Source organism: Phocoena sinus, chromosome 21 (assembly GCF_008692025.1).
Source record: "Phocoena sinus isolate mPhoSin1 chromosome 21, mPhoSin1.pri, whole genome shotgun sequence".
Classification (NCBI taxonomy): domain Eukaryota; kingdom Metazoa; phylum Chordata; class Mammalia; order Artiodactyla; family Phocoenidae; genus Phocoena; species Phocoena sinus.
This window is the reverse complement of record NC_045783.1, coordinates 27,483,850-27,555,938: the sequence shown is the minus strand read 5'-3', so window position 1 is coordinate 27,555,938 and position 72,089 is coordinate 27,483,850.

The following is a 72,089-nucleotide window of genomic DNA, read 5'->3' as shown; positions in this document are numbered from 1 at the left end:
TTGTTCATGAGAACAAACTTTATTGTACATTCTGGATCACAAAATTTCCCCAATTCTCCATCCTTTATTTAAGACAAGAGTTATTGAGAGTTTGCTGTGAATGAAGAAAACATTTCCTTACACATTGAACCTTGGCCACGTTTCACATTCCTCTTTTCCAATCTTTACTGAGCAACGAGAAAAGGCAAATATCAAGAAGAGGGACTGCCCTGGTGGCGCAGTGGTTAAGGATCCGCCTACCAATGCAGCGGACACGGGTCCGAGCCCTGGTCCAGGAAGATCCCACATGCCGCAGAGCAACTAAGCTCGTGCTCCACAACTACTGAGCCTGCGCTCTAGAGCCCGCCCGTGAACCACAACCACTGAAGCCCGTGTGCCTAGAGCCCGTGCTCCACAACAAGAGAAGCCACCGCAGTGAGAAGCCCGTGAACGACAACGAAGAGTAGCCCCTGCTCACCTAAAGAAAGCCCGCATGCAGCAACGAAGGCAAAAAATAAATAATACAAATAAAATTAAATAAATAAATAAATAAAAATATTAAGAAGAAATAAGGAAAAATGAGAAAAAGATTTGGAGAGAAGGAGATGAAAAGGTTAAGAGGAGTGAGAAACCCAATATATGAATGGACAATACCCAGACCATATAGAAAAACAGAAATCTGACCCACAACCTACAGCAACTTGCTCAGTAAAGCAGGCCCTCTCTCTATCATGAACAGCCCAGGAACCGAGCCTGTTGTAAGTCAGACTGGTACAAAGTCAGATTGCTATCTCTAGTAACAATCCGGAAAGAATGAACAATAACTTCCGTAACAATTGTCTCTTAATGGCCAGGAATTGATTAATAACTGACAGCGTCCCTAATATTTGTCTTTGGTTCCAACTTAGCACCAAGCAGAGGAAGTCAAATATGAACCCATAACCAATCACATGGGATGTCCCACTTAGCCTGCCTACAGCTTCTCATGCTAACAGCCTCTAGTCAGGCACACCTGAGCTTTCCCTCTTTCCCACTATAAAACTTTCCTTCTCTCTGCCTGCCTTTAAGTTTCCGTCAGAACACAAATGACAGTGGCTGACTCCCTTGCTGTAGTGAGCTCTGAATTGGTCTCCTTTGACTGTCTCGTTTGATGGTCTTCATTTATTTTGACAGGACAAATAAAGAAAGGGAAAAAGGAAGAGGAAGAGAAGACAAAAAGGAAGGATGAGGAAAAGGAAAAGGAGGTTTATAAAAAATGAATAAATAGGGACTTCCTTGGTGGCAAAGTGGTTAAGAATCCGCCTGCCGATGCAGGGGACATGGGTTCGAGCCCTGGTCTGGGAAGATCCCACAAGCCCCGGAGCAACTAAGCCCATGCACCACAACTACTGAGCCTGAGCTCTAGAGCCCATGAGCCACAAATACTGAAGCCCATGTGCCACAACTGCTGAAGCCCACACGCCTAGAGCCCATGCTCCACAACAAGAGAAGCCACTGCAATGAGAAGCCGTGCACTGCAATGAAGAGTAGCCCCTGCTCACCACAACTACAGAAAGCCTGTGCAGCAACAAAGACCCAACACAGCCAAAAATAAATAAATAAATTTATATATTTTTAAAAAAGAATAAATAAAACAAAAACCAACAAAAAAGGGGAAGAATCCCTGCCATGTCATTCCCAATTCCACAATCCCCACGTATGCTAAACCTCTCAGAAATGTGGTCATGGAAATGAGGTTACCAAGTTCAGTTTCCTTTTACAATGTCATTTACCTCAGCCACTTAATAATTTTATGTAACTAAATTTTAATATAAAGCAGAATCCATGTGGTCTTGAAAAGAACTCTCTAAAAGTTCTTTTTAGAGAGCTGATGAAAAGATCATCTCTCTAAAAGTTCATGCTAATGGTATTCAAATTTTGAACAGGATTCATAATAGCAAAAATATCAGAATAGTTTTTAGCATTTTAAATCAATCTTTTTTTTTTTTTTTTTGGTCAAGATTGACATGAATACTCTCCTAAAGGAATGGTCTCTATTGCTACTTTGACTTCCTATTAGGCCTTTGAATCACTTCAGATATAAAAAGTCAATGCTGTGACAAAGAAGGGAAATCTTGGTAGTGGAAAGATTCTCACCTCTACATTTGGTTTCTCGTGGATACAAAGACCTTGCCTTGAAGTTAGCAGTAGGATTCAGATTATATTTGAATAGAAAAAAATAGCTTTTTTCCAGTGGAGAGGTGAAGAGACTAGTTTTAAATGGAGATGATAAATGAAAGAAAGTCTATTTGGCAGCCAAATTCCTGTTTTGAGAAGAGACTTCTATTCGATATCAGAATGCACAGTCAACCAATGACTTTTTGAAACGAAGAACCTTTTTCAAATTTGACTACTTGGGATTCGGGTGGATCTGCTGGTCTGCACAGGAAGTAGCTGCAGCACAAGGAAAGATGGAATGAAGGTCAAGATGGCTTATTTGTATTAATACTATATCAGTGTTTTGGAACAAACAGTCCCAAGAAGGTTAAAGCCTGATAAACTCAAGATAAAACAGTCCATCTGCTTCATTTTAGAGATGAGTAAAATTAGGCGCAAAAAGGAGAGAGAGGTTCTGTGTCCAATGTTGCAAAGCCAGGGAGTGTTAGGGCCAGGACCTTGACCTCCTGGGGTTTGCAGCAGGCTACAGCAAACTGCAAGAGAAGGGATAAAATAACACCTGCAGCTCCATGATGGGGCAGGCACATTAGGCTTCCCTGGCTATGAGGTCTAAGGAAGCTCATCCAGGTGGGACATTGTAATCAGAGACAATGAGCATGTAAAACTTGTATACTGAGACCCAAAATTGGTGTCCGGGAATTGTGGAGTGGTCCGTATGGATACAGGCTGGATGCAGCCTCCTATCTGACAGATGGCTATAGGCTGTGGATACGGGCTGCCTGACAGATGACTGGTCACCATCAAAGACGTGAAATGTAGGCATGTAGACCTCAGACTCAAGTCTACTTTTCAAAGGTGACAACAAGACTTGAACATGTTGTTGCCAGTTCTAGAGATTTACAGGATTGAAGCAGTCCTGGTCCTAAAGTAAATTTACAACTGGGTAAGGAATACTCCACAAAACAGGGGCCCTGTGTCCAAAGCCAGAGAGTGAGTTGGGGTTTGGGCTTCAAGAACTAGGCAGAAGTCCTATTTTGAAAGTTAGGCATCAGGTTCAGAGAAGTTCTAGTCCTCAGGTGAAAAGGTGACCTGAGTCATCTGACCCCTGACTCTAAATTCCCTCCAGTAGGGATCACATTCATCCCACCCAGAACTTCAGACAGGACTGGGCTTAAACAAGGATCAAAGAGTTCTAACTCTTGTAAGACAAGCAGGTGATGAGGCTGGAATCCAGAGAAACAGGCATGATGTCTCATTTCTAGGCAGTTTGTTTTTTGACTATTTCATGCTACACCTCTGATTCTTTTAATAATAAATGGAATTCATTTGATGTCAACATTTGTTTTTTTCCATTGCTGAACACCTATGCACTGGAAGTTAAATTTCAGCAAACACTAAGAAACCTGTATGGATCTTTCATTTTTTAAAACAAATATTTACTTTGTGTCTATTTTCCTCAGTGCTGGAAGCTAGCGCGATGACAATACAAACCTTGCCCTCAAGAAGCCTAGATTCCAGTGGAAAGACAGACATTTAAAGCAAAAACTATTTCATGTTAATTCAGTGATCTGGTACCTGAAAAAACCCACAAAAACCAGAATTTCCTACATCCTGTTTGCTGTTTCTACACTCTTACTTTTGGAGTCACAGAAGGAAAGATTTCATGCTACAAGTGGAATCTGATCCTGGTTGGGCTTAAGCAGCCATTGGTCAATCGGCAGAGCTACAGAGCCTTAGAAGTGTATGTTCTTTTTAGTTTCCACCTATTTACCTGACCTTCTGCTCCATCCCTAATACTGACTCTCAATATCCCCTGTATGCCTGTCACTCCTTCATCTATTATCTCCAGTCATAAATTATCTTTGGAATAGCCCCACTGCCTCTTAAAGGAATAAAAAACTCAGAGTAAATAAATCCAAGTTCTTGGTAACCCCTCAAACGTGCCCAGTCTTCTGCTTTTCCCATTTTCCTATTTCACAGGTGATTAAAGCTGAGCACTAGGAGAGTAACTAACGTGTTCAATTAGATATGTTGCCTAACTTGTCTCAGAACTAGTAGGGGGACAGGCAAAGTATGAACCAAGGCAGTAGGGTTCCAGAGGCTGAGTTCTTAACCACAATGATCTACTACCTTCTTTTCAATTTAAAGTGATTTACATTTTATCTTCTAAAATGTAAAGTGTTTGTCAGAATATTCCTAATTTCAGAAAGATTAAGTGACTCGCTCAGTGACACAGGCTAATAATTTGTAGACCTAGGATTCAATCTTGGGATTGTCTGCCTTTGTCTTGCCTGCATGAAGGTTATTTATGTGTTATTTCCTCTCTCTCACTGATTCTAGTTCCTTGATTCAAGTTCCTTGAATATTTCATTAATTATTACTTCATTATTTGTACTTCATTTGACTTCTATCTCCTAAAATAATTTTTATGCACAGTAAATATTCATGGTGTATGATCCTTTTAATGTATCACTGAATTCAGTTTGCTAATATTTTGTTGGGAATTTTTACATGTATATTCATCAGGTTTATTGTTCTGTAATTTAGTTTACTTGTGGTGTCCTTATATGGCTTTGGTATCAGGGTCAAGTGGGATTTATTCCTGGGATGCAAGCATGGTTCAACATATGCAAATCAACAAATGTGATACACTACATTAATAGAATAAAATATACAAATCATATGATCATCTTAATAGATGCAGAAAAAGCATCTGACAAACTAAAACATCCTTTCGTGATAAAAATGCTTAACAAATTGAGTATAGAAGGAACATACCTCAACACAATAAAGGCCAGATATGATAAACCCACAGCCAATGGTGAAAGCTTGAAAGCTTTTCCTCAAAGATCAGGAACAAGACAAGGGTGCCCATTTTCACCACTTCATTTCAACATAGTACCAAAATAGTACCAAATAGTACCATAGTACCAAAAATCCTAGCTAGGGCAATCAGGCAAGAAAAAAGAAATAAAAGGCATCCAAAATGGAAAGGAAGAAGTAAAACTGTTCTTGTTTGCAGTTGATATATATAGAAAATTCTCATGACTCTACCAAAAAAAAAAACAAAACTCTATTAAAACTAATCAAATTTAGTAAAGTTGTAGGATACAACAACAACATACAGAAATCAGTTGTGTTTCTATACATTAACAAAACATCTGAAAAATAAAGAAAGAAAACAATTCCATTCACAATAGCAACAGGATAATAACATACTTAGGAATAAATTTAACTAAGGAAGTGAAAACTCTGTACACTAAAAACTACAAGACTTTGTTGAAAGAAAATGAAGAAGACACCAACAAATGGAAAGATATCCTGTGTTCGTGGATTAAAAGATTATTGTTAAAATGTCCATAATACCCCAAACCATCTATAGAATCAATGTGATCCGTAGAAAATTCCAATTGCATTTTTTAAAAAACAGAAAAAACTCCTCAAATTTGTGTTAAGCCACAAAAGACCCTGAATAGCTAAAGCAATCCTGAGAAAGAATCACAAACCTGGAGGCATCACATTTCCTGATTTCCAACCATACTACAAAGTTACAGTAGCCAAAATAGTATGGTTCTGGCATAAAAAACAGACACATAGACCAATGGAACAGAATCCAGTGCCTAAAAATAAACCCTCACATATATGGTCAATTACTTTTTGAAAAGGGAGCCAAGAATACTCAATGAAGAAAAGATAGTCCCTTCAGTAAATGGTGCTGGGAAAACTGGATAACCACATGCAGAAGAATGATTGGACCCCTATCTTACATCACTCGCAAAAAATAAATTGGAATGAATTACAGACTTAAACATAAAACCTGAAACCATATAACTCCTAGAAGAAAACAGAGAAAAATATCCTTGACGTCGATCTTGGCAACAGTTTTTCTGGATATGACATCAGAGGCACAAGCAACAAAAGCAAAAATAAATAAGTGGGACTACATAATAGATGTTCAGTAAATATTTACTGAAAATATTATTTTAAAACCTGAGGAGTGGCCAAATCCAGAACAATTGAGCAACAAAACGCAGAAAGTAGTTTTGGATAATATCCCAAGTTCCATAAATATTCCATAATATCCACGAGTCCATACTGCTAAAAAGACATGATTTAATAAATAAATAAATGGAGCAGTATAAAAAAAAAATCTCTCATGCAAAATTTAAAATAATTTATGCAAATACTTAACCCTCAGGGAGAGGAGCATAGCCCCCCATTCCTCAAATATGGGCTGCATATAGCGACTTGTTTCTAAAGCAAGCAGTACGGGAAGAGTGAAAAAGAGTAATTTTACAGTAGAAAACCTGACAATCACTACCTCAACCAGGTAATCAAGGTCAAAATCAATAGTGATAAGTCACGTTGACAGTATTATCCTTGATATGATATGATGAAAATGTCAATTTACCCCAGTGGTCTTATCCTCCAAACTAATAACTCCATGAGAAAAACACTAGGCAAATCCCAACTGATGGACATCCTACAAATTACAAATGGTCAAGGTCATCAAAAACAAAGAAAAATATGAGAAACTGTGCCAGCCAAGAGGAGCCTAAGGAGACAGGACTACTAAATATAATGTGATAACCTAGATAGGATACTGAATGGACAAAATACATTAGGGAAAAACTGAGAAAATGTTAATAAACCTTAATAATTATATATATTTAATATTAATAAACTTACATTGATTTAATATAATTTATATTAATATTTATTTAATAATAATGTATCAACATTGGTTTGTGTGACAAAAATGCCATACTGATGTAAGATGTTAATAATAGGGGAAACTGGGTGTGGAGTATAAGGGAACTCACTATATTATTTTAGCAATTTTTCTGTAGACCTACAACTATTAAAAAATAAGAAGTTGGGCTTCCCTGGTGGCACAGTGGTTGAGGGTCTGCCTGCCGATGCAGGGGATGCGGGTTCGTGCCCCGGTCCGGGAGGATCCCACGTGCCGCGGGGCGGCTGGGCCCGTGGGCCATGGCCACTGAGCCTGCGCGTTCGGAGCCTGTGCTCCGCGACGGGAGAGGCCACAGCTGTGAGAGGCCCGCGTACCGCAAAGAAAAAAAAAAGAAGTTTATCTAAAGAAATTATATGACAAAGTCATGCCTCTAAATTGATTTGTTTTCATGATTCCTTTCCAAATATCAGATGTCTATCTCCCCAAGGCCAGAAGCTCCTGGTCACCTACTCTTCCGTTTTTACTCCAAATGTCCAAAGGTATCTGGGTGCAGGCAATACACGGAAGAGTGGCAATGAAAGAAAAATGGTAAATAGCTGGTTTCTATGAAACTGAGCACATTCAGAAGACTTCAGGATTTCCAGGATCATTTCAAAGGTTACCACATCTTTCCAACTCCATGTCTAAATAAATATATTTTCAATGTCAATTATATTTTATTCCAGGACTTGGAAAGAAGAACTGTAGGATGTAATCCAAAGAAAGGTGAAGTTGAAGAGGAGAGAGTTTAACCAGGGGTTACAAGAAAAGCCATGTTATACCTTAAAAGAGAATAAAGATTTTACTAGGGCACTCTTCCTATTGGCAGTGCCCGGGGAAAGTCAAAGAGCAGGTGTACAGAGGGAATGGACATTCAGGAGCCTTATATAATATCCTGCTTGGCCAACAGAGGGCCACCATGTGTTCAACTCTAGAATCACCTTCATGTGTTTATTGACCATATCGGGCTGAAATAGAGAATGCTTGGAAATAAGATGAGCTGCACACAGCCAGTGAGGGTGTGGACAATGGCGTCCACCTCATCCACTCAGTATGAGTCCACTCTGTTCTATGTGAGTGCCATATATATGCATGACAACTGGGCTATGAAACTGCAGCCACTGTCCTGTCCCAGCTTTAGGCAAACATATATTTACTCACATCCCCTCTTACATAACAGCTCAATTAAAGGCCTGTGGTCACTTACTAGCTGCATGTCTTATTTAAAGGGGAACGTAAATTCACACCCTACCCTTCCACCCTTGCTTAAAGGAATCACAGGCAACATTGTACTTCAGCAATCTGACTTCCGTCTTCTGTATTATACAAGGGACGACTAGAGCTTCATGGACCGAGCCACCAGCCATCCACATGATTTTGAAACCATCAGTAAGACTGGGGATATAATAAAGACATTGACCTACCCAGGGAAAACATTGACTGTAGGTAACCTTAAGTATCTCAGTGGTATGAAGAAAGATATCTCTGTATATTTCGTTTACAAATTAATGACACTAATCGCCTCTGTTTCATTTACATTTTGCAGTTGCATTTCTTCATAATCCTATTATATCAATAGTATACCTGACTTAAATTAGTTCTTGTCAGATTGGATTGTGGTTATTTCTGAGACCCCATCATGGCTCATCATGGATTCCCTTGGAATTTGCTAGGGAAGCACAGGTACCCGTGAACGGGAGAGCTTGTGTTTATCTTATACTCTAGCACAGCAGTCGCCAATCTTTTTGGCACCAGGGACCAGTTTCGTGGAAGACAAGTTTTATACGGACCGGCAGCAGGGTGCGGGGAATGGTTCAGGCGGTAATGCGAGCGATGGGGAGCGGCAGATGAAGCTCTGCTCTCTGGCTGCTCACTGCCTGCTGTGCAGCCCGGTTCCTAACAGGCCGGGTACCGGTACTGGTCCGTGGCCCAGGGGGTTGGGCACCCCTGCTCTAGCACGTGGAAAGATTTAGCATTGATTTGTGATGCTGGATACACACTGTGTTGATTGATGCAAAAAATGCCTGATTTTATTTTCTCAGAAACATATCTCAAATATGTCATTTTCTTTGTCTATAATTAGAGCGTAATCGTACGCCATTTTGCCCACCTCACAGAGCTATGATAAGACTCAAATGAGATAATGTATATTAAAAAAAACCCTGGAAATAATAAAGTGTCAAAGTACGAGGGAAGACAGGAGAGAAGTAACCTCTATAGAATGCCTACTGTTTTTCAATGCTTTACAAACATAATCCCATAAATCTCATTTACCTTATACAATATCCCTTTTAGAAAGGGAGATCCAGATGAGTTGAATAGCAGCTCAGGCAGACAGTTCATATTACCTGAATAATCCCACAAATAGTGGGAGAACCAGAATTTTAATCCTATGCTGTTTAAAATCCAAGATCTTGTTCTGTTTGTTTCTCATTTCTATAAAGATGAGATCCAGTGTCAGTTAAAAAAAAAGCACCTAAGTCTTTTCTACACTTTATACCTTTTCCAGATGTATCCTGATAAAATGAGAAACGTAACAGACATAGCCAATTCTTCTACAATCTTTGAGTCAATATAACAAAGTATAATAGAAATAGTACTTAGCAGAACAGAGTTAACACATACACAATGAATCAGTGGTGCTTCTTAATGGCTACTTGTGTGACCTCAAGCAAGTCACTCAGATGACTTCTTTTCAGTAGCTTCTCTGTACAATCCATTGTAGTTGGAACTGAGAATAAAAAGATAATTAAGACACTGCCCCAAAGAGATAAACATGCAGCCAATTATTTAATAAAATATTATTAGACTACAGTAGACATACATCACAAGAAAAAAGTGATATGGACTTGCAGCCTTGAGTTGAGAATTTAGAGTATGTAGAAGCTGATCAAATGGAAGAACGAGAGCTGAAAGTTCCAGGTAGAGGTAGGACAAATAGTCGCTGGAAAGTGTGATGTATTTGGAGAGCAGGGACACTTTTCTCTGAACCTCATTTTCCTCATCTGTAAAATGAGGAGATTCCACACTATCGTCTCTAAATCCCTATTATACTTTACTCTTCCAAGATTCTGTTTTTGTGTCTTTGACTTCTGCTTCTCATATTCCCATATTTGGTGTAAAAGCAAGTCAACTGCATGAACTAGCCCACTATTCTGCAAAAGTAATACAATTAAACTTTAATATGAGAAATATACTGACAGATTTATCTACTCTCAGCTGTGAGCTTCCAAAAACATTAAAAACAGGCTACTTGAAGGCTAAGATTTCTCTTAACAAGGAGTGATTACATTCTTGAGCACATTTGATTCTCCCATAGGCATTAAAACAGCAGTGGCCTGAATTTTCACCGAGTTGTAAAAGCGTTAAGTGTCAGACATGACATGTTACCAGGGAATGTCATCTAAAATGGACGAGGCCACTGCCCTTAGAGCAAGGCTCGTCATTGGCCATGAAAGAAATAGCCCTGACATTCAGTTACCTCACTGCACTTAAGGGAAAGGATCACTTTAGGCAAGCAGAAGACAAATTGTAAGTAATTATTTTAAGAAATTGCTCTCATAGGTCCTAACGGATACCTTCTGTAAATGTTGGTCGAGCAGTTAATCAATTCAGGAGCCAAAAATATTTCCCATTTTTATTTTAGATTTCAGAGGAAAGGAACATATAGGAGCTGGTAGTTATTAAGAAGGGAAACATCTTCCTGTTAATTCACACAGGCAGTTGGGGGTTGAATTTAACGAATTACAAGGTCCTCATTCCACTGGGCTTTCATACTTGGTTCCCTTAGATACTAGTATTAGAGGGCTTTGTTTAGTGGACTGTGTATACTGGGGGGTTTATTAAATTGTTTGGCAAAATAGGTTTTTTAAGTGAAATACTGTACATAATGTAACAGTTCCCCCACAAAATGTTTACAAGATACAAATTTTGGATTTGATTTTTGCAGTAGGTCTATTTTTTTCATATGCACTAAGGTGCAATTCTGATCACAAATAGGGTACGTGGCATACGGAGCAAAGTTAGCCATGTGATATACAGCTGTTTGGCCGCTGACTGAACGATCACTGGTTTCCTCTTGGGACTTAGGTCTTCTACTGATCAAAAGTGGAACTTCGGGGGACTTGATAGCAATGACAACAAAACTATATCAGAATGTGTTGGTATGCCTTGTAACCTTAAGTAAAGAACAGCATCAATGAGAGACATTCTTCCCTGGGATTTTCAGGCCATAAAAAAATAGAGAGGAGAAGGGTACTGTTTTGAGTCTGCAGATCACCAGCAGGAGATGGATCATCTTATCACCTTGAATAATCTTGGTGACCTCATTGGAGATGTGTGAGATTCTGACCACTAGATAGGATAGATCTAAGATGTTAGGAAACTTCACCTTCCTGGGAACTTGCTTTTAAGTCCCTCTCTACTCATTAAAAATGAGACTTCCCACTGCAGGGCAGCCAGCCCAGGCACGGAGACGGAGGCATCACGGGCCTGTGGTAGTCTCTCATGTTCTATCCTCTTTTGTTCTCCAGCTCTTCTCTGAACCTAAGCCCACATTGGTATTTGGCAGAGTACAGGCTAGGGTTATTCCTAAGCAACGTGCCCTGCAAGCTTGGTCATTCTGGGAGCATGCTTCCCCAAGGCTGGTCCTTGGAGCACCTACATAGGAATCAGCTGAGTCATTGTTAAAAACATTAGTTTTCAAGACCTCACCCAGAGCTACTGGGGACAATCCCAGGAATCTGTATAAATGCTTTATCTCGCCAAGTAATTTTCATATTCATTAATGTTTGGGAATCCCTAGCCAGACCAATGACAGAAGGGCCTAACAGATAAGAAAATTGTGGATTATAAAACCGATTGATATGAAATATCTCCTTTTTCCCCATGAAATTGATGGATAATCCTCTAAAATTGCCAAAAAACCCCAAAACACACACACAAAAAACCCCTAAGTTGATGAAAAGGGGCCATTACTGCAGTAGTTAAAGGCTCACAACAAGGGCTGTAGTACTTTGTAAATTCTCAAATGAGAGTCCAAAGCGTACAGACTCATGGAGTCCGTCCGTACCTCTAAGGTACGGAAAGGGTGACACATTGTTGCACAAGAGGCTTGTCCATAATTTCAGCCTTCAAATTTTTAAAAAGCATGTTGACTTTACTGGTAAAAGGCAAAGTGAACCATATTTCTCAGTGGCCTCCATTTGTGAACATTTCACAGACACATTCATCAACATTATCTCCTTTATCCCAACCTGGGTACTAAACTTTGTGTTCACCTGTTACTGGTAAGGTATTCTCTATGTCCTGCAACGATTCTGACGAGATTACTTCTAGATGTGAGGGTTGGAGCAATCACAAGCATTTCTCCCTGCTGGGTCACTGACTTGTTTCCCACTGCCTAGAATACAGGAAATGTTGTTTTACCTCCACACGAAGCGGGGGCCTGAAAGCACTGTCAAGGCTCAGCACTTTGCTATGGGGCATTTACCATGTCCTCATATAACAATTTATTCCAGGTGATTTTCTTCCCGCATTCTCATTACTTCTGGCCCTTTAAATCTGATCATTTTTATTTTACCTCTTACACAGCCCAAGGTAATAAGCACCGGCAGGTACCATGAGTCATGCTGAGTGTTTCCCATGAAGGAACGGAGTATGATTGAGGTAAAAAAAAAAAAAAAAAAAGGTGCTCTGTTTAATGCGGGGGATAAAAATCAGCCGCACTTCACAAAATATCCGATGTCTCTTGTCAAGGGGGAGGAAATCAGGAGCATGACTTGTGGCAGTATCTGTGCAGAAGTCTGTTAGGTAGCACAATGTTTAGTCTGTACCGAGTCTGGTAATGAAGTGCTGGAGACGAATTCAACTGTTGGAGTTACCTGATTATAAAATGATAAAAAAACCTCTCTATTATTTATTTGTTTAATCTTCGCCAGTCAGTACTCAAAGTTTTTTAGCAATAGAAAGGATATAGTTCAAAACGTTTGAATCAGTTATGTTCTGGGGAAAGTAAAACCTTGCAGAACCTAGTCACTCGGCAAATGATTCATGTTTATAAGCTGGTGGCTTAATTTATAAACTCTTGAGAGGCTAAAAGGCAAGAGCAAAAGCAAAAGCAACGCTCTTACCTCCACCGGGCCGAGCTTTCATACTCCACTCCACACCATTGCTCCAAGCAAGAATGTCAGCAAACTTCTCAGGCATTCAATGGAGTGTTCTGATCACTGTATGCTAGTTCCTGGCATCGTCAGATCTCATACTCTCCCATCACCCCAATGCTTTCCCAGATGTCTTATTCTGGAGGCTCTCTATTTTGGAACTTCTCAGACCTACCATATTCTGCTTTCGGCATTAGTGAATATAAACCCAAGCAGAGAGACACCAAGAGCTATTACCTCCAAAGGCTAAAGCACGTGCTCTAGAATCAGACTTCATAGGTTTTGTAACAGAGAAGAACAAGCCTGACTCCATATTGGATCTATTCATTTAGCCCTAACCCTTGTACTCTCTTGCCTGTGCTGAGTCATGCTGGCTCTGCACTTTGTGTAAAAGAATGTTGCCTGTAGCCTGAAATATACAGGAGAGCCCATTCTCAAGACCCTGACCTTTAAATGTGTAACACTTTTCCATTCATACAGAGATTAAAAAGTTGCAGAACAGAGAATAACATTTATCTTGTTGGAGGTTTATAGAACATTGTGACCAGAGCCACATGGACAGCTGGAAAAACAAAGGATTCCAGCACCAGGATTCCAGCACCAAGAAGTTCGCAACAACCAGCCATACCCCTTCCCTTTTAGGATAAAAGAAGCCTGAATTCTAACTCAGGTGAGATGGTTCTTTGCGACACTAGTCCATCATCTTGGTCTGCTGGCTTTCCAAATAAAGTCACTATTCCCTGCCCCAACACCTTATCTCTCGATTTATTGGCCTGTCGTGTGGTGAGCAGTACAAACTTGGACTTAATAATGGTTTGAATCCTGGCTGTGCCACTTATTAGCTCTGTGATTTTGGCAGGTGATTTAACCTTCCTGTGCCTTGGTTTCTTTATTTGTAAATTGGGATAATATTAGCAACTCTCTTAGGCAGTGGTGAGGATTGAAGAATTGATAGATATAAAGTGCTTAGAATAGTGTCTGAAACATAGTAAGTGCTCAAAATTGTTACCTGCTATTATCTGGCATATGCCTAGTGTCTTCATCAGGGATAATTTGGTTTTAAAGGGACACAAAGGTATGGAAACTACTTTAAGCAAAACAAACACCTGAAAAGCTACATTTTTTTTTTCAAAGTTAAAGCAATATCTTAAGGAACCCAGAGACGGCAGTATAGCTGGTTTTCAGGGTATTCCTGAGCCAGACTTGGAAAGCCCTCAGGAGCTCCAAGGCATAGACTCTACCTCTTACTTTCTTGGGGGGTCCCATGATTCTTGGGGGGCCACGGCTCACGGGCCCAGCCGCTCTGCCGCATGTGGGATCCTCCCGGACCGGGGCACGAACCCATGTCCCCTGCCTCGGCAGGCGGACTCTCAACCACTGCGCCACCAGGGAAGCCCCCTAATTCCCTTTTTGAAGAGTACTGCTAGGAACATTTTCTTTTAATATAGGACTGGAAAAACAGGCTAAGAATTTTATCCTTAAATTATTGTACTGGGTAGGCCAAAAATGCCTTCAGTTTTTTAAATAAAAATAAAAGACACATTTTTCATTTTCACCAAGAAGTTTATTAAACAACGTATTCACCCTTTTGTTCCACTACCTTCTGCCATCTTTCAGGCAACTTCATAATTCCATCTTCCCAAAACTTTTTATCTTTTTGAGCAAAGAACTGTTCCAGGTGCCTTTTACAGTCTTCCATAGAACTGAAATTTTTTCCATTAAGAGAATTTTGTAAAGACTGAAGTAAGTGGGAATCCGAAGGTGCAATATCTGGTGAATATGGCGGATGAATCAGAACTTCCCAGCCAAGCTGTAATAGTTTTTGCCTGGTCATCAAAGAAACATGTGGTCTTGCATTATCCTGATGGAAGATTATGCATTTTCTGTTGACTAATTCTGGATGCTTTTCGTCAAGTGCCACTTTCAGTCGGTCTAACTCGGAGTAGTACTTGTTGGAATTAATCGTTTGGTTTTCCAGAAGGAGTTCATAATAGAGGACTCCCTTCCAATCCAACCATATACACAACATCATCTTCTTTAGATGAAGACCGGACTTTGGTGTGGTTGGTGGTGGTTCATTTCACTTGCCCGATGATCTCTTCTGTTCCACATTTTTGTACAGTATCCACTTTTCATCACCCGTCACAATTTGTTTTAAAAACGGAACGTTTTCATTACATTTCAGTAGAGAATCGCATGCAGAAATATAGTCAAGAAAGTTTTCTCGCTTAACTTATGTGGAACCCAAACAGCAAAGTGATTTACATAACCAAGCTGGTGCAAATGATTTTCAGTGCTTGATTTGGATATTTTGAGTATGTCGGCTATCTCCCACGTGGTATAACACTGACTGTTCTCAGTTATTGCTTAAATTTGATCGCTATCAACTTCAACTGGTCTACCAGACTAGGAGCATCATCCAGTAAGCAATCTCCAGCATGAAACTGCACAAACCAGTTTTGACACGTCCAATCAGTCACAGCACCTTCTCCATATACTGCACAAATCTTTTTTTGTGTTTCAGTTGCGTTTTTACCTTCCTTGAAATAATAAAGCATAATATGCCGAAAATGTTGATTTTTTCCTTCCATCTTCAATATTAAAATGGCTACATAAAAATTCACCAATTTTGATGTCTTTTTTTTAATGCACGCTGATATGACAGCTGTCACGTACAATCTAACAAAATTGTTTCGAATGAAGTTAAAGACAACTAAGTGCTACTAGAGCCATGTTACGGAAAAAACCGAATGAACCTTTTGGCCCACCCAATAATTATAATTTTAATACAAAAGATTTCCAGATTGGATAAGTGACTTTTAGATCCTACATAGTTTTACAGATTACAACAAAACAAAACAAATAAAGCAAACAGAAAAACCCAACTCAGGGGCTTCCCTGGTGGCGCAGTGGTTAAGAATCCACCTGCCAATGCAGGGTACACGGGTTTGAGCCCTGGTCCAGGAAGATCCTACATGCCGTAAAGCAACTAAGCCTGTGTGCCACAACTACTGAGCCTGCACTCTAGAGCCCACGAGCCACAGCTACTGAGCCCACGTGCCACAACTATTGAAGCCCGTGCACCTAGAGCCCGTGCTCTGCAACAAGACAAGCCACTGCAATGAGAAGCCCGCACACTGCAGCAAAGAGTAGTTCCTGCTCGCCGCAACTAGAGAAAGCCCACGCTCAGCAATGAAGACCCAACGTAGCCAAAAATTAATAAATAAAATAAATAAATTTATTTAAAAAAAAAACCAACTCAGAAAATAATAAAACACCCAGAATTTGAAAATGTACACAGAGAATTAAATTCATGGGCACTAATGGTTTAAAGTTCATAAATCTCAAATAATTTTTGTTTATAACCATTTTGAAAGCAACCAATTTCCTTAAGCTAGTGTTTAAACTAAGACAAGAGCACCTGTACATTACTATAAACATTTTAATAGCATGTTAATACAAGAACACCTAGAATATTGAATTATTACTGGCTATTATGAGCACTTAAACTAGGGAAAAATGGAATTTAAATGCTACTTTTCTATTTCATGTGGATATTTCAACTATCCCCCATTAGGCCGTTCTTTCATCAGGAGACATTAGGAGAGTTGCATTTCCCTACCCCTTGAATTTCTGCAGGGCCATAGGACTTGCTTGTCCTATAAAATGTGAGCAAAAGCACTACATGTCACTTTCTTGTAAAGCATTTTGTTTTCAATGCTTGACTCTAGTTCACCCAGAGATCTTGATAGCATGTGCTGCTGTGGAGGTGTCATGAGATTAGAACAGCCTGGAATGCTGAGTTTTCATGTGGAAGAAAATTAACTTGGAATTCACTCAGACTCACAGTGGATGTTGTATGAATGGGTAACCTTTACCTTCACCTTTAATTGACAAGTAAAAATGGTATACAACCTGATGTTTTGATATACATGTATGTTGTCAAATAATTGCCACAAGCTAACATATCCATTACCTCATTTAGTGACCTTTTTTCAACTTTTTTTCTTTTCTTTTGTGGTAAGAACACTTTAGATCTACTCTCTTACTAAATTTCAGGTATACAATACAGTATTGTTAACTGTATAGTCACACTGCTGTACTTTAGATCTGCAGAATTTATTTATCCTGCATAACTCAAACGTTGTGCCCCTTTGGATACAAATTGCAATTTTGGGGCTATTTGTTACTGCAGCATGACCTTAGGGTAGACACTGTCTGCTATACATTTCAGAACTAAACAGAATTCTGAATCCCTGGAAGTTGGGGAAAATCTAACACTTTGAGCTTTGGTGGGGAAAAGGAACAGTAAATAGGATAGATGAAGGGTTTCACAGCAAATTCTTACATCTTCTTTTATGACTTGAGGAATAGTGTAGTACAATTTCCTCACTTCACATGTAAATGACTTACAGACCAGAAAGAGGAACTGACTTTATTAAGTTTAAACATTTGTCAGTGGCAAAGTCTATTAATGTGTTACATGCTATTCCTCAGGGGAAGAATATGAGAAATAAAAGAAAACTAGCAGGCCAGAAAGAAAACCCCACAGCTGTTTGCAATTTTAATAAAATAATGTGTTGATCAAAAATTTAGTGGAAATCCTGAATTCAAAATCAAAGGTTAACCTCACCATTCTACTTGAGAAAAGAAATGAAACTCCACGCAGTATTGCTAGCATAAGCTCCCAGGTTGAATTTACACTACCATCAGGAGACACAGAGAGAGGCAAACACTGCCTTTCTGTGTGACTTATATGTAAAATAATAATAAAAGAAAAAAAGCATGTAGTGATTAAAAATAAATCAAAGAAAGCTAGCTAATAGCACAGATGGGGCAAAAATATGAGTCTTTTGATTGATAGTTAATTAGGAGCAGTACAGTTAAAAGACATGAGCTCTATTCCCAAGCTGAGGAAGTTTAGACAGGTTATTTAACTTCATTAAATTCATTTTCCTTACTGTAAAAATTGGTTGAAATCTAAATTTCTTCCTCATTTTCCTTTATGACCTTTTTTCTCTACCAACCCTCAATGATTTAGTTTTCAATATAAAAGTATTATCTATGAGTAGTGATGTGAAATGAATTTAGCAAAGAAGAGCTGAATAGAGCTAAGATATCTAGTTCTTATACACTTCCTTCATGCCAATTATCAATACTTACTATTGTAGGAGCAAATCCTTTCCTTCCTGTCCACTCCCACTTTTTTTTCAGGTTAGACTTCCTGCCTTCAGAGCTCTCCACATTTTCCATCTCTCCTCCTAGCTCCTTTTAGTTGTGCTATAGGGAAACCTGTGGTACTTTAAGCAATGAAATTTCCCTATGATTGAAACTTTTCCATTAGTGCTCTTTCTATCTCTTAACTTTCATTGAAAATTGGCTTTCTCCAATGGTTTACTGTTCCTGCATTCCTTACCAAAGTCTCCTGTGTTCCCTCACCTTGACAATTTTTTAAAAATTTATTTATTTTACTTATTATTTTTGGCTGCATTGGGTCTTTGTTGCTGTGCGTGGGCTTTCTCTAGTTGTGGCAAGCGGGGGCTACTCTTTGTTGCAGTGCACAGGCTCTATGCACGCAGGCTTCAGTAGTTGTGGTGCGTGGGCTTCAGTAGTTGTGGCTCACGGGCTCTACAGCGCAGGCTCAGTAGTTGTGACACATGGGCTTAGTTGCTCCGTGGCATGTGGGATCTTCCCAGACCAGGGCTTGAACCCATGTCCCCTGCATTGGCAGGCGGATTCTTAACCACTGCACCACCAGGGAAGCCCTACACTGTCTTTATTACTAAAATTTTATAAGTCTACAAGACAGGTAGAGAGGATTTCCAAGTTTCTTCTTATTTTAAAAAGTTGTTTACTATGGTCATTTCTACTTTCTAAAGAATGTGTATAAGTGAACACTATTTTTTTTAACATAATTCTAAAAGAGTACAAGGAGGAAATAACTAACATGACATTCTCCAGAACAACTGAGAATCTGGAATTCTTTTCTTTTGTTCTGATTTGTTAGTTCAGAATACAAAAGTTTCCCTCATCCCAAAATGAGGATCCTACTTCTAAAGGCCAACAGTCTAAGTCTCTGAAGCCATGTTTCACAAGGTCTGGTCTGTAATATTACATCAGTTGATCCAAAACTTTTTATTTCTAATGATCATTCATTGTGCATATAGGATGTGACAATGTATATAAATCTCATATATTTATCATTTAAATAATATAATTTTTCTTAAATTTATAAAATTCTTCACAATTACAAAGTACTTTTTACAAATTGTTTCATTTGACCCTTACAACCATTTTTTAAAGAGGTTGTATAAGCAGCATTAGTAGTATAATTATTGTATTATGTATATCACAAGACTGATAGTAAAATTGTGGTATACCTATGACATATGTGATATAGTACATTACATATACCTTCATAGGGTATAATCTATAGTCTTCAAAAATAATAACTTACAAAAGACATAAAAAATACTTGCACATATATTATGAATATGTGCATTAAATTATACATTTGTACAAATTGTTATAAAATTATAAATTAATACTAACTAGGATATAAGTAACTAATAGTTGAGACAGATAGTATATCCTTTAGGAATTCAAAACAAGTAGTGATAATATTTAGTGTAACTAAATTAGCCATGAAACGATTCCTAGACTAAGAGAGACTTGGGTTTATTTTAAAGGAAAAATAGCATATTGAAAGTCAAGAAGGAGGAAGAGGACTTTTTAGGAACTACCAATAGTATGAACAAGGGCATGGGGGTAAAAATGTATAAGTTTGGGTCAAGATAATGACAAGAATATGCTCTCTGTAGGAAAGGAATTGATTAGAAAAACAATGATAGGGGATTCTGGAATTGTATGTTGAGGTGGGTTGGTAAGGATCCTGAACACTTTCTCATACCAAGACACAGCTTCCATTAACACCTCTCTGCTGATGATCCTTGCATCCAAGTTTCCAGACCAGAACTCTTTCCTGAATTACAAACATATACTTAAGTGCCTGATAGGTTCAATGCCTGAGGAATCCCACAAATACCTCAAAATCAACATGTTCAAATCCGAACAGTACCCTTTTCACTCAAGCTTGCTTTTCCTCCTATATTCTCTATTTTATTGACGGCACTGTAAATGATGCAGACGCCCTAGTCAAAACCCAGGAAGTCCCTCTACTATACATTTTCATCTTTCTGTACAACTCAATTATGTGAATTTCAATTTCAAATGTCTCAAACTGTTTACTCTTCTTCATAACCAGTGCTGTTGACTTCACAAAAGGTTTTTGTCTTCTCTTTTTTGAACCCTTGAGATGACCTTCTAATTAGTTTCCTTGACTCTAATCTTACCGACACTTGCCCATCAGAATAAGCGATTACATAATTTTCTTTACCAAATCCTTCTTCAGGAGCTTTCTATCAGTGATAACAATCTTTTATCATGGTCTGTGCCCAACCTTAATTTTTTAATAGTTTCAATTGTTGCAATCCCTGCCCTTCCCCCATGTACCCTGCACTACCGCCATCCCAACTCAGTGCGTTTTCTTGGCTGTACCATTGACTCTGATGCCATTGTGCATTTGTTCTTGCTGGTCTCTCTAGTGGGGTGTCTTACTTATCATTTATTGTACCAAACTCAAACTTTTTGTGTCTGTGATGCTTTTGCTGGTTTTCCCATGTAGAGTTGGGTATTATTTCTTCTATGTTCCAGTGTATTTGGTGCAGGCTTTAGTTTGTTTATATGAATGTGTCTTAGGAAGACTGAGCCTTTTAGGAAAAGGACAATATGCTATTTCATTTTTTTAATCCTCTTTCCCCAACACACACACACACACACACACACACACACACACACACACACACACGTGTGGCTGAAGTGAATACATAATGAAATCAAATACTTCACAGTACTAACTTAGAGATGGTGAATTAGAAAAGCACAGATGGTGGTAGTGGGTTATGCTGGGGGGCCTGACATCAGAGGAGCTCCTTCAGAGTAAGAGGTACGATGGGGAGCACCTGCTCTTCAAACCTTGAACTTAATCTGCATATCAAGTTTTACCCTACCCTACTATCAATCTAACATTTACCCAATCACCCACACCATTTTTTTCAGTCCATTAAGAATGTGAGGCAGAGAATTAGGTGGCTGAAAACTCTTAGGGCTAAAATTCCTATTAGAAAGATAAACCGGGACGGAACATTCAAGTGTTTCATTGTCAAATCGTAATTACGTAATTTTTGAAGACTTACCTATGTTTCAATAGTGAGAAACTATTTGGGAAACTGTATTGGAGGCCTTACTTGCCCCCAAAAGAAAGGTGATGGTGGAGATAAGAGACACAATAAACTGCTTGAGGAACTCTATTAGTATATTTTGGGAAAAGTAATGGACCATTGGCAGGACTGACATTTTAATCACATTTTCTCTTCCATTCACTTACATTCTTTAAACACAGTCTGCTGCTCATTGAATTGGAACACTGTACTGCCTAATCTTGCTACTTTTCTGAAATTCACCTGGTGGTTAAATATTTTCAATGCCTTTAACATTCTTTAAAAAGGGTAATTAAATGATGCTTAGCCTTTGACACAATTAATATTTTCTTCACTTTTAAGAATGGAGATAGCACAAGGTACTAAATATAGCTGCTGTCATAGAACAGAATAACAAAAGCAAGAAAAAAGGTTCAAAAGAGGTGATGTTAGGACATGTCAAGTGAAGTTTTTAGGCCAACTGCCTTTAGTTTTCCCTTTTGGTTTTTGTATAAACTACATTTTTACAGACTTGGCATTTTACACCAAAAAGCAACACAAAATTGTCTTCAGGGTGATTTTTTTTTGGGGGGGGTTGGGAGACAGCAAAGAAAGTCAACGTAAAAAACAGTAAAACACCAGTGGTAGCAGTTGGTGATGGCGGATGAGAAATAGATGTCAGATAAGTAAAGCAACAGGGAACTCATGATTAGCACCACAGGGATATTGGAAATTCCAGCTGTGACAGAGAGCTTTCTTCATTCCTGGGTTCTCTGCCCACTATAAAATGTGTTTTTACAACTAACCAATCCATCAATTATAAATCTACTCATTGTGTTGGATGTTACAGAAAACCATAAATCAAGCATCAGATAGTACTTACCTATTAGGAGCTTATGGCTTTTCTAGGAAGGAAAGACATGCTGGCATTTTTTCCAAAAGGGAGCAAAAATCCCCAGCTGCTTTTTTTTTTTGTTGCTCATGGAGTATTCTGGAAAAGCAGGGAAGAAGAGTTAACTGAAAATTAGTAGGAACTTGGGTTCAGAATTTGGAAGTTATAAGATTAAACTTGGTCTTAGTTGGATGCCTGAGATAAAAAAAGCTTCAGAGAAACACTTGGCACTCAAGGTAATCATATAAGACGGAAATAGTGGCCCGTTCTGTTTTCCCCTTGGAGTTCCTCTATGAAACTGTCACCTACTGTTGGTTTTACTATCATTAGTAACAGTAATCTAATTGTTATGATCTAATTTGCTGGTTAATATCAAATGAGGTTGCTTTTTTAAATTTAATTTTATTTTTTACTGAAGTATAGTTGATTTACAATGTTGTGTTGTGTACACCAAAGTGATTCAGTTATACATATATATATACATACATACCTATACATTAAAAAAAAATATATTCTTTTCCATTATGGTTTATCATAGGATACCAAATATAGTTCTCTGTGCTATGCAGTACGACCTTGTCATTTAGAGGTTACATATATTTTAAAGTTTCAAATGAAAAGTGACTTCAATGCCTACTTGACAGTTGGGCAGAATTGTCTGTGAAATGATGGAGGCCTAGTCTGCTCATCAGGCGTCATAACAAATGCATAATGAGTCCCCTAGAGGGCTGCTTCTGCTGCTGCTTCTCATAGCCTTGCCAATCGATAAAGTACTGGGCCAAGCAGTTTACAGCTATCTCCTTCACTGATACGCTGCTGTTCTTTCTGTTCCAAACACTTACAGAAGCCTCACTGGTTTTTCAGTGGTGGGTCCACTCACCCAGTGTTGTTTTTCAGTTTGTCTCCTCGTTCAAAACTCATCCAATGAATGTGACTGGCCTTCTTCAGCCTACATAAACCTTTTGATCACAGTCTTTTCCCCTGGGTCTGTGGGTACCTACCTATGAGTCTCACATTTACATTATAATGGGATTCCACTCAACTGATTCTTCCATGATCAAAATATAGCCCAAGGTAACTTGTGGTCTTCAACTAGAGAAATTTCAACATCAACTTGACTTAAAATTAGGAATATAATATATATGTACTGGGCTCCCTAGCTACAATTTATCGAATGCCCACTATATATTAACTTTGATCTGGACAATAATATTTCATTTAACATGTGATCCCAGTGTACAGACATAAGACATGTAACTGCTAAAACAACATTCCAAATAGGACTGTAATTTCTTTCTTTTTTCTTGCTTTTAAATAGGAATCCTGATTCTCTTTCTTTTTTATAAATTTATTTATTTATTTTTAAAATCTTTGGCTGCATTGGGTCTTCGGTGTTGCGCGCGGGCTTTCTCTAGTTGCGGCGAACGGGGGCTATTCTTCGTTGTGGTGCATGGGCTTCTCATTGTGGTGGCTTCTCTTGTTGTGGAGCACGGGCTCTAGGCGTGTGGTCTTCAGTAGTTGCGGCACATGGGCTCAGTAGTTGTGGCTCGCGGGCTCTAGAGCACAGGCTCAGTAGTTGTGGCACACGAGCTTAGTTGTTCTGCGGCATGTGGGATCTTCCCAGACCAGGGCTCGAACCCGTGTCCCCTGCATTGGCAGGCGGATTCTTAACCACTGAGCCGCCAGGGGAGCCCAGGACTGTAATTTCTAATGACAATTTCTCTGATTTCAAACAGTGTTGTCTTCCATGTCAGAATTATTCGTGCTGACAGTACACTAGAAACAGTTAAAATATCTGCCCTAAGATACAGATCAGTGAAAAGACTATTTCCAAATCTGAATATTTACAGGGTGTGAGCTGTTAAATACTCCCTAAAAGGCAGTATATTTCTTTTTTAATTTTAGAAGGAAGAGTATTCTGGATATAGGTAGATAATGGGGGCTGGAAAGGGTTCAAGGACTAACATGATACACATTCAACACACATATATGTAAAAAATCAGCAATATACACAAATACAGTAAGGTTCTAAAATATTTATTGATTTAGTAAATATTGCTTAAATGTCCACTGTGTGCCAGACACTGAAATAGGTGCCAGAGATACAAATACGTTTTGTTCTCCATAAACGGTACAGTGGCAAAACTGAGTCTTTGAGTCACCTTGGCAACAGAGAAGATATTTTGAGATAACCAGATAATCAGCTAGCTTGGTAGACAGTTCCTATACACAACATAGCTCATTATAATTATTAGAGTATTAGAAAAGTAACACCCTCCTATAAAATGTTTCATAGCTTCTCCTCTCTCTTAAATTCTCTCAGTGCATAATTTATTTCCTAATTATCTTAGAAAATAGAAATAATCAGAATAAAGCTTCCACAATGTCCAGCTACCTCATTTACTACCCTGGGCACTCTCAGGATTAGAATTTATTCCATCTCCTCAAGGACATAACTATAGTAAGTCACCTTCACCCAACATCATTAGTAATTCTTTCTATTTTATTTTATTTTTTACAGACTTATTTTAGAGCAGTTTAGGTTCACAGCAAAACTGAGAGGAAGGTAGAGAGACTTCCCGTCTATCCCTTGGTCCCAAACATGTATAGCCTCTCTCATTATTAACATCATTTTAATACAATTATAACAGCTTCTTTAAAACACTTGTGTGCTAAACCCAATAACTATGTCACCTCAGAGTCACTTTTTGTTTTTAACATCTTTATTGGAGTATAGTTGCTTTACAATGTTGGGTTAGTTTCTGCTGTATAACAAGTGAATCAGCTATACATATACATATATCTCCATATCCCCTCCCTCTTGCATCTCCCTCCCACCCTCCCTATCCCACCCCTCTAGGTGGTCACAAAGCACCCAGCTGATCTCCCTGTGCTATGCGGCTGCTTCTCACTAGCTATCTATTTTACATTTGGTAGTGTATATATGTCCATGACATTCTCTCACTTCGTCCCAGCTTACCCTTCCCCCTCCCCATGTCCTCAAGTCCACTCTCTGTGTCTGTGTCATTATTCCTCTCCTGCCCCTAAGTTTTTCAGAAACTTTTTTTTGTTTTTCGGATTCCATACATATGTGTTAGCATACGGTATTTGTTTTTCTCTTTCTGACTTACTTCACTCTGTATGACAGACTCTAGGTCCATTCACCTCACTACAAATAACTCAGTTTCGTTTCGTTTTATGGCTGAGTAATACTCCATTGTATATATGTGCCACATCTTCTTTATCCATTCATCTGTCGATGGACACTTAGGTTGCTTCCATGTCCTGGCTATTGTAAACAGAGCTGCAATGAACATTGTGGTACATGACTCTTTTTGAATTATGATTTTCTCAGGGTATATGCCCAGTAGTGGGATTGCTGAGTTGTATGGTAGTTCTATTTTTAGCTTTTTAAGGAACCTCCAAACTGTTCTCCATAGTGGCTGTATTAATTTACATTCCCACCAACAGTGCAGGAGGGTTCCCTTTTCTCCACACTCTCTCCATTGTTTCTCTCTTATTGTTTCTAGATTTTTTGATGATGGCCATTCTGACCAGTGTGAGGTGATACCTCATTGTGGTTTTGAGTTGCATTTCTCTAATGATTAGTGATGTTGAACATCCTTTCATGTGTTTGTTGGCAATCTGTATATCTTCTTTGGGGAAATGTCTATTTAGGTATTCCACCCATTTTTGGTTTTGGTTGTTTGTGTTTTTGATATTGAGCTGCATGAGTCGCTTGTATATTTTGAAAATTAATCCATTGTCAGTTGATACACTTGCAAATATTTTCTCCCATTCTGAGGGTTGTCTTTTCATCTAGCTTATGGTTTCCTTTGCTATGCAAAAGCTTTTAAGTTTCATTAGGTCCCATTTGCTTCTTTTTATTTTTATTTCCATTTCTCTAAGAGGTTGGTCAAAAAGGATCTTGCTGTGATTTATGTCATAGAGTGTTCTGCCTATGTTTTCCTCTAAGAGTTTTATAGTGTCTGCCCTTACATTTAGGTTTTTAATCCATTTTGAGTTTATTTTGTGTTAGGAAGTGTTCTAATTTCATTCCTTTACATGTAGCTGTCCAGTTTTCCCAGCACCACTTATTGAAGAGGCTGTCTTTTCTCCTTTGTATATTCTTGCTTCCTTTATCAAAGATAAGGTGATCATAGGTGCATGGGTTTATCTCTGGATTTTCTATCCTGTTCCGTTGATCTATATTTCTGTTTTTGTGCCAATACCATACTGTCTTGATTACTGTTGCTTTGTAGTATAGTCTGAAGTCAGGGAGCCTGATTCCTCCAGCTCCTTTTTTCTTTCTCAAGATTGCTTTGGCTATTTGGGGTCTTTTGTGTTTCCATTCAAATTGTGAAATTTTTTGTTCTAGTTCTGTGAAAAATGCCACTGGTAGTTTCATAGGAATTGCATTGAATCTGTAGATTGCTTTGGGTAGTAGAATCATTTTCACAATGTTGATTCTTCCCATCCAAGAACATGGTATATCTCTCCATCTGTTTGTATCATCTTTAATTTCTTTCATCAGTGTCCTATAGTTTTCTGCATACAGGTCTTTTGTCTCCTTAGGTAGGTTTATTCCTGGTATTTTATTCTTTCTGTTGCAATGGTAAATGGGAGTGTTTCTTTAATTTCTCTTTCAGATTTTTCAGCATTAGTGTATAGGAATGCAAGAGATTTCTGTGCACTAATTTTGTATCCTGCAACTTTACCAAATTCATTGATTAGTTCTAGTAGTTTTCTGGTGGCATCTTTAGGATTCTCTATGTATAGTATCATGTCATCTTCAAACAGTGACAGTTTTACTTCTTTTTTTCCAATTTGGATTCCTTTTTCTTCTCTGACTGCTGTGGCTAAAACTTCCAAAACTGTTGAATAATAGTGGTGAGAGTGGGCAACCTTGTCTTGTGCCTGATCTTAGTGGAAATGGTTTCAGTTTTTCACCATTGAGAATGATGTTGGCTGTGGGTTTGTCAATACTTAATTTTGTTGATGATACACTGTAGAGACTCTGAATTCAGTTATCTTCCTCTGAAAAGTAGTCATTTTTATTCTAGTAGCAGTGAAATTACTGGTTGATTACCTGCTTTTGACAGATGGGTTATACTTTGTGTGTGGGATCTAATGCTTTGCCATTCCTTTTAGGTATATCCTTAGCCCTGGGATGTAGTGTTTACTCTTAAGATATGAACCTAGTGGGCTTCTACATAACTATGAGGTCTTTTCTAAGCTCCTTTTGGCACAATTCAAACTCCAAACACTGCCTGATGCAAAGGGCATCAGCTGAAATCTCTTCTCAGACTTCTTTCAAGGGTTAAATCTTCTCAAGTTCACCTGTTTTGGGTCATTCCCCAGTGTGATCCAATAAATGTATGTATATGAATGTGCACACGTGTATGAGTGTATATACTCATGTATATATAGTTACATATCATTTTACAATTGTTACAAACTACTCTACTATTCCTGAAACTGCAACTAGGTGAAGGTTTTTCTTGAAGTTTACCTCCATCTATGTTATACATCCTATCATTAAGTTTTTCTTCACATTTTCAGAAAACATTTCAACCTTGCCATCATAAGTAATCACCTGCAGCCATCTTTCACCCATCTTTGAAACTGGACCTTTCTTTGTATTAGTGATAAAGAATTGCTTAGGATAATAACTTGAGTGAATATGAATCATAAGTGTGATTGAATATGACTTTGTATCTTATTGCTCTTAAACACTGAGCACAACTATAAAATAGACAGCTTTATAAAGTACAGATAATTGTATCCTCTCTAATTTTTTGGAATAATCAGTGTTCTTTGCATCTATTAATAAAATATTATTAAAAAATCAAAACACGGTCATAAGATTATCTTCTCTCTTATGTGCATTTTTTGGTATTTTCTTCCATCCTTTGAATTAATTTATTGAACAAATTAATGTTCTACTGAACATATATATTTAGGTACTGGAGATTAAACAATTTGTTAAAAAATTCTATCAGAGGTCATAAAGTAGTAGAGTAGAAAAATCTGTCTTTCTCTACTTGTATTTTGCCTCCTGACATGTATTTAATTGTTGCTTTGTCTAATGCAGTGTTTCAAAATGGTTTTGGGGCCAGCTGGAGCAATTTACAAAGAGCCTATTTAATTCTTTTAAAGCCCAAGTACATGATTCAGCCCAATTAAGTACTCTTAACTCCAGACACTGAAAACATAAATGAAAGGAAAGAAAGAGCCACCTTATTGGGAACATTAGAATAAAGGAACAGTTGAAATTAGTGTGAATCACTCCCTAATTTCCCACCCTGTATCAGGGGTAGAATTATCTCAGGGTAAGGGCATTCTGCACTAGTGAAGTATGTATCTTACAGCAGATGTGATGCTTGTTAAAATCTCCTTCTGAAACTCATGTGGTTTGGCTCTGTGCAGAGTTAGATCTTTAGGGTAGCTTCTGAACAGGATGGAAATAATGATAATCCCACAAGCTCCAGTGTATAAGTATGGCTTTGCTGCTGTGTACATCCCTTAGCAGCCATCACATACACATACACACAAAAAGCTCCTTTTTGTGAAAACAATTTGCTTCTTCTTCCATGCTAAGACACCTCAGAAACAAGAACTTACCTTCTCATTGGCTTATGTCCTCTTAAGTGGAGTCATATTTTCAATGGGGAATAAATAAGTTTAAAAAAATCTAATTATTTTTCTGCATAAGTTTGGTTAGCCAGAAGAAATCTACCATTAAGCAATCAGCATGCCATTTTGACCATTTCTTCTAGTTCAATAGGGAAATCCATGTTAGATATTGGAAAACTGTTATTATAAATTGCCCTGGCTTTATCTTTTGCATCTCAATTCTCAAGGTTGAACATATCAAGTAGTACTTGGTATTTCTTAGTTATTACATCATTGTGTACTCTCTCCCAGGGAGATACACCTCCTCCTTCTTTGAGAAAAATTTGAGGAAGAAACTTACATAGTTTTGAGACAAGAATAAACCAATCAAATTGAGGCAGGAGGGAAGAGGCTATAATTATAATTTAGTATGCATCCTAGACTTAACATTTTGAGGAAGAAAAAGGCATTTAAGTAGAGACAGGGCCATTGTTCCATGAGAGGGGCCCAGATTCCCAGGCCTAACTGGATCTTTGAAAATTGACTCCATTCATTCATGAAACTTCACTTCAGAAGTGAAAACAAACAGTTCTCATGTCTTTTTTTTTTTGCGGTACGTGGGCCTCTCACTGTTGTGGCCTCTCCCGTTACGGAGCACAGGCTCCAGACGCGCAGGCTCAGTGGCCATGGCTCACGGGCCCAGCCGCTCCGCGGCATGTGGGATCCTCCCGGACCGGGGCACAAACCCGTGTCCCCTGCGTCAGCAGGGACTCTCAACCACTGCGCCACCAGGGAAGCCCTCATGTCCCTTCTTGATTCTAGTTCCTCAAATCAGGACTTTGCATTCCTTGGGCTCTGTCTCAAGACAAGGATTTCAGTGGTCCGCTTTGCCAACAGAATTCAACAATTCTCATCAGCATTTCACTTAATCTAGTTCATTAAGCATTCAAGGCAATCAGAAAGTTAAATTACACAGAACAAATACCAGTGACTGGTGTTCATGTAATAGGAGGAGGAGGTGTCCCCAGAGGGCAGAGAGTGGCAGGGCTGGTAATTTTGTGAATTGTATCATTAATAAAATATACTTTATTCTATTTGATGCTGACTTTAGGAAGGTTCCTGTGTGATGATTACATTTTTAAGCAGGCAATTTTTTTTATGGCTTTACCCAAGGCTAAAGGGAAATCTAATACAAAATTTAAAAAGACTTAGCTGAAATGCCCATTAAATTTTTAGTTGTGTCCTTTTAGCAGTTTTTAAGAGCTATAAATTCAAAGCTACCCAAGACAGAAAAAATGTTACTTTATTAACTGCATAATACATAATGGGGTATCTACCAAAGAAAAGTATGATGGTTCTATATTTTTAATTCAAAAATATTTTAGAAGCTTTTATTTTCCTGATTAAAAATATTTAAAGAAAGTTTCTGTTTAAAAAGAGATAACCAACTTTTTTTTTTTTTGGTTGTGCTGTCCCCAACCAGGGATTGAACCTGTGCCCCCTACAGTGGAAGTGTGCAGTCCTAACCACTGGACCACCAGGGAATTCCCAAGACAACCATTTTATTGGCATGTTTAAAAGTTAATCGAAAGACTATTTATTTATATCATCCTTTTATATCTCACAAACCTAGAAGAGTGTATTGGTATTAATTAATTAGTTATGAAGGTCTTAAACTGCACAATTATAGTTTTATTGATCAAATGTTAGTGTGGTGGCTAAGAGTATGGGCTCTAGAATCAGAATGCCTGGGCTCAGATACTAACTGACATTGTCAACATGTTGTTTGACTTTGGGGAATTTATTTCTTCTCTCTTGCTTTAGTGTCCTCACCTGAAAAATTGGGGAAGACCAGTTTTACCCAAATGGATTGTTGTGAAGATTAAATGAGAGAGAGAGGACATGTAAAACTCCTAATCTAGAGGCTGGCATATTCTAAAGCCTCAACAAACAATGGCCATTTTACTATTTACATTTCAGATCCATTTTCCATTGCATACAGAAAGTAATACTTTGCCATAATATATATTAATTTTAAATGTGTAAATAGAACAAGCAAAAATCTATCCACAAATAGAGCTGAGTGAGGGGGAAACAAAAAATGGAAAGATAGATAGATAGAATGATAAATAGACAAATGTAGCATGGTGAGAGGTGATAAACTCTTAAAAGAAAAATAAGGAAGGGAAGGGAGTTAGAGAAGTTGGAAGATTCCAATTATAAGATGATCATGGGAGACCTCACTGATAATATATTTAAGTAAAGATCTGATGGAGGAAAGGGAACAAGGCACACAACTATCTGAGGAAGGCATTTCAGGAAATAAAAACATTGCATGCAAAAGTCCTAAATGTGTATAAAATGTGGAAAAATAAAAAGCAAGCAGGTGAGTGTGGTTCGAACAGAATAAGTGAGCAGAGGTAGCAGGAGATGACATTTGAGAGACAATGGGTGAGACTGATTGTGCTGGACCTTCCAGGCTCTTGAAAGCTTTTTGACCTTTACTTTGAGTTGGGAGAAAAGCCATTAGAAGGTTTGGTTCAGAGAAGTAATAGGATCTGACCTACTTGGTTGCATGTTGTGAGTAGATTCAGGTTTGGCAAAGATAGAAAAAGTTATGAGACTATGGCAATAATTCACAGAAGAGAAAATGGCTGCTTGGGCAAGAAGGTTATAGTAGGGATTTTGATAACAGAGGATTCTGAATATATATTTAGTGGAAGTAAGAAGCTTTCTTAACCAATTTCCCGACAGATTTCCCTAAGCAACCAGATGCATGCACTTGCCATTAACTGAGATGGAGAAGACTGGATGGAATACGTTTAGAGCGGAAAATCACAGATTCAGTTTGGTTTAGGTTAAGTTTGAAATGTCTATTTCCTGACGTATGTGCTGAGTATAACAGAACTGGGGAGTTGTAAATACATAGGAATTCATGAGAAAGGACCAGTCTTGACGTATAAATGTGAGAGACATCAGCATAGAGCTGCTATTTAAAGCTAGGTTCTTTGATGAGATCACTAAATAATAAGAGTAAATACAAAAGGGTGGAAGTCTAAAGACTGAGTCCTAGATTACCTAGAAGACAAGGAGATGAGGAAAAACCAGACGAGGAAATGAACAAGCAGCAACCAGAGAAGGAGAAGAAAGAAGAGAGTGTGATACCCTGAGACTCAAGTAAAGGAAATAGTTCCAAGGGGAAGGAGTAAATAATTATGTTAAGCGTTACTGTTACATTAAGTAAGATAACTAATAATTGACCAGTAGGTTTACCAACATGGAGTGCTTATGTGAATTGGATAAGAGCAATTTCAGTAAAGTGTTACAGGCAAAAACTCTATTGGAGTGGACACAAGGGAAAAGAAAGGAACCTAATTTGAAGGCAATGCATATGTTACTTTAAACACGTTTTCTTGTAAATGGGAACAGAGAAATGATAGCTGAAATGGATTTTGGGTTAACAGGATGACAGCATGCGTGTATGTGAGCAGGGATGATGCATTAAGAAAATTATGAGTCATGGTTTCTGGTTCCACATATAAGGAGCTTGAAAGTTGCCACTCCTTTCTAACAGCAAGTAAAAAGCTGAACAGACTACAAAACTCAACAGCTCTTCTAGGCTCCGTAAGTGAAATGAGAACACAGGGCAAACCACTGGCCCCACACTGGAGACAAACAGGAAAATACAGAGAATAACACCTTACTGGAAAAGGGACTCACAAGCAGAAACCGCTGCTGGCACCAGCAGCACACTCCCTAACTTCAAACTATACCTCAAAGCTATAATAATCAAAAAGTACAGTGCTGGCACAAAAACAAACACATAGATCAATGAAACATAAAAGAGAACCCAGAAAGAAACCCACACACTTCTGGTCAATTAATCTACAACAAAGGAGGCAAGAATAAACAATGGAGAAAATACAGTCTCTTCAACAAGTGGTGTTGGGAAAACTGGACAGCTACATGTAAAAGAATAAAACTAGATCATTTTCTCAAAAACTGTATAAAAATAAAGTCAAAATGGATTAAAGACTTAAATGTAAGACTTGAAACAATAAAACTCCTAGAAAAAAGCATAGTATGCTCTTTAACATCAGTCTTAGCATCCTATATCTATAGGATCTGTTTCATCAGCAACAACAACAAAGCAAAAATAAACAAATGGGACCGCATCAAACTAAAACGTTTTTGAACAGCAAAGGAAACCATCAACAAAACTAAAAGGCAAACCACTGATTGGGAGAGATATTTGCAAATGATATATCTGATAAGGGGTTAATATCCAAAATATATAAAGAACTCATATAATTCAATATCAAAACAAATAATTTGATTAAAAAATGGGCAGAAGACCTGAATAGGCATTTTTTCAAAGAGAGGAGAGACATAAATTATCAATATTGTATCAGCAATGAAAAATGGTATATCAGAATAGATGTACAGATATTAAATGGTATTAAGGGAATGTTATGAACAATTTTATGCCACCAAATTTGACAACTTGGACAAAATGGATAAATTCCCTTGAGATTTAAAACCTACGCAAAGTGATAAAGATAAAATCTGAGAGTCATATACTCATGAAAATACTTTAGTTATTTATCAAAAATCCTCCCATGAAGAAAATTTCAGGACCATATTGCTTCAGTGATGAATTTTACCAAACATTTAAGAAGGTAATACTATTAATCCTACACAAATATTTTGAGAAAGGAGGGAAGGAAACACATACCAAGTCGTTTTATTAGGATAGCAAAATACTGATTTCAAAGCCTGACAAAGATATTCTGGCAATAAATATGTTACACACAGATATGTCTCATGAACACAGATGCCAAACTTTAAAAATAAAATAAAATCCAGCAACATATAAAATGATAATATTTTACGAGCAAGTGGGGCTTACTCCAGAAAAGCAAAATTGGGAATACTATTCAGCCATAAAAAAGAATGAAATAAAGCCATTTGCAGCAACATGGATGGACCTAGAGATTGTCATACTAAGTGAAGTAAGTCAGACAAAGACAAATATTGTAAGATGCCACTTACATGTGGAATCTAAAAAATAGTACAAACGAACTTATTTACAAAACAAAAACAGATTCATGGATATAGAAAACAAACCTATGGTTAGAAAAGGGGAAAGGGGGAGGGATAAATTGGGAGTATGGGATTAATAGATGCACACTACCGTATATAAAATAGATAAACAACACGGATTTACTATAAAGCACAGGAAACTATATTGAGTATCTTGTAATAAGCTACAATGAAAAAGAATTTGAAAAAGAAAAAATATATATATGTATAACTGAATCACTTTGCTGTACACCTGAAACTAGCACAACATTGTAAATCAACTATACATCAAGAAATAAAAAAAAAACCAAAACAATGAATGTAATTTGACATATTAACAGAATAAAGAAAACTCACATTGCCATCTCATTAGATGCAGAGAAGTCTTTGGCACAAGCCCATTCCAGTAAAAACCTTTGGCAAACTGGAAATAGAAGAAAGCTTCCTCATTCTGACAAAGGGCATCTATAAAAAGCCCACAACTAACATCATACTTAAGGATAAATCATTGAGTAAATCCCATAAGGGCAGAGGTCATGCCTGTTTTTTTTTTTTTTCATGTAGAAATCTTTACGACTTTTTATAACAGAGAACAAAAATATAAAAAAATGTTTTGATAATATATACATAAATTAAATACATTTAACTAGAAAAATTAGATTGCATCAAAAACTAAAATCAAATTTCACACTGAATTAAACAGCTTTCTAAACTTTAAATCAACATTTTTCAGAAAAGCCAAGATAAAATCGTGGGAGGAAACAAAGCAAGTCAGAGAAAATAAAAGGAAAGTGGAAATGAGATTATGAATGGAAAAGAGGCTAAATTGGGGGGCAAAATCATTAATCATGAAGGAGAGGGGGTACTTTTAAAGAGGTCATGCCTGTTTTATTCACTTTTATATTAGCCAGTATTGGGCTCAGAAACTACACGGTGGACGCTTAGCTCATTTCTTCATCCCTTCATCCATTTATTTCTTGAATATTTAATGAGTGCTAACCATGTGTCACATGGTGTCTTAGGTACCGGGATATGGCAGTGAGCAAAACAAAAACCCAGCTTTCATACACCTTAAACACCTGTCAAATGAAAGAATGAGTGAAAGAGAAAAACACCTCCTAATAATGATGCCAATAAACATTCATATTTTTACATATTCCATGCATATCATTTCATCAGGGTCCGTAACACTGACGCAGTGTAAGCAGAGTAAAGTAATATTCCTATTTTGTAGATAAAGGAAACTGAAGATCAGAAAGACAGTGGGTTGCTCAAAGTCCCACAATGATGAATCAAGGACAGGCATCTAGGTCTCCAGAGAGGAAATCTCACCTCTGTTCTTCTTCCTTTAAAATGAACCAGAAAAAGGATGAAAACAGACAAGCCCCACAATCTAGGATTTATGAAGGCTGCCACCTTTTTTTTCCAAACATAGGAAAAATGGGTGCTTGAAGCACTTGGTTATTGTTCCACAGCAGCAGCTGTGGCTGCTTCAGTGAGGATGCCTTGTTAAAAGGAGAAAGAAGCATGGCTGCTTTGACAGAAGTTTTCTCTTATGGCCTACAGAGGATCAGACATTCATCACGCGCTGTTATTTATTTATCACATCTTAGACACTGCCCTCAATAACACAAATGTGAAAAAGCAGATTCCTTTTCCCTGGGGAAGGCCAAGGCTCATGAGTCAATAATTAAAAACTGCCTCAACAGCTGACACTTATGCCTCTCTGAGAAGCTGCAAAAGGGCAGGGGAAACGAAGAAAAGGTTCTTCTTTTTTTTTTTTCTTTTCAAAAATTTCTTGTGAATAATTTTTTATTAGGGTAGGAAAGTCCTATGGCCAAGGGACTTTCTTTGTTATTATTATTTTTTTAAACTGAAGTATAGTTGATTTACAATGTTGTGTTAATTTCTGCTATACAGCAAAGTGATTCAGTTATATATATAATATATTCAGTCATATATATTATATGTATATTCTTTTTAATATTCTTTTCCCTTATGGTTTATCACAGGATATTGAATATAGTTCCCTGTGCTATACAGTAGGACCTTGTTGTTTATCCATTCTATATATAATAGCTTGCATTTGCTAACCCCTAACTCCCACTTCATCCCTCCCCAACTCTCTCTCCCCCTTGGCAACCACAAGTCTGGTCTCTATGTCTGTGAGTCTGTTTCTGTTTCATAGACAAGTTCATTTGCATCATATTTTAGATTCCACATGTAAGTGATATATGGTATTTGTCTTTCTCTTTCTGACTTACGTCACTCAGCATGATAATCTCTAGGTCCATCCATGTTGCTGCGAATGGCATTATTTCGTTCTTTTTTATGGCCGAGTGGTATTCCATTGTGTATATGTACCACATCTTTCTCCATTCATATGTTGATGGACATTTAGGTTGCTTCCATGTCTTGCCTATTGTAAATAGTGCTGCAATGAACACTGGGGTGCATGTGTCTTTTTGAATTATAATTTTGTCAGGATATATGCCCAGGAGTGGGATTGCTGAATCATATGGCAACTCTATTTTTATTTTTTTTAATTATTATTATTATTTTTTGTGGTACACGGGCCTCTCACTGTTGTGGCCTCTCCTGTTGCGGAGCACAGGCTCTGGATGCGCAGGCTTGGTGGCCATGGCTTACGGGCCTAGCCGCTCCGTGTCATGTGGGATCTTCCCGGACCAGGGCACGAACCCGTGTCCCCTGCATCGGCAGGCGGACTCTCAACAACTGCGCCACCAGGGGAGCCCTATTTTTAGTTTTTTGATGGACCTCCATACTGTTTTCCATAGAGGCTGCACCAATTTACATTTCCACCAACACTGTAGGAGAGGGTTCCCTAGAAAGGTTTCTTCTTATGAGGTCAAACCAAAAATCATCAAAACAGGAAGAGTTATGTGTAAATGAAAGGGAGAAAGACTGAGGCGGCATGGTAGACTGTTAGCCTAATGTGAACCAGAAATGCAAAGGGTCCATTAAACAGTAAGCCTGATGTGAGCGAGGGTGTATAACCACAGACGTTCTGGGAGATCACCCTGTCACAGTATTTGCTGCTGGGAGAGGACAGAAAGTTTTAAACTGTGCAGCTTGAGTTAGAGATAAAATTCTAAGGGAAGTTTCTGATGACCCACCTACAAAAATGACAAAGCAGATAAAGGAAAATACAGTATTTAATGGGAAAATCCACAATGAACAACACTGAAACCCAGAAAAGGATGATAAACTTTCATTTCCACTGTACACAAGAGAAAGAAGGGAGGCTATACTGAGCAGAGGAACGTTAAGATAGTCCAAAAAAATAGCTAAAGATTTAACTGATAGTGTGTGAAACAGCAGCAGACTACCTGGGATTGAAGTAGCATCTTTCTCCAAAAAAGGATCTGACTATTGCCAGTGAGGGCTTTATCAATTATTATTGAACTGGGGGTGGGGGGAGCAGTGGATGGTGGGGTCTTGGAAATCTCTTCTAAAGCCCTACGGTCTATCTATCTTCATTCTTTTGGCTCCCAAGGATGCTACATTTCTCTTTTAGCTGATGGTCACTGGTAAGGGTCATCCATGCTGATTTCATTCCACAGACCTCCAGATACTCCTGAGTGGTGCTGAGTTAATTTAAAAATATCCCCATATGGCATTTTGTTCTCCTTCTCTAGTCACTACAAAAAATTCCCAGAAGAATATAGGTAAGCTTTTAAAAGCATGTTTTCTCTGGTTGTGTTTTTCTCACTGCTTTTTCTAAGGCTTCATAAATGTCTTGTCTGAAATTTTAAGTATCTTCAGCATTATTTTAGATGAAGAGAAGAAAAATTGCCAAAGTTCATAAAAGGTTTAAATAAAGTAACATAAATGAAAAAAATAATTATTTGAACTTATTACTTTCCTCATAACAGTGGCCTTAAACGTCTTTCATCTATAGTGGTTTGCAGGGGAGATGGCCATGAGGGAGAGAAAAAAGCAAACTAAATGTGAAAGCGTCGTTAAACCTACCCAGGTTAGGCAAGAGGAACTTCTCGGAGAAATGCCAGCCTTAACGGCCCCAGAATTATAATGCAGAGGATGGAAGTGTAAACCAGGGGCACTCAAGAGCCAGCCTTAGAGGGAGGCATGACCAGCCCCCCGACACGTGTCCTGATTTCAGGGTACTTGAAAATCTCTTTACATTGACAAATGCTTCTCCAATCTCTTCCATTGCCTTAAATTCCACCATTAGAACTTTTGCTCTTTTGCTTGAGGGTTTTTGCCATTGTGATGAAGTTTCTGCAGAACTGTGATGTCTCCTAGGGGTCATAGCATAAGGAAGGCTTTATACAAGAACATGAATTAGTTGATAAGATCCATTCATAATAGCTTATTTGGCTAAGGGGTGAAAGTGTGTAGGGCATAACATCAGACTTCAGTGAGACAAATAAAAGCAAAGTAGAACTAGGAGTCAATATTAGAAACGATTTTTAACACCATAGTACGATATCCAGCTGGGTCTGCGTGAAATGCTTATGCTGCTGCAATTTTTATCTAGTTCATACTTTGAGTTTGAAACCACGGCAAAGAGGAGAGATGCCAAAAGCCTGGAGGTGATCAGGTGATGCCTCTGGTTTCAGGAAAAGAAGAGGAATTTCAGCAAACAGACAACCGAACAGTGAAAATAATAAGCTCATTCAGTTTTTACAGCTTTATTGAAATATAATTCACAAACCACATAATTAACCCATTTAAACTGTACAATTTAATGACTTGATGTCTTTATAAAGTTGTGCCTCCATTGCCACAATGTATTTTATAACATTTTTCTTATCCCCAGAGGAAACTCCACACCATATCACTTAGCCTCACATCTGATCTCCTCAGCCCCAGAGCCCCAGGCAACCACTGATCTATTCTCTGTCTCTATACATTTGCCTATTCTGGACTTTAAATGGAATTTAAACTGATTCTTAATGATCAGTATTTCATTTTTTAAGAATAAATCTTGCCCAAACATACTGAATTCTTTGTTGATTAAATTACTCTAATCTCCCTTAAAAATGTTAAGCACGGGCTTCCCTGGTGGCGCAGTGGTTGAGAGTCCGCCTGCCGATGCAGGGGACACGGGTTCGTGCCCCGGTCCGGGAAGGTCCCACGTGCCGCGGAGCGGCTGGGCCCGTGAGCCCTGACCACTGAGCCTGCGCATCCGGAGCCTGTGCACCGCAACGGGAGAGGCCACAACAGTGAGAGGCCCGTGTACCGCAAAGCAAAAAAAAAAAAAGTTAAGCACAAGATACATGTAAATATCAACAAGGATATCACTTTTCTGGAAGAAAGAACATTTGAAACATTCCAGTCCACCAAAAAGAAACTAGTCAAGATAAGAAACTCAAAAATGGACAAGTCATGGTATAAAATATCTCAACAATCATTTACACATAGAGTTAACAGTCATTAAAATGTTTATAGAATATAGCAAATGTCTAAACTAATTCGTTAAAGAATATATATGATGAAAAATACATTATAATTCATAAAATCTGAATCAGTTCAAAACAGCAACAAATTTGATAAAGACGGGGCAACAGAGAAGGAAGGAAAAATTACTTTCTCATCTTAACAAAAAGAAGAGTTAGGAAGAGTTAAGGCACCATAATTAGAGGGGAAAAAATAGGTTCAACATGTTTTATAAAAACTTAAAGTCTTCTGGAATTAAAAAGTAAGGATACAGTCTATTCAGAGAGAGGAAAAAAGTCAAAGAAAGATGTTACCTTTAGAAGTGACAGAAAAATGGAGATGATGAGAAAGTATAACTAAATGATCCCCATCTCCTGATCCCAGGCCCACTTCACATTGCTATGCTTCATTTTAAACTTCACTTCCTTCCACAGTGATGCCTAAACTAGACCTAGAGTTTATCTCAAGATTGAGATAAATTCCCTTAAACTACACTCCTTTATCTCTCTGAACTTCAACATTATTAAAATTAATCACACATATAATTATTTAACTGCCCTCCTAGGGAGGGCAGAGAATACTTTCATCCTGCCCACAGATGTGTTACACACCATAGACAGCTTATAAACATGTTGAATGGTTGAATAAATGGATGTGTGCTTGATAATAAATACAGAATGAGCCAGCAAGATTTCAGAAGGAAACATATATTAATTCAACCATTACATGAAATATATACGAATCTATTAAAAGTCATAGCTTTTGGGGAACGTTTGTTGGCATGGATAAAGCGCATGATGAAATATTAAATGAAAATACAATCTGACAGTCCAAGTTTCCAGAAAATACACCTGGAGAGAGAAGGAATGGATGGGAGAAAGAGAAGGAGAGAGAGAGGGTCGGGAGGGAGAGATTGTAAAGGATTTTAGTTAACATTGACTATTTCTGGGAAGTTAAAATAAGTGTGTTTTTTTCCACACAAATTTCTTTGCTTTTTTAAAAAAAATGGGGTTTATTTTGTTTTGTTTGTCCTAGAAAATGTCTTTTTATATTTTCCTTTGATAAGCACCCTAATCCCCCTTTTTTCTTACTTTCCCTTTAATTAGTTGGTTTGTCAGTTTTAAATGATTATCTTTTTTTCCCACTTGAACAATAAATGAACTTATTTTACTTTCCCATTTTTAATCCCCTTTTTTTCTCCATTTTAAAAGTTGAATTCTTTGTACTTTGTGAGATCATACTTACACACTACTCTTTCAACCTTTTCTTCATCTTTGTTTTAGTCTTACATCTATAATTAAACATACTGAATGCTCACCATCAGTCCTTTCACCAAAAATTTCACATTATCTCTTAGTTGGATGAAGACCATTCCCTGGCAGCTTCCTCCAGAAAGACTCATGAGAACAGCCTGAGTCTTTTCAGGTGTAAACTTATTATCTGTGGTCTTGACAGCTGAAGAGTAGCTTAGTTGAATATACTATCCTTGGATCATACCTTCTTTTCTTGAGTTTCTTAAAACTGCTGCTGCATTCTTGCCTTGCTTTGTATGCTGACTTTGAAAGGTCTGATACCAATATTTTTTTCTTACTTTGATCTTTTAGTATCTGCGTTCTGAGAATTTTTGTCTTTATCTTTAACTTGGAATAGCTTTAGAAGTGTATGTTGTAGAGTCAGAATTTCAAGTCGATTATTCCAGAGGGACCCAGTGGATCTTTTTATTAGGTAGATGCAGTTCTCCTTTTATTTCGAGTTTTCTTTGATTACAATTTTTTTTTCCTGATTCAGTTTTACTAATATGTAATTAACATACATTGAGTCAACCATTTTAAATGTAGAGCTTGATGACTTTGGTTAAATGTATGCTTATATAACCCATGTAGCCACCATGACAATCAAGATATAGGACTTCTTCATAACTCAAGGAAGTTCCCTTGAGACCCCTTTCATTCAATGCCTTTCCTCCAATACACTTGCACTACCTCCAAAATCCATTTCTTGGCTCTAAGCAAGCACAGATTTGATTCCTATCACTACAGATTAGGCTTTTCTAGAATTCACACAAATGCAATCACACATTATGAACTATAATATGTCTGGCTTCGGTTTTGTCTTGCTTCTCTTTCTCAGCATCATTTTGGAATTTACCCATACTATTGCATGTGTCACTAGTTTATTCCTTTTTATTGATGAGTAGTATACTGCTGTATGTATATATCCCTATTTGTTTATGAGTTTACCCATTGACACACATTTGTGTTGATTCACTTTTGAGCTATTAAGTCGTATATGAACATTTGTGTACAAGTCTTTGTGTGAACATACATTTTTGCTTCTCTTGTGTAAATAGGAGTGAAATTGCCACATCACATAAGTGTACATGTATATTTAATTTTATAAGAAACTACCCTACTGTTTTGCAAAGTTTCTGAACCATTTAACATCTCCACCAACAGTGTGTAGGTGTTCTGGGTGCTCTACCTGCTTGTCAATACTTTGTAGTTTCACTTATTTGTTGTTTGTTTTTTATTTTAGCCATTCTAGTGGGCATGTAGTGGTATTTAATCGTTGCTCTAATTTGCATTTCCCTGATGACTAATGATATTGAACACCTATTTTTGTGATTACTGGATACTCATATAGCTTCTTTTGTAAAGTTTCTGTTCAAATCTTTTGCCAGGTTTTTGGAAGCTGTTTGTCTTCATGTTATTGAATTGTAAACGTTTTTAATGTTTTCTCCATACAACTCCTTTATCAGATGTATGTATCGTGAATATTTTCTCCCCGTGTGTGGCAGCCTATTAGTTTTCCCTAGAAGTATCTTTTGAAAGGCATTTTAAAATTTGATGAAGTTCACTTTACCTACTTTTTATTTTGTTTTATGCTTCTAGTTTTCTAGGTCTTGTCTAAAGAATCTGAATCCTGCCTAGCCCAAGATCACAAAGATTGTCTTCCATGCTATCTTCTAGAATTTTTATAGTTTTAATCTTTATAATAGGTCTATGCATCTATTATGCATTATTTTGAATTAATGTTGTGTATGATAGGAGGTAAAACTTGAGATCTACTATTTTACTGATGCATATCAAGTGGTCCAAGCACTATTGGCTGAAAAGTTAATTCTTTCCCTCTTGGAAATACCTGTGTGCCTTTGTCAAAAATCAATTGTTCTTTTAAAATTTTTTAAATTAATTAATTAATTTATTTTGGCTGCAAAAAATAAATAAAAATTTTAAAAAATCAATTGCTCATAAATCTATGGGTTTACTTCTGGACCCCCTTTTCTTTTCCATTGACATAAATATCTTTTTTTTTAATTTTATTTTTTATTTTTATTTTTTAAACATCTTTTTTTTTTTTTTTTTTTTTTTTAAACATCTTTATTGGGGTATAATTGCTTTACAATGGTGTGTTAGTTTCTGCTTTATAACAAAGTGAATCAGCTATACATATACATATGTTCCAATATGTCTTCCCTCTTGCGTCTCCCTCCCTCCCACTCTCCCCATCCCACCCCTCCAGGCTGTCACAAAGCACCGAGCTAATATCCCTGTGCCTTGCGGCTGCTTCCCCCTAGCTATCTACCTTACTACGTTTGTTAGTGTGTATATGTCCATGACTCTCTCTCGCCCTGTCAAAACTCACCCTTCCCCCTCCCCATATCCTCAAGTCCATTGACGTAAATATCTTTTAAGTTAAAACTTCACTCTTTTATTGCTTTCGCATATCTCAAGATCAAGTGCACCAATCAACTGTTACTCTCCATCTACTGGGTTTTAACTTTGCTATTGTAACTTTCAGTTACATAATATGCATTTTGTTGAAGTTTTTGTTTCTCTATTTATATTCCTTATCTGTTCACTCACTTTTATAATTTTTCCTCTCTTTGAACATTTTTCTTTTAATTCATTGAACATATTTATAATAGGTGATTTGAAGTCTTTGTCGGCTACATCCAACAGCTGCTCCTGCATAGAATATGCTTGAATTGACTCCCTTTTCCTGTGTATGGGGTCACACTTTCCCTTTTTCTTTCCTAGTCTTTTTTTTTTTTTAGTTTGATTTTTTCGCATGTGTTGTAGCTTTTTCTTGTTAAGCACACATTATAAATAATATGTTACAGTGACTATGGATTCCGTTGTGTCTTTCTGAAGAGTGTTGGTTAACCTGCTTGGACTCAAACTGAAAAAATGACTTCCTGACATGAAAAAGTGGGTATCTCAGTGTTGCTCCTAAAACTCCCATCTGCTGCTTTTAAGCTAGGTTCCTTTGGTGATCTTGGGCGCGTCTCCAAAATTTGTGGTCAGCCAAGAAATTAGGCAAGTGTTAAAATCTCTGCCACCTCAGCTCAGCTGAGGCCATAGCACTCTTCTAGAAACATCCCAACACGTCTAATCATAAAAGGCTCACTGCATTTGCTTTTCTTCTCTCATGGATCGCAGTCCTTCACTGCGTAATCTTCAATGTTGAAAAATAGTTTACATATATTTTTCTCCAGTTTTCTCGTTATTGAGACAGGAATATAAGCCTGGACCTTGTTTACTTCATGTGGCCAAAAGTAGAACTCCCTGGATTATAGTTTTATATACAAGGTCCATTACATTGTTTGATAATCGTCTTCAGGGGTTTTATTTATTTTTATGTTAGATCTTCTTTGCCTATATTCCATTTTAATCACTTTCTTTCTCTTTTTTTTTCTTTTTCTTGTTGTTTTGTTTGTTAATCTGTCCCTATTCAATTCCCCTTGTTACATTTTCATCCATTCTCACTTAATTATCTTTTCCCTTAATCTTCCTTTATGACCTTTTCTTTAATTTCTTTCCTGATTTCAATCAACTCTTACTTCCTTTCTTGCTGTCCTATCTATTTCTGTTCTTAAATTTTGCATTTGTTATATAAATGTTATCTTCAAACACTTGTTTTAGGATATTTTATTCAGTTGATTGTTGTCTTATAGTTTTTTCTGCTTCATGGTTGGTTCTTTTAGGGGAATTTTTATCACATATACCATTTATCATTTTCTGTCTTTATCTTACAGGAGCTTTATACGGAAATAGGCTAATCTTATTCAATCCATTTCATAAAGTTTCTATTTCAAAAGTACATTTTTTGTTAGTTTAATGAAGTTACTTCTTTTAATGTATATCTTTAATGTTGGTGATGATAGTGGGAGGAAATAATTCTTATGTCTTGTTGTTTATTTTTTCAAGAGCTCGATGTTTTCTCTTAATTGCTTCTCTGCCTCCACAACTACAAGTTAAAAGAATGTCTCTCCCTTTCTAATTATCTTCTTCTCCCCCAGAAATAATGTCTGTGCAAGACCGCCACCTATATATTTTTGAATCCTTTACTCGCACCTAGTACTTTCAACTATTAGGTTTCAGACCTGTGTTCAGTGTTGGATTTTTCTTTGGTGATTTTATGTTGGCTTTGTCTGTGTCTCCTTTCCTGTTTTCCCATTTTCCATGTGTTCTCCTCAGACTTAGCCCTACTCTGCACACACAATGTCTTGAAGTGACAGTGAGAAGTCTAATAGTAGCTATGCTGGCCTGTAAGGTTGATTTCTCTAGGTACAGGTGATTCAAAGCTTGTAGGATTATCTGTTTTTTAATAATACTAAAGATGTGTGTTCTCTGTGTTTTCATCTTCACTTCTCTGTTTATATATATGTTTTTTTGCAAGCTATGTGCACCAATTCTGATTTTGACAGTCACCCTCACACTAGGGTCAACTGAACTCTCTAAATTTTCTGTGTGAATTTGAAATTTTCTACAATAAATAGTTACGCATTTTATAACAAAAGCTTAATCAAAATTGTTTTTCAAATTTCAGCAAGACACATTAAATTTTCTCAAGTCATTGTAACTTTGGGAATAATATAAACATTATGAATCCTAGCTGACAATATAGTAAGGTAAATTTAAAGCCTTTTAAATAATCACACATAAAAAATATAGATCTTTAGAATTATGTCAATTATGAGAGGGTGCTAAAGTTAAAGATCACAGAGTTCTATGACTGGTCCTGTTCTATCTGATGTTTTAATCAATAACTTAAATAAAGGATAAAGGCATTTGTTTCACAGTTTTTAAATGATGAATCTTGGAAAAGTTACCAATGGTTTTGATTGCAGAAAAAAGTCAAAAAGAATCCTAAGAGGATGGCAATGGATTAAAACCCACCAAACTAATTTAGCACAGTGCATATAGATTACTTTAGATAAAAGGAAAAAAATCAATTGCCGGAATTTAAAATGTGATGAACCTGATTTGTCAGGAATTCATATGAAAAAGACCTGATGCTTCCAGTTAACTGTCAATATGACATAAATCAACAAAATGGCGCATCTGTACAGAACAGACCAATACAGTGTCGAGTTTTACCATTAGGTTGCTGTGCGGAAAAGCGCATATGAATACATTTTAGTATGGATTTTGCCGGAATATCCAAAGATTTTGAAGCCATGCCATTTAAAACATAATTGTGGTAATTTGCTAAGTTTAGTTTGGGGAGGAGATCGCTTATGATATCTGAGAGAGGACAGATAAAGTCAGTGGTGGCTCCAGGGGACGGGTCTAGGACTAATGGTTAGAGATGATTAAGATAACTGATTTATGATTGTATAAGCAGACATTTCTAAATATTAAAGAAACCCTATCATGATAAGCATTGACCGTGAATTCCATCAGCTCCCATCACTGTAGGTTACTAAGCAACGTCTGCTTACACTTGTGTATCTGCTTTGTGTGGGAGGTTGCATAGAGATGACTTCTAAGACCTTTTTGATCTTTAAAATTATTTAAGTCTATGATACTATGCTCACATAAAATGAAATAAAGTAAAATAATTTGAAGTCTATATATGACCATAGAGATGTAATTGGTAAGGAATCACTACCGTCCTCCTTCCTCTCCAACTGCCTAGGCAGCTGTGGTGAAGTCGATGGGAGACATTGAGAAAATCAGTCATAAAATCAATGGGAGAGTATGTTTTAGTTCAGATTCAACTGGGAAGCTGCTGCATATGCAGAGGCCATTGTGGGGTAAAATGCCAACCCTTCCCTCCAGAAGAACGCATTTCAGAATTCTCAAGAGAGACAATGTAGGCCAGTGGAGACCTGGTAAAAAGAGTGATGCTGTGTGTGGAAGTGTTTTCAGTGTTGCTTTGAAGATGAAAAAACCTCCCGAAATCTTACGTTACCAACAGAGATAATTAGAACTGCACAAAGTTTTCGAGGACTTGTTGCTTAGTCTGAACTTTTAGTAAATAGAGAGAAATCGAAAACGTTATGCAATGAACTATCAAAACTGTAAAGCCTCTGGGATTTTACTTTACCTTCAAGCTAGTAAATTACCCCACCAAAGATTATGGCAGAGGATGCTGACAGAAGATACACAACCTCTAGATTAGACACAAAGGACAAATAATTACTTACAGTAGCCAGAGAATCAGTCTTTTCTTACACTGAAGTCCCAAGCCCCAATTCCCCAAGGTGATGTGAAGAGGGACAGGTGATGCCTGTACATGTGATCGGCTGTATTACAGGAGAGAACCCTTGGGCTTAGAAAACCTGAATCTTTATACTGACAATTAAGCCAACACTCCTGTTGCTCTGGAGGAAGACACCATCTCTATCTTCCAAGGCTGTTTGCATGCACACAGCCATGAAAATATAGCTCAGAACAAAGGCAGTCAGTGCCTCTGCTTAGAAGACAGGCAGAAATATGAGAAACAAATGGAGAATTGTCTCCCAACTTTGAAATGTCATAGCTGCTGTAATGAAGCCACCATTGCACTGAAAATCAGAGATAAAGAAGAGTGACCCAGGATGACAAAGAAAGAAAAGAAAGAAGATGACCAAGCAAAGATATATTTTAGACTCATTTGCTTAGGATTATTAGTAATTTCTAGAAAGAAAGGATTAGGTCTTACAAGCAGAACCATGTTAAATATCACTCTAATTATTGTCTATTTCAACGTCTTCACTTCCATCTCTTTCTTATATCCATACCCATATACTCTAAACTTATTCCATCGTGGACATGAGGGCATTTTCAATTAATCCTTTTGTTTCTTTTCAATTCCCAAGTTCAAAAGGTCCACAGGTTTAAAAAAAAAAAAAAAAAAGGTCCACATGTGTTCTTATGAACAGCTACCTCAACTAGCTGGACCCCAGCTCATAATTGCAATCAAGATTCTCATGCCAAGAATAAGCATAATTGGTATGAACACTGTGATTCTTAAATTCTGTTGACTGAAAATATCTATACCTGTATCTATATAAAAGATTCTGGGCACCATCACACAGAATTCTGTTTGAATAGTTGTAGTGCAGGTTCCATAAACCTGCTTTTAAAATAAGCCTCCTAGATGATTTTCATGCAGCTCTATTTGAACAAGTATTTGAGAACTAGTGCTGCAGACATTACCTTACTGAGTCTTAGTGGGCTTTAAATTACTAAAGCATATTGAAATGTAAGGCACTAGGTGAATGAAAGGGCACTGTGTATTATTATTGGAAAATACTTCTTCAACATTACCAGGCTATGTCTGTGTGCATTAGTGTGTGTGTATTTCACTGAGGACACCATGGAAGTGGAATAACAGAGAAGCAAAAATGGGAAGGGGTTCCAGAAGGCTTCCAATTTAGAAGAGATAATCGATTCCTTGTTTGATGATAATAGGGAGTGTCTATGGTCAAGTTCACCATAATTAGTACAGTTATTAACATAGTTTAAGTCATTCTGACATAGGCAATGTTTTTATTTCATATCTGAAATTGCCATTGCAAAGTTAGAAGAAATTTTACTATTTATTTTCCCAAAACCTTAGTTTGCAAAATCACTGCCTGGTTGGTACAAGTTGTTATTAAACTTCTGGTAGAAGTCAGACCTTCATTTTCTTATCAGGGATAAGACTAAAGGGTTGATAGGTATCACTCCTCTTCTACCTGAAGAACTCTGAGCCCTTCACCTAGAGAATTCTACTGATGCAAACGATGCTTTGTTATCAAAGCTTCAGTATAATGTGCCATGGCTCCTAGATCTAGAGTTCTAACAGCAAGAGCAATAGTAACAATACATTTTAGGCAGGGAGATAAAAGCTTCATGAACCTTCTTTTAAAATTCTCCCTTTCATGCCTGGTTGAAGGGAATAATCACGTGGATTTCCTCACAAGCAATGCTTTAGTTTTTATTATAGTTTGCTTCTGCTCTACATTAAGAAATGGAATTGAAAGAGGTACATGAAAAATTTATTATAGCTTTTCTCTGTAGAGATTTTCTATTTAAATGTAAATTAATTAGAAAAGTGTGTTTTCATTTTTACCAAAAAGGGGTCAATTATGCTGAATGTATTGAGAGATAACTTCTAAAAATTTTTATTTATGTTTTCTTTTTTCCCAACATTTTATTATAAAAAGTCTCAAACATAGAAAAACATAGAAGTGTACAATGAATACCCATATATCTACCACATGGCTTACATGATTAACTTTACTATGCTTTCTTTCTCACACAACTATCTCTTTCTCATTGTTTATCCACAAATCCACTTAAGTTTTTGATGCATTTTAAAGTAGGTTGTAGACTATAAACAAATACTAAACTCTATTTCATAATATGCATGCTGAATTAAGTACCTCTAAACACTTGAGCATACATACTATTAAATAGTATTCAGCATTTGTTTATTGTAAGTTAAAATTTTTATTAAGTATATGCAAAAATTTTTAGTGTACCATTTGATAGGTTTGGCATCTGCATATATCTGTGAAAATCAAATCCCTCTTAAGATACAGAACATTTCTAATACCCTGGAAAGTTTCTTCATGCTTTTTCCTCATCGATACCTGCCCCTAGATTCACCACCATTCTGATTTTTTCCACTATAGATTAGTTTTGCCTGTTCTGGAATTTTATATAAATTGAATTATACCTTATACAGTAAGTCCCCTACATACAAACCTTCAAGTTGCAAACTTTCAAACACACGAACGTGCATTCGCACATCCAATCATATCACGTGTCTGGCGTACACTGTCACGTGTGTGCATCCTCTACAAGTGGTTGTGCTTTTGTGTACTTTACTGTATAGAGTACAATAGTACAGTATCTTTATTTCAAGCCTAGAATGTCTGGAAGCAAGCGTAAAAGCAGCAGCAGTATATAGCCAATTGTGTTAGTTGGGTGCCTAGGCTAACTTTGTTGGATTTACGAACAAATTGGACTTCTGAATGCGCTCTCGGAATGGAACTTGTTTGTATGGAGGGGACGTACTGTATGTTGTTTTATGTAACTCTTTCTTCATTCAGATTAATGCTTTCGAGATTAATCTATGTTGGAGTGTATCAGGAAATTATTCCTTTTTATACATGAGTAGTATTTTACTTTATAAGTATATGACTATTTATCCATTCTCTTACTGATGGACTTGTCTATTCTGAATAAAACTGCTATGAGGGCTTCCCTGGTGGCCCAGTGGTTAAGAATCCACCTGCCAATGCAGGGGACACGGGTTTGAGCCCTGGTCCGGGAAGATCCCACATGCTGCGGAGCAACTAAGCCCGTGCGCCGCAACTACTGAGCCTGCACGCTAGAGTCCATGAGCCACAACTACTGGGCCCGCATGCCGCAACTACTGAAGCCTGCATGCCTAGAGCCCATGCTCCAAAACAAGAGAAGCCACTGCAATGAGAAGGCTGTGCACCGCAATGAAGAGTAGCCCCCACTTGCTGCAACTAGAGAAAGACTGCATGCAGCAATGAAGACCCAACGCAGCCAAAGTACATAAATAAATAAATTAAATAACTTTATTAATAAAAACTGCTATGAATTTTTGTACAAGACATTTTTTGGATGTGTGTTTAATTCGTCTTGGGCAAATACCTATTATGATGGTTAATTTTATGTATCAACATGGAGGAGTATTCTAGGATGAATTTAACATTTAAATTGGTTAACTTTGAATAAGCAGATTGCCCTTCAAAATGTGGGTGGACCTCATCTAATCAGTTGAAGACCTGAATAGAACAAAAGACTGGCCTCTCCAAGCAATAAGAAATTCTCCAACAGATAGCCTTTGGATTTCACCTGCATCATCAGTTCCTCTGGAGTTGCAGCCTGCTGGGCTACATTGCAGGTTTAGACTTGCCAGCTTCTATAATCATGTGAGCCGATTCCTTATAGTAATTCTCTCACTCTCTCTCTACACACATACACACACACACTTTTTTTTCCTGTGTCTCTGGAGAATTCAAATTCATCTGTAAGTGTAATTAATGGATTTTATTTACTTTTAATAGGCTATACATGCATACGATTTTAAAAAAATCAACAGGAACAAAGTACATTCACTGGAAAATAAGTCCTTATATAATGCTGATCCTCCCTGGTGCTCTAGGGTCCCTTTTATAGACAACTACTTTTACACATAGTCTTGTGTCTTTTAGAGAAATACTCTATTCATACTTTAAAAACTTCACAAAATTTGTAAAATGCACATTGTCCTCTACTACCTTGACCTTCTCACTTATGGGGATTTAGTTTTTAAATATGTACTTTCTCATTTTTTCCACTTAGAATAGGAAATATAAAGTTAAAAAATTTTAAATGTATTCTAATTCATTATAGAATATTTAAAATATGTGCCCATCACTGCTTGTTGTACTCATGAAAAGTATTTACTGAGATCCTCTTGAATATCAGGTGTTTTACATGTTACTAATTTAATTCATACAATCAACTCTGAATTGACAACTCATTCAAGAAATATTTAATGACTGTTTACTATTTGCTAGATGCTTTTTGAAGCACTGGGGATAGAGCAATGAAAGAATGAGACAAAAATTCTTGTTTTCTTTTTTAATGGGAGGAATGATAACAATAAGCATAGTAAATAAGTAAAATATGTACTATGGTAGAGGTGATAATTATATACTCTGGGAGAAAGTACTATGAAGGAAAATTAAGCAAAGTGAGAAGGACAAAGAGTGCTTACTGGAAGTGGGTGGGTTATTATTTTGAAAAGATGACATTTGAGTTAATATTTGAAGGTGAAGGAGTGAGCTCTATAGATATCTCGGAGAAGAGAGTTCCAGTGAAAAGGAAAATCCAGTGCAAAGGCCCTGAGGTGGGAATATGCCTGGCATTTTTGAGGAAGAGTGAAGGGGCAAATGCAGCTGAAGTTTATTTGTTATTTTAGTAGGCTAGATTATTATTTGTCTCAGGGAGTGAGGGGGAAAGCAGTAAAAGATGACGTTAAAAAAAGGGAGGTGCAGAGAAAGAGCTTGTAGTTTGTTGTAATCCTTTTGGTTTTCATTCTGACTTAAATAGGGATCATTGGAGGGTTTGGGGTAGGAAAGTGACATGATCCGACCTGTATTTTCAAAATTCACTCTTAATGCCATGATGACAATGTACTGGGGCAAAAGTGGAATGAAGATGATTGGTGAAAAAATTCTTACAGTAAGCCAGGCAACGGATGATGATAATTTAGTTGCAATAATTAAAGTGGTTAGAATCCCTTTTCTCATACAAAGTAAATGCTTTAAGTTTCCTGGGAAGGGGCGGTGAATCCTATTTTTCTGAGGAATGAATAGGAGAAAAATTCCTCTATTTCTGAAGGAAGAACAGTAACGAGTTTTAGGTTCAAGAACCTATACTGGAGGTTTCCTACTACTGAGACAGAAGCAAGAAACTCTTTTGCATAAGATCCATCATAGACATAGGGCAAATTTGGCTGTCACATGGAGGAGAAACAGAAATCCTAAGAAAGCTCTATATCTGAGGCCCATTATTAGAAGACCTGCCTACAACAGGACAACAGAGCATCTTCCCTGTCCCTGCCCCATGTATAGGAAGCACAGAGTGACAGTCAGAAAGCACCTGCCCCACTAAGGTGGGGGAAGAGTGTGGAGAGAGTCCCCCTGTTATCCAGTCATGAAAGGAAGGCCAAATATTTGGGCTAATTGGGAACACGGAGAAAAAGTCTTCAGTACCCTAGGCCAGACTCTCAGCAGAAGTCAGTGACAGTCCTTAATTAGAGGGATTTGAGCTAATGGTACACTTAGGGTAACCATAGCAACAACGAAACCCAGACAGATCAATTCCTGACTAGATTGACTCACCCTTTTCTCTAATGGCCTAATAGAGGAACAAACAATCCTATTTTCAGGCATAAATATTATTTATCCCTGTATCTACTGCTCTACATAAAATGCCTAAGATTCAATAAAAAATTATGACACACACACACAAAAAAGCAAAACAAAACAAGACACAATGCACTGTCAAGATAAAAAGCAATCAACAGAACCAGACTCAGAGCTGTTTCAGAGTTTGGAACTATAAGACAGCAATTTGGGCTTCCCTGGTGGCGCAGTGGTTGAGAGTCTGCCTGCCAATGCAGGGGATGCAGGTTTGTGCCCTGGTCCGGGAAGATCCCACATGCCGTGGAGCGGCTAGCCCGTGAGCCATGGCCGCTGAGCCTGCGTGTCCGGAGCCTGTGCTCCGCAACAGGAGAGGCCACAACAGTGAGAGGCTCACGTACCACAAAAAAAAAAAAATAAATAAAAATAAAAATAAATAAATAAATTAAAAAACAACCAAAATGCACACATATGTAATTAGATATACCCATTTTCCAATTTCTGAAAAGCAAAGCTATAGAAAAATTCATAAAGATACAAATGAACAAAGATAAACATTACAGTAGACTTCAGATCAAAATCTTTTTAAGCAAGACAGTGGAGTGACATATTTAAAAAGACTGAAAAAATGTCAGCATATAATTTTATACCAGGGATAAAGTATTTGTAAAGTGATAGTAAAGACTATTAGAATAAAATAGTAGGAGATATATCTGCACTATAAGAAATATTAAAGGAAGTTCTTCAGGTAGTAGATATGATATTAGACAGGAACATGGATCTAGAAAACCTATAAATAACAAAAATAAAGGTAACTTTAAAGAGTTAAAACCTATAAATAACAAAAATAAAGGTAACTTTAAAGAGTCATTTTCTTCCTTATCTTTAATTACTTGAAAATACAACTGACTAAAACAGAAACAGTAATGACATATCTTGGGGTTTACAACATATGTAAAAGCAAAATGTATGACAACAATAGCAAAATGTATGACAACAATAGCAAAAACCAAGAGAAAGAGGAATTATAATTACACTGACTTAAGACTCTTACACTCTATATGAAGTGGTATAATATATGAAGGTAAACTGTGATAAACTAAAGCTGTATGTTATAACTGTAAGGGTAACCAACTACAATATTTTTAGAAAGATGTATAACTAATATGCTAATAGTGGAGTTAAGATAGAATCATAAAAACAATTAATTCAAAAGCAAATAGAAAAAGAAGAAAAAGGAACAAAGGAAATCAATGGAACAAATAGGAAAGCAACTGCAACCATATAATTGATTATAATCAATGAAACAATGATCAATAATGGTAAAGGGCAATAAAATTTAGAATCTTCTATAAAAGAGTGGAGGAACATTAATTAGCAATATTAGAAATAAAAGGAGAAGCATCACTAGAGGTTCAACAGACATTAAAGGGCTAAAAAGGGAAAATTACAAATATTTTATGCCAATATATTTAACAATTTAGATGAATAAATCAGGAAAGATACAAATTGCCCAACTCACCTAAGAAGTAATATAGAAAAGAATAGTCATATATCTATTTAGATAATTGAAACAATTTAAACTCCAGATCCTGATGGTTTCATTCATAAATTCCAGTAAACTTTTAGGAAGTAAATAATATCAATTTTATATAATTTCTTCCACATAATGGAAGAAAATGGAACACATCAGAACTCATTTCATGAGGCCACCATTTCCCTAATGTCAAAACTAGACAAAAACATTAAAAGAAAAGAAAACTACAACTCAATTTCCCTCAAAAACATAAACACAAAAATTCTCAACAAAATATTAGCCATGGAATCCAGCAATATATAGAAAGGATAATATATTATGACCAATTGGGATTTACCCTAGGATGGCAAAGATGATTCAACATTTGAAAATCAATGGATATAATTCACTTTATTGACAGGCTAGAGAAGAAAACTAATATGATCATGTCAGTGAATGCAAGGGGAAAAAAGCATTTAACAAAACAACATTCATTCAAGGTAACAGATCTTGGGACTTCCCTGGTGGTCCAGTGGCTAAGACTCCACACCCTCAATGCAGGGGGCCCAGGTTCGATCCCTGGTCAGGAAACTGGATCTCACGTACCACAACTAAGAGTTCACATGTCGCAACTAACGATTCCACATGCCACAACTAAAGCTCCCGCACGCTGCAACTAAAGATTCTGCAAGCAGCAATGAAGATCCTGCGTGCGCAACTAAGACCCAGTGCAGCCAAATAAATAAACAAACTAACAAACAAATTAAAAAGATAACAGGTCTCAGAAAACTAGGAAGTAAAGATAACTTCCTCATGAAAAATCTATAGGTAAATTCTTTTTTTTTTTTTTTTGGGCCGCACTGCGCGGCAGGCATATGGGATCTTAGTTTCCAAACCAGGGATCGAACCCGCACCCCCTTCAGTGGAAGTGCGGGGTCTTAAACACTGGACCACTAGGGAAGTCCCTATAGGTGAATTCTTGTGGGTTTTTTTTTTTTTTTTTTTTTTTTTTTTTCTGTGGTACGCTGGCCTCTCGCTGTTGTGGCCTCTCCCATTGCGGGGCACGGGCTTCGGACGCGCAGGCTCAGCGGCCATGGCTCACGGGCCCAGCCGCTCCGCGGCATGTGGGATCTTCCTGGACCGGGGCACGAACCCGTGTTCCCTGCATCGGCAGGCGGACTCTCAACCACTGCGCCACCAGGGAAGCCCCTAGGTGAATTCTTAATAGTGTAAGATTCAATGTTTTTCCCTTAACACTGGGTACAACAAGGATGCCCTCAGCAGTCCTATTCTACATTACATTGGAGGTCATATCCAGCACAGTATTGGTAAGAAAGAGAAATAAAGGCCATACAGATTATAAATTAAAAAAAAAAAAAACTATCCCCAATAATGCACCAAAACCTACTAGTCAGTAAATGTTTCAAAGTTGCAGGATTGTAGACTAATGTATAAAAATCACTTGCATTTTTATGCATTAAGCAATAAAAACTGGAAATTAAAAAATTATTATTACAATAGCACTAAAAAACATTAAATGCTAAGAGATGAATCTAGTAAATTATGTGCAATGCTTTGTAGTTGAAAACTACAAAGCATTGCTGAGAGGACTTAAATGAGATCTAAATAAACGGAGAGGTATACTATCCTAATGGATTGGAAGGCTCAGTATTGTTATAATGTCAACTATCCCCAACTTCATCTATAAATTTACACAATCTCAGCACGTTTCTTTTGCAGAAAGTGACAAATTGATTCTAATATTTTCTTATATGGAAAAGCAAGGAGCTAGAATATCAGGAAATAATTTTTTTAAAAAGAAGAAAAAATGGAGGACTCATATACTACTTGATATCAAGGCTTTTCAGAAAGCTACAATCAGCATGGTATTGGTGAAAATATAGACATATAGATTAATAAAACACAATTATTCAGAAGTTGATCCAAACTTATATAATCACTGAGTTTTGGCAAGGGTACTGTGGTAGGCAGAATTCTAAGAGGACCTCCAATCACCTACACCCTTGTATAATCCCCACACTTCTAGTGTAGGCAAGACCTATAAATACAATGGGATATTACTCCCAAGAATATGTTGTGTTATATGACAACATTGGTGCTGGAATAATTGGACATCCATATGCGAAGGAATCACCCAAATCTCACAATATAAACAAAAATGAATTTTAAATGTATCATAGATGTAAATATAAAACTTAACATGTTAAAATTTCTAGAAGGAAACACAGAAGAACATGTTATCTTGGTTTAGGGAAAAAAATCTCAAATAAAATAGGAATATCATGAATCATAAAAGAAAATATTAATAATTGGACTTGATCAAAATGAAAACTTCTGCTTTTCAAAAGACATTAAGAAAACGAAAACACAAGTCCTGGGAGAAAATATCTGCAAAATACCTCTCTGCTAAAGGCTATTGTCCCAAGTATACAAGAACTCTCACAACTCATTAATAATAAACCCAATAAAAATAGCCAAAAAGTTTTAATAGACACTTCACCAAAGAAAATATTCAAAAGGCAAATAAACACATGAAAAGGTGTTCAACATCATTAATCAAGGAAATACATATTTAAACTACAAAGTGGGACCACTTGTCTTGGTCAGTTCAGGTTGCTATGAGAAAAATACCACAGACTGGGTGGCCTGAAAAACAGATGTTTATTTCTCACAGTTATGGAGGCTGGGAAGTCCAAGATCAAAACGCTGGCAGATTTGATGTCTGGTGCAAGCCCACTTTCTATCTCAATGACAACTATCTTCTTGCTTTGTCTTCACATGGCACAAGGGAGAGGGAAATTTGGGGGGTCTCCTATATAAGGACACTAATCCAGTTCATAAGGGCTCTACCTTCAAGACCTAATTACCCCTCCAAAGGCCCCATCTCCTAACACTATCAGATTGGGGGTTAGGATTTCAACATGAATTTTGGAAGTACACAAACATTCAGTGTATAGCATTCTGCCCCTGATCCCCCAAATTCATGTCCTTCTCACACGCAAAATACACTAAAAGTCATAACTCATTCCAGTCTTAGTTCAAAGTCTCAGCTAGATATCGAAATCAGATAAGCATGAGACCCAAGGAATGATTCATTCTGAGGCAAATAATTCTCCAACACTGAACCTGGAAACCAAACATGTTACGTGCTCCTTAAATACAATGGTGAGACAAGCATAGGAAAGACATTCCCATTTCCAAAAAGAGAAATACCAAAGAAGAAAGGAAAGGCAGGTCCCAGATAAGTCCAGAACCTAAGTGGGAGAATAATACCTTAAACCTTAAGGCTCAAGATTAATCCTCTTTGGCTCAATGCTCTGCCTTCCAGGCCTACAAAGGTGGCAACATCACCCCTATACAGAGTAGCACTGTGGTGGGAAGAGAGTGGCCCATGATGGGAGGTGGCACTGGGCAGCCTATATTCAGGTCCACAATTGCCAGCTGTCCCTCTTTGAAATGGCTCTAGGCCTTGCACTCTGGACCTGTGATGGGCCTACTGATCTCTGAATTGCCTTCTGGGGATTCTTCTGTTGTCTTGGAGAATAGCTGCTGGCTTCCTGCAGCTAATATCCAACTTCCTCGCTCGCACAAAATAGTAGAACATGAACACAATTCAGCAAAATTATTTACTACTTCATCATAAGGATCATCTTTCCTCCAGTGTCCAATAGCATGTTCATCATTTTTGACTGGTACCTCATCAGAAAGACCTTTATCATCCATGTTTTCACTGACATTCTGTTTAGGATTACTTAAGTATTCTCTAAGAAGATGGAGGCTTTCTCTGTAGCTCTCCTCTTTTCTTTCTGAGCTCATTCGGGTTGCTGTAACAAAATTACCAGTAGACTGGGTGGCCTAAAAAACAACATTATTCTCACAGTTTTATTTTTTAATTTTAAAATTAATTTATTATTTATTTTTGGTGGTGTTGGGTCTTTGTTGTTGTGTGCAGCCTTTCTCTAGTTGCAGCAAGCGGGGGCTACTCTTTGTTGCGGTGCGTGGGCTTCTCATTGCGGTGGCTTCTCTTGTTGCAGAGCATGGGCTCTAGGCGCACGGGCTTCAGTAGTTGTGGCACAGGGGCTCAGTAGTTGTGGCTCGCGGGCTCTAGAGCGCAGGCTCAGTAGTTGTGGCTCGCGGGCTCTAGAGCGCAGGCTCAGTAGTTGTGGCTTGTAGGCTTAGTTGCTCCGTGGCGTGTGGGATCTTCCCGGACCAGGGCTCGAACCCTTGTCCCCTGCATTGGCAGGCAAATTCCTAACCACTGTGCCACCAGGGAAGTCCCTATTCTCACAGTTTTAGAGGCTGTAAGGTCCAAGATGAAGGTGCCAGCAGATTAGATATCTGGTGAGAGTCCACTTCCTGGTTCATGGATGGTCATCTCCTTGCTGTGTCTCCCCATGGTGGAAGGACAAGGAAGCTCTCTGGGGTCTCTTTTATAAGGAAATTAATTCCATTCCTGAGAGCTCCACTTTTATGATCTTACTACTTCTCAAAGTCCCCATCTTCTGATACCATCATGGGAAGCTTGAATTTCAATATAGGAAATTGGGGCAGGGGGTTGGGGGGCACAGACATTCAGCCTATTGCACTAGTCCTTTCCTCTTAGAATGCTTTTTTAAAAAATGGACAATATCAAGTGCTGGTGAAGAAATAGAGAAACTGGGACTCATACACTGTTGTTAGGTAAGCAAAATGGAAAAGGGATTGCAGAAAACTTCTAAAGTTAATCAAATACTTACTATACTACTCATCAACCCCATTCCTAATCCCAAGAAAAAATGAGAATTTATGTTCACACACAATCTTCTACATGAAAGATTATAGCAGCTTTAGTTATAATTACCTCAAGCTAGAAATAACCCAAATATTTATCATTTTGTGTATGGTAAACAATCTGTGGTACACTCATACAATAGAATATCACACTATATCAGTACTCCGCAATCCCATTTGCATTAAGTGACAAAAGTCAGATTCAAAAGGTTACCTACTGCTTGTTTCTAGTTATATTACAACCTGAAAAACTCAAAAAGGACAGAAGAAAAGATCAGTGATTTTCTGGGACTAAGAGTGTGTGAGGGAATTGAGTGAAAATGGGCTGAAGGGAACATTTGGGATGGTGAAAATGATTTATGTTTTGAATATGATAGTCATTACTCAGCTATGCATTTGCTCAAATTCACAGAATTGTGTACCTAAAAGTGGGAAAATTTTTATGTTAATGAATTATACATCAATGAACCTGACTTTTAAAAAGAAGAGAATGGAAACAACAATTGCATTGGCAGAATCTGTCTGATGTAACTATATTGGAACTCTACTGAAGGCTTACAACTTGCAGGGTAAGGCTTAGACAGTAAACTGCAGTTAATTTTGGTCAATTTTAGTGTTTAGCTCATTACTTGCTGCCCTGTGACAGGCAGCTGTGCACTTATTCCTGGAGAAGCTTGCACAAAGCTTGAGGGAGCCAGGGTGGGCAATAAGGACCCTGTCCTCCAGTATTGGGGATCCATGTTCTGATGCCTTCTTCTGATCACAGAGGTACAGACAATGAGGTGAGCAGATATTTTTGTTCTCCCAACCTTGTTGCAAGCCCCTCCTTTTCTAGCTAAAGTGACTTCCAGTGGATCTAAAGGGCTGGTGTGCGTTTTTTATCTCTTCATCATTTACTCTTTTTCTCCTTTTGGGAACCAGATATTAAAAGCTAGTACATTCAAAAGCAACCATATATATAGGGTAAGTTAGGAAGTCACCATACATGCTCAGGGGAAGGCACAGACTCAGAAGAGACCTGAGAAGGCCTTAAGTTTACACCTCAGGCTGACCCTCAGCATGTAGACAGCCTAAAATTAAAACAAAACAAAACAAAACCAAAAAACAGCAAACCCCAGAAAATGGGGAGCATATTATTTCCAGAGTTATCATATCATTATATATGAATGTCAACTTTTCTACAAAAAAATCACAAGCCATACCAAAAACAAAAACAAAATCAGGAAAGTATGGCCCATTCAAAAGAAAAAAATAAGCCAACAGAAACTGTCCCAGAGTAAGACCAGATGGCAATTTTCTTAAAGATGCTCAAAGAACTGAAGAAAGTTGTGTAGAAAGTCATGAAAACAATATATGAACAAATGCAAATATCAATGATGAATCAGAAAACCTAGAAAGAAACCAAAAAGAAATTCTGGGGTTGAAAATTATAACTGAAATAAAAAATTTACTAAAAGGATATAAAGACAGATTTGAGCAGGCAGAAGAAAGAATCAGTGAACTTGAAAATAGTACAATTTAAATTATTGAGTCCGAGGAACAGAAAAAAAAGAAGAAAAAAAAGTGAACACAGCCTAAGGACCTGTGGGACACCATCGAGGAAACTAACATACGCATTGTGGAAGTCCCCGAAGAAGAAGGGAGAAAAGGAGTAAAGAGATTATTTGAAGAATAGTCATAAACTTCCCAAGTTTGATGAAATACCTAGATATACATCCACAAATTGGATGCATGAATATACATTGAAGAAGCTCAATGAATTCCAAGTAGGATGAACTTAAAGAGACCATTGCCAAGACGCATTATAATCAAACCTTCAAGTGGAAAAGACTTTATATATTATTAAAAGGTTTAGTACCGCAAGATGATATAACAATTATAAATATTTGTGCAGCTAATAGCAGACCACCAAAATATATGAAGCTGGCACATGGATGAACGAGGACAATATTCTAAGTGAAATAAGCCAGTCACAATTAGAGTAGCCAACATCATAAAGACAGCATGTAGAATGGGAGCTGCCGCGGGCCAGGGGGAGTGGTAAACAGGGGAGTTATTACTTACTGGGTATAGAGTTTCAATTTTGAAAGATGAAAAGAGATCTGGAGATGGATGGTGATGATGGCTGCACAGCAATATGTATGTACTTAATGCCACTGACATGTACAAATAAAGATGATTAAGTTGATACATTTTATGTTGTATATACCACAGAAGAATTAAAAATAAAAAGACTGAGAGGAGAAAAACTGGTAATAACAAATATAGACACCTTTTAAAAGGAATGTTGCTATAACAAAGAGCAGAAACAAGGGCCTGACAGCTGGGATGGAAAGAGGATAAAGAGTTACATTTTTATGTGGGAGAAATTATGTTTGAATACTGATTGGAATGATCCAGTAGAGAGGATGGTATAGGACAAAGAGGGAGGAATTCTGGGAATGAACACTTGAGTAGGTGAGAGAGTTTATTGCAAAGTGGAAAGGCTGGCCTTAGGTAGCAATAAAAACATTTACTATTTAGAGCCATATAATAGTAGTAATATCTAGAGCAATATAATAATAACTGACAGATTTAGCACTTACTGGGTGTCAGGTGTTATTCAAAGCATTTCATACATAAATACATGTTTCCCTGATAACAATAATATGAGGATATGAGATAGCTGCAATTCCTATGCCCCTTTTACAAACAAGGAAATTAAGGCACAGAGAGGTTATGTAGCTTGCTCAGTTATGCAGTTAGACACTATGATTCCAGACTCTGTTCACTAACAAGATAGATGCACTTATCATTTTGATCAGGAAATTGAGGCTCAGATAGGTCCATGAACTTGCCCAGGGTCACAGAGTTATCAAATGTGGAGCTGGATATATCAGACCAAAGACAAAGTCCCTTCCAGGACCCCAAGTTGCTTTACCTCTGTAAATAATCCTAGCACACGTCAAACCCTAACTTACCACACTTCTCTAGACTGTAGTTTTATTGGTGTAAAACTGACACCAGAGAGCCTGAATATGCGCCCTATCTCTGCCGCTTCCCTGCCGTGTGTGCTTAAACTGAGTTCCTTGATCTCTACGTGTTTCCTGTTTTTTATCTGAAAAGTGAAAATAATAATAATACTTAACTCCAACGGTTGTCGTGAGGATTAAATAATTTATAATAATGTTCTTCATACAATAAGAAATTTATGCGTTAGCATTTAAAATTTTTATGCCATGCATTTTCAATAATCATAATTATCTCATTCATGCAATGCATTGTTAACAAAAGCTTACTGAATTCTTCATAGTTATAGTGCCGTGTGCTAGGACACGTGGGATATAAACATGAATTAAACTGTACTATATATAAACACAGAAATATAAATGTATACACACATATGTAAAGAGAGCCATATAATTTTTAATTTGGAAAACACAATTTGAATTATCAACTCCAAGCTCTTCGCTTCCCCCCATCTTAATGAACTCTCAATGCCTGACTGCACAAATGACTCAAAAGTGTCATAGTCAGGGTTGTACTTCCCACATTGCCTAGTACAAGCCCAGTCCACAGTAGGTATTTAATAAACGTTTGTTTAGTGAAGAGATCTGAAAGTAGCAGTCCTGAAAGGTAGAATGATCTGAGTGCCACAGGAAGAGCTGCCTGGGATGTGCTTCACGCCCCAGCTGAGCAGTACAGCATCCCTAAATTAATGCTGAGCGCTAAGCCTATCTGGACATTGGGGATGCTGATGCCAATAAGGAAATGTCAGGCAGAGAGGGAGGCACTCATCATTTCCAGAAAACTGCATGGATGCAGAGTGTGAAAGATGCATCACGAGCCACTAAAGCACCTTTTGTTACTGACCATTCACAGGCTTGTCATCTGGCTTCTGACAAGAGAATATAGTTTTCCAAAGTGGAATCATTTTCCTAGGTAAATGTATTTGCGATCTATTCCACTTTGATGGAACTGACGTAGTACTTGCTGTTGGATGCCTTCCACGTGAAGATTTATCATTTAATTATAACTAAGAACACTGACTAAATCCCAGCTGCTTGGGGAAATTACTTACCCAAAATGCAGGATTCTCAGTAAAAGGCCAGGAGCTTATTTCTGATCCACAGACTCAAGATTTTGATTGTCTAAAAGTGACAAACGTTTCAGGCTCCAAGAAGGAGAGAAGCCCTAATTATGAGGTACATAATATATTCCAAATTAGAGAAGCACAAACAGGACCCACTTTGAAAGGCATTTTAGTGGTTTGAAGAGATCAGATGTATTAATTCCTCCCTCCACGTGGCTAGCACAAACCTTTATCAGCTGTGACCTATAGCATCCTGGAAAATGTATCTCTCAGTGCCATGTGGGTAACCACACTGCTTAATTATTCTGTTCTGGTGAAAGGAAACACAGAATGTTGCTTCTGGGCTTTTCATCTTTTGCTCTCATAACTTCAAAACAGCATTAAAGGGATGGAGCTTTCAGGCAGCCTATTTCATTAAGGAAATTAATTCAACAGAGAGGTTTGGGGCTTTCACCATTCGTTGCTACGATAGATTCCTCAGATCTGGATGCAAGCACTGTAGGCAGTTTCCCACAAGGAAGCATTCGGTACTGTTTCACCACGTGGAATTTTGAGCAGTGGTTCTCAAATCTGGTTATACGTTAGGATTCTTGGGGATCTTTTAAAAAATACCAAAGCGGGACTTCCCTGGTGGCAGAGTGGTTAAGAATCCGCCTGCCAATGCAGGGTACATGTGTTCGAGCCCTGGTCCGGGAAGACCCCACATGCCGCGGAGCAACTGAGCCCGTGTGCCACAACTACTGAGCCTGCGCTCTAGAGCCCATGAGCCACAACTACTGAAGCCTGCGTGCCACAGCTACTGAACCCCGCGCACCTAGAGCCCGTGCTCCACAACAAGAGCAGCCACCACAATGAGAAGCCCGTGCACCGCAACGAAGGGTAGCCCCCACTCGCCGCAACAAGAGAAAAGCCCACCTGCAGCAACGAAGACCAAACGCAGCCAAAACTAAATTAATTAATTAAATAAAAATAAATTAAAAAAATAAATAAAATAAAAAATACCAAAGCTTTGCTCCCCACCGCATAGATTCTGATTTAATCAGTTTGAGGTATAGTCTGGGCACTGGTGTATCTTAAAGGCTCCCCAGATGATTCGTATGGATGGACATTGTTGAGAATCACTGCACACTGTAAGATTTTCCAAGTCAATGTTGAGCCATGAGGGAGAAGAATATTGAATGGGGAACATCTCTGATGGAAGCTGAACTTTCTCCTTGGCTCCAGCTTCAAATGGACATGTGACCTCACCTTCTGCAGGTGATCCTAAATTTTGGACTCTAGTAACATCTTTCCCCCACACAACATTGTTCTTTTGGCCAGAAGGAATTGGTGGCCTACAGGTGCTAATCCTGGGCTCCTTCATCTGCCCCTGTTGGTGTCTCATCTCAGCTCTGGTTTAATTACCTTTATTTTAAATACTTAGAGAGATTCCTTTTTACTGGATGGCCTCTGATGGTTATATCTCCCATCTTTAGAACATTCTGCCCCAAACACTACATCCTCTCCAGTTGCAATCACATTTCCTTATTCCCATTACAATTCATCAATATTTGTTTTTATTTCCTCTGCTCATATTTTGCCTTAATCTTTCCTGATCAATCTTTTATCTTCAATCCAACCAAGCTGCTCTTCTCATAGAATCAATTATGAAATGTAATAGATACTCTGCCACATGTTACTTGACTTCTCAGCAGCACTGGACAAAAGTTGATTACTCTCTCTTTTTGAAAGGCTTTTATCACTTGGTTTATGGGGTTCCTCTTTTTCTATTGGTCACTCCACCTTAGTTCCTTTTTCTGGATCCTCTTGAACTTCTAAACTCTAAGTAGAGTCAAAGTCCCAAAGGGATCAGTCCTTGATTCTACCAGTGATGCCACCTGAGACAGAGGGCCTGGGAGAAGCACCTTGGTTTTCATTCCTCTTGTCCTCCAACCTTCCACCCATTTTCTCTCATTGGCCAAACCCAGCAGGAAACACAGCCCATCAGGGCCAGACCCTGCAAATCCAGGGAGGTCGAAGCAGTAGATAGCATACGGGAAATGTTACTGCACATTTCTTTACTTCCAGGAATGACCAGTAAAAAAGGACAAATTGGTGATGCAGAAGAAAGAGAACAAGGAGCAAATATGGTTTATTAGCAACTAAAGGTGTCTACACCACTCCAGATCTACTCTTTTCCACCTTGGTAAAGGTACCAACATACATCTCATTGCCTGGTCCCCAAATACTTGAGTCTCTTTACCTCACACCCACATCCATCTGATGCATCAGCAAGTCCTATTAGCTTTATGTGATAATGTAGCTTAAACCCAATCACATCTCACTATCTCTTTGTTAGGCTTAACCTCGTCATCCATTGCCAGATTACTCCAATGGCTTCTTATAAGGTCTCTGCTTTCATTGTATTGCTTGCAATCCCTTGCCTACATAGAAGCCAGGGTCCTTAAAAATAAAATCTAAACAGATCTTGTTATTCCCTTGTTTTAAATGTTTAGCCTCAGGCCCACGGCCCAAACTCACGCCTCTGTCATTAAGCAACGCAGAGGCCCTGCAAAGAACACAAGCAAACAAACTCATTCTCCAGAGCCCTATGAGGTTGATCTGACTGCCTCTTGCTTTCCTGTCCCCTTGATCACCACACTATAGTCACACTGGCCTTGTCTTCTTGGACATGTCCACCTTATTTAAATCGCAGAGAATCTGCAATTGTTGTTCCTTTAACCCAGGCTTCCTTCACCCACACCTGTCACGTCTTGTCCCCATAATTTATTCAGATTTCTTTTCAGAAGTTATCTCCTCATAGAGGCCTTCCATGCCCATGTGTGTAAAAGACAGCCCTGAAGTTACCCTCCTTTTCATTTGGTTTACTTTCCTTGTTATCATATTCATCTACCTTGACATTACATTGTATATTTAGGGCATATCGTTTCTTTTTCCCTCTAAAATGTGAGCAAATTTTTCTTATCTTGATCTCTGTTATTGATCCCAGTAACATGAGCAGTAGCTAGCACACAGTACAGGCTTAATGCATTTCTGAATAAATAAAAGAAACAATCAATGAATGTATGGTGGGAATTTGCTCTTGCCAGAGCTGAAATTGCCCCTCGTGTAAATGCCTAAGACTGCCAGTGAAGTTATTTCCAATCACCCTATAAATCTCGCCATGTCAGAGTGTTGCTGAGTTCCATGCAGAAGGCAGAAGAGTGACTTTCTGCCAACCCCCATCTCACACATGGGCTCCTAAACTGTATTTATTTTGATCAGTGTTCTCAAAGTTTCCGAAAACGACTCCTCCAGACACTAGCCCTAACCCCACACTCAGACTCTCAGCCTTACGTGGCAATTGTTCCATCTACTTTCTGTCCTTTTGCAAATCATAAGAGATTAAACTCAGCCCGAGGGGCCAGGCAAAAAACAGTTACCATGCCATCACCAGGTCTCTTGTCTCTAATTGTACCTCCTGAGCTCCCAAATCAGACACTCTTAGATTTCATCGTCAGTGGAGGAAAGCATTCTCGGCACAGAGAAGAGGGTGTGCTAAGAATGCAGCATCTAATCTCCAGCAGAGCCCCCCAACTTATTCTGTACCAGTTAAATACATCTCAAGAAATACAGGTTATACAAAGGCAAGGCACACTGGCCTATTTATGACAAAATGATATGATGTCTGAGATTTGCTTTAAAATAACACAGTGGAACTACAAGAGGCTGAGATGAAACAAGATTGGCAGATAATTGTTATTTTGCATCTCAGTGATGGGTACCTGAATGTACCCATACGCACTCCTTTCTTTACATTTATGTTTGAATCCTTCCACAATTAAAAGCCAAAAGAAAGAAAGAAACAGGCAAAAGAAAGGAAGTATAGGTTTAGCACCAGCAGAATACCAAACACCTTGCAGCTTTGTAATTCAGAGTTGTCTGGCATTCTATTTCTGATGAAATCGCCCAACAAACACAGACTCCAAAGACTACATCTTCTCTCCTTTTTGACAAGTGATTCTCCCTTGAGAGACACAAGTTCTCAATTCTAAATGAAATGGCACCGAATGTACCCAAATCCATCTTTCTTGTTGTCCTCTTTGAGACAGAGTTTGTAAATGTATCCAGACTCTTTCTGAGGAGCTGTTAGTGGTGATGAAACGTGGACTCTGAGTGAGAATGGCAGGCCAGGCACGCACAAGATCGACTTGTCGAAGTCCTCACACGGAGGGTGCCTTTTCTGCAACCAAATGATTCAATTAGAGGGTCATTGGCAGCAGCAGCTGCGTGCAGTGATGCTCACGGGGTCTTCCGTAAGCAGAATGAATAGGTCTACTCTCATCATTTGTGGTCCTAGATTTCACTGGCTGGAATTTATACGAAACTTGGAGGAAAATGGTTTCTTATTTAGATGCAACACATCAGCCTTCCTGGTCCCTTCTCTTTGATATTCTTTTCTAAACAGCATGCACTCACCCAACTGGCCATCCGCCCAGGCATGGCCTTATTAAGCTTTCCCTTTGGGCTGTCCAGAATGATTCTTTTCTACTTTCACCCAGGGTCTAACCCAGTGTTCCTAATCAATTCATGGGTGAAAAATTCAGGCAGCCAAGCTAAGCCATTCTGGGGCTGTCTCTTATGAGAGAGCTTGTGCTCTTGTTAGAATTTCTTCTGGTCTTAACAATTAAAAAAAAAAATCCTTTCTTAAGTGCCCTTTCTTCCTGCTGATGTTTCTGACCCAAAACAGGGAAGAGCATTGCAATCAACACGGGAAGCTCTTTGTTCTTTGGGCTCCAGAGTGGACACTCCTGCAGTCACTGTGTTGATCAGCAGAAAACTTCTGTGTCATGGTGATTTTTCAGTAGGTCTGCCTGCTCATGGGCAGAAGGATGAAGTTCATAAACCACAGGGAAAACTTCTGGCAGAGGAACCAAGGGCTCAGACTTCAAGCAAGCTAATTACTCCACTCTGACACAGGCCAGACTGGCCTGAGGTGAAGTTGTGAGGTAGCTGGCATCTGTCTGCCTCGGTGCATCACTTAGATTTTTCCTTCCTTCTTCCTCCTTATTCTTGCTTTTTATTATCTATTTCCCTGCTAGGTGCCTAGAATTTCCATGCCGCTCCAATTTTTTCCACACTTAAAAATTAATTTATTCTACAGTACTACAGATTTTAATACTAGTATCTTACTTCTCACAGGAGAATTTGAAAGAGAAGGGCCCAAAAGGAATGGATGGTGGAATTTTAGTACTGAGGACGCTCTGGAAAGGGTAAACTTTTCCTTTTAGAGAATTTCACCAGACTCTTCACAGCTAGACAATGTAATGAAGGGGTCGTCTCGGAGACCTAACTTCTCATCTTTACTCTGGTGATAATTAGCTTAGTGACTGAGGAGAACTGACTTATCCATCTAGACCTCTTTCTTCACTTGCATGAAATGAAAGTCTGGAGCCATAATGTCCCAGAGCCCAGCATTACACCTGCACACAGTAGGTGTGCTTTCTAAGTGTGTGCTAAATGAATGAAGGGAAACTACTTCCAGCATTATCATTCTATGACACCAATTCACATCTTAAAGCGATGATCTACTGAGGTGTCTGCCTTGGCTTGGATCAGCCACTTGACCAATGTGCTTACAAATTCCATTTGCTTGGTTGGAAACTTACAGAAGATGGGGCCACATTCTTGGGCAGTTCAAATTCTTATAGAGAAATTTCAAAGGGAGCTTGCAACTGAAAGACAGTCGGTTCAAGATTTGTGCCAGGGATAAGACAGGTTTATAGTAAACAGTATAGGTGAGTTATAGAATATAAAGTATCCATATAAAGTATAAAATAATAAGGAATACACAATATACAGTAATAAAGAAGGGTCATATCTACAGCTTAGCATACATAGAATATGTGCTTTAAAGCTTCAGACCCTTCACCGAGGTGGTCAGTGGGTGTTTCTACAAGGCATTTCTTACGAGAGTTTGCATTTTCTGGAATATTGCAGGAAATATATCAATGATGCTAACTTTCTGTGGACTTTTAGGCTATTGAGAATCACACCTGCTAGAGCACTTTCTTTTCTTTCACACTGTATTCATATTCATTCATTTATTTACTCAGTAAGTTTTCATTTGAAGACATATTAAGTGCCAACTACACTATGAGTTACAGTAGCTATAAAGATGAAGAAAATACAGCCCTATTACTGTGAGTCTCACAGTATGGTCACAAAGATGGATAAGTAAACATAATTACTTCAATATAGTATTGCAACAGTTACATTTAAATAATGTGATTCAATACTTTGAAATGATACAGAAGAACAGGGAAAAAGTAGCTAAGTCTTACTAGCTGGGGTGTTAGGAGTGACCAGCTGAAGTGCTTTGAGCACTTCTCAATATGGAGAAGTAGGGAAGAGCATGGAAATCCATACCCCGCCCCTGTCCCCCCAAATAAACCGAATTATTTCTCCTATTTGGGATGCAAGAACATCAGGGGATAAGACTGAAGCTGTTGGCAGAATTCACTTTGTGAAGGAATTGAAGAGCTGAGATTTTATATTTTAGTCATTAGGGAGTTTGGAGTCCCTTTGGAAAAAAAGATCAGTTAGCCTTTGCCATTCCTATAAATGTCACAATTGTAATTGGTTATACACTCCAGAAACTGGTACTAGTGATAGACATACTCTTGGGCCTGAAAATACATCTCGGGGCACATCACTTATGATTTTTTTTTTAATTAATGAAAAAAATTTAACTGCCACATACATTAAGCCCAGAATTATACTCAAAGTTGATTACCATATAAAGGAAGTTTACAAAGACATATCTGCTTACCTTGAGATCATTCAAGAAGCTAAGATAAGGATACAAAGAGAATAAGGAGGAAAGTCATAACATATAAATAAGGGCTACATTGTATGACACCTACTCTCACACTAAGCCCTTAGTGGGAGAGATCACTGGAATTTAGAATAGTAGTCACAGGATCGGTGGAAAAGGTAGGCCTCCAGCTTAACTTCGAAGAATGAATGAATTCAAATAAGCAAGGGAGGAGGCTATAGCATTCACCTTGGGAGATTACATGAATAAAGACTTAAAAGTGGAATTTACTATAACATTTATTGATAAGATTAATCATTTGCTTGTTTTGTATTAATTAACCAAAGTCCATACATTATTCAAATTTCTTTAGTCTTATCTGAATGTCCTCTTTCGTTCCAGGATTCCAACCAGTATACCACATTCTGTTTGGTCATCATGTCTTCCTGTCTTGTGAGAGTTTCTCAGACTTCCTTGTTTTTGACAATCTTGATAGCTTGGAGAAGGATTGATCAGGTATTTTGTAGAATGTACCTCAGCTGAGATTTGTCTGGAATTTGTCTCATTAGACTCGGGTATAGGTTCTTGAGAGGAAGACCACAGAACTAAAGTGCCATTTTCATCACATCACATCAAGGGTACACACAAGCAACATGACGTCACTGTTGATGTGAACCTTGATCACCTGGCTGAGGTAGTGTTCGTCAGCTTTCTTCACTGTAAAGTTAATGTCCTACTCCCACCCCCACTTTCCATGGTGTTCTTTAAAACGATGTCACCATATGCAACCTAAATTTAAGGAGAATTATACTCCACTTCCTTGAGGACAGAGTATCTACATAAATTATTTGGAATTCTTTTGCCTCATTTACTTATTTGTTCAATTTATCATTTACCTAAATCTGTATGCACCCGTGGGTCTTTATTTTATACTTTTGGTTATAATCCAATGCTTCTCAATTATTTTGTTACTCAAATTGTTCCAGCTTTGGCCATTGGGAGCTCCATCAGTTGGCGACTACTTCCCTTTCCCATATCCCTTCATTGTGTTTTTGGTTTTTAGTTAGTTTGTTTTTAACAGTTCCTTATTTTTGGTCACTTCATGATACTCTGGGCTCATCTTGTTTATTTCCTAGCCTAGTTCTAGATTCAGTCATTCCTCAAAGTTGTGCTCATTCCTTTAATGGAGAATGGTATTAGAAACCAAGGTCAAGGTATTAGGAATGCTTGCTGCTGCTGGTGTCTCCTTGCTTCCAGGTCCTCTTAACTGATAGAGCAAGGGAATATACATATGTATGCTAACCCATGTCTAGACACATATCTAAAAATATTTCTATATGTAACAATCTGTATCTATATTAAGCTAAACATGAGTGCATACTGATATCTCCAATTCAAATCCATTTTCACATGAATCATTCCAGCCTCCTCGCCTTCCTTACCTGTCATCACTTCTCAACCAATGAGAAACCTGGCTTCCATTATTCATTGCCCATTTACTTATTTGTTCAATTCTAGTATACAAGAAGAAGTATCAGAATTATTAGTCCATATCCCTGTGGGACAATTTTATCAACTAGAACACAATTCTTATGTAGAGTTTCTTTTGCCTTTAGCTTAACAGATTCCACTCATTTCCAAAGTCAGTTAAATCAGCAATTTTCCCCCATCCCCTATAATGAAGTTGTTTTATACATTTGTAATAGTGTTAGATCGTTTTGTCACTTTCTGCATTCCATCCTGGGATTCTCCTGACCTCCTAAATGTTGTTTATGTAAGTTGCATCCATTAAATCCTGTAAAGTTCTACGGGTTTTGACAGATGTATATTGCCATGTATTCACCATTACAGTATCACACAGGATAGTTTCTCCACCAGAAAAATTCCCATGTTTCACTTATTGAACTTTCTCTCCCCTGTTCCCAAATCTCTGGAACCACTGATCTTTTTATTGTTTTTGCATCCTTTTTTTGGCTTGCCTTTTCCAGAATGTCAAATAATTGGAGTTATACAACATGTAGCTTTTCACACTAGCTTCTTTCACTTAATAGTATGTACTTAAGATTCATTCATGTCTTTTTGTGGCTTGATAGTTCATTTTTTATTATTGCTGAATAATATTCAATTGTATAGATATATACCACAGTTTGCTTATCTATACACATATGGAAGCACATTTTGGTTGCTTCCAGTTTTTGGTAATTACAAATAAAGCTGCTATAAACATTCAAGCACAGCTTTTAGTGTGGACATAAGTTCTGATCAGTTCGGTAAATATCTAGGAGCCTGACTGTGGGACTGTTTAGATTATGTTTAGCTTTGTAAGAAATTATCAAACTATCGTCTAAAGTGATTGTACCATCTTGCATTTCCACGAGTAGTGACTGAGAATTACCGTTGCTCCACATCCTTGCCAACACTTGGTACTGTCCTTTAAAAAAATTTTTTTTTAAATTTTATCCATTCT